The sequence below is a fragment of the Malurus melanocephalus genome, unplaced genomic scaffold, assembly GCF_030028575.1.
Source record: "Malurus melanocephalus ecotype Western Australia unplaced genomic scaffold, MMel_1.1 scaffold_394, whole genome shotgun sequence".
NCBI classification, from domain to species: domain Eukaryota; kingdom Metazoa; phylum Chordata; class Aves; order Passeriformes; family Maluridae; genus Malurus; species Malurus melanocephalus.
The window spans coordinates 593,819-648,230 of NW_026623626.1; the positions used below are offsets into that span (position 1 = coordinate 593,819).

The 54,412-nt window shown below is 37.6% G+C and overlaps 1 protein-coding gene across 1 annotated transcript; it reads left to right on the forward strand.

Annotated features, from left to right (window-relative positions):
• The first annotated feature begins 8,238 nt into the window (after positions 1-8,238).
• Positions 8,239-45,464, forward strand: TACR3 (tachykinin receptor 3). The gene is made up of 5 exons (XM_057379234.1): positions 8,239-8,714; positions 21,214-21,402; positions 23,791-23,941; positions 42,068-42,264; positions 45,149-45,464. The coding sequence occupies exons 1-5, from the start codon at positions 8,239-8,241 to the stop codon at positions 45,462-45,464; spliced, it is 1,329 nt and encodes a 442-aa protein (XP_057235217.1).
• Positions 45,465-54,412: the final 8,948 nt, after the last annotated feature.

Here is a 54,412-nt window from a genome sequence, read left to right on the forward strand (position 1 = left end):
AAAAAAACCCCAAACAAACCAGTAAAGCTAGAAGCACTTTTAGCAAGATACTGTTGCCTGATGCCAACCCGAAATGAATGGCATTCTTTAAACAGAACCCTGCTGTTGGCAGATTAATATGGTTAGAGAAATCAGAGAAATGGCCAGAGGATCAAACACCATCACTGTTAACACAATGACACATTACAGGTGTAGACACTCTGTCAATCCACCTGCCTTGACTCTCAGATCAGGAAAGCAGCAGCAAGGCTACCTACTGACTTTTTAATAATTTTCACATATAAGTTGTTTTCTTGTTCCAAAACCCGCAATGAGGATCGGAAGTGGCTTGTTACTTGAGAACTAATAAAAATAATTTAAAAAGAGCATGATGATAATAATCTGAGTACCTTTTACGATGYTCAAAAGTTATTAGTAACCAAATCTAAATGCTAATGCTTGGAGCCAAAGTAGTAAGAGGCATTCTTTACAAATTATATTTAGTTACTACATTGCTCTTTCATGCCTCTCCCTCTCTCTTTGCTACTGCTTGTTCAAAACTCATCTAGTGATATATGTCATATCCACAAAAAAAATAAATTAGTATAAGTCATTTCACCTCAGAAAATTAATTGCCTTCCTTTCTGTTGTCTTACAATGCCCCTGGAACTTGCTGAATTATTGAGAAAGGTTAGGTTACTTGAACTCTTGTTCTTACTTATATAATCTCTTTCACCATGAATATAGAATACCRAATTAATAAGAAGTCCTTTGTAAATATATGTCATAGCAATGGTTTGCAGAAAAGGTGCAAGAGATTGACTGACTTCTTGAAGCCACAAATTGAATTTCACTGATATGGCAGTAGTTGCTTTTTCTTTCATTCCAATTCCAAAGGAAGAAGAAAGGTCACACAACAAAGAAACAGAACCTTAACATTAGGGAGAAGAAAAAAAAATACATTTTGCAACAGATAATCTTTCAGTAAAAAATACTAGTTCTCAATACAGTCATTAAGAATGATAGTTTCAATAATAGGCTCCATAAAAGTCTACACAGGTGGTTCAAATGGGATTTTGGACAAATAAATAAATTATTTCACTGAACACCAACTAACTAGCAGACCTTTTGGCTTAAGAAACTCTGTAGTTTAGAAATAGAAGGTTTGTGATAAAATGACATAAGAACACTGTAATCCTTGTGCATCAGTTTAGACAGTTGTTTATTTTCCACTGAYAGTCACACAGGCAAATGCACAAGATATGACAAGACATTATCACCATTTAGGCCACAAAAGTGGTTGAGGATGTGGAAAAGCCAAGTTCAGATCTCCTTTCTACTTCTATCTCAGATGAAAAAACTGGATTCTGAAATAGGCAGGGCACAAATCTTAAATTACAAAATGTAGAACAGGAAAACTTAAGTGGTTTTGAACATTTGAGAGAACRGATGAGAATATTTTCATTTTATCCTTTACTTCCCATGCAAACCAGATATATTTCAAGACACAAAGTTTGCTGTGTTGCCAAAGGCTCCCTCCTATATTTATTACACATTAGCAGATAAAGCTTTTCTAAATTATCATATGCCTACCAYACAAGCATTTACAAAATTCACTTCACTCTGATCCTGTTCTAGCACTCAGTATGTAGAGTGGTTTTTGGTAAAAAGTCATAAGAACATAGTAACATAATGTGTAAATTTATACATTTTTTACTTTTTTTTTCTTGTACAGCAAAGAGCAACCAGCTATTTCTATGCTGACAGAATACAGTTTCATTCCAATAAATCTCCTAAAGTGGATAAGATTATATTCTTTTTTTTAGAAATACTCTGTAGATAGCATTTTAAATCTGTGAATTGCCTGCAGTGCTTTATATAAAGATCAATCCATAAAAATTTTATTTAAGGAAAAAAAAAAATTGGAATATTCTCTTGATGCCACAATGATAAGATAATATCTCCTGTTATTAAAAAAACAAGTCAAAAAGCCTATTTGCTTTACTTTTCAGGTAGCAATGAAACACAGATGTGTCACTAATGCTCTAAGAATAACATTGGTAAAGCTACCAGAAAATCTTATTTTSTCAGCACTGAATTACTGCGGTTCCATTCATGCCTTCTTAACGTGCTTCAAGACCTCAAAACTCGCATTTTATTATGTAAGAATATGTATGTAAATTTATCATATGCAACATATGTGCATAACTGAGTAAGWAGCCCCAAGAGTCAGCAAAGTCACCAATAAAATCCACCCAAATTCAGATGTAAGGAAACAAATTGCTGGAAAGAGCCTTGCAGTAGACAGAGGAAAGGGTTTTGCCAGTAGGTGTCTTTTCGATTGACTCAGTGGACTTGCAAACGGACCCACAGGAATTTCAGGTGGCTACAGCAAGTGCCCATTAGTTTCAAGACTGTAGGTTCTGACCCTACAGGATCTAAACACATTCTGACATGTATAAATCTGTTGTTAAATGTAACTTTAMAAAAAAGTTATTAAAGCAATTTAAAAGAAGAGAAGAATATGGGTAAAGATGTATTCAGTGCACATACAGAAATTGGTTGCTAATTCACCTATAACATTAGTCAGGCACTTGAGAGGTTGGAGGAAGATGAAGAGGTGCCTGGATTTACAATTGCAAATAAATTGTCTTCCACTAGAGAAAATAAAGAATGTACAGCAGTTAGAGGGGGGGAAAAAGTGTTAGTGAAGATTCTCCACTAATTTATGTCAAGGACTGTTACAAAGAATGTAAAGAGGAAAACAATGATAGCAGGAAAGCAGACTAATCACAATAACCCACAACAAAAAATGTTMATCATACCATGGTCCATTCCACTTTGCCTTTACCTCCTCTCCAGATACACTGCTATCAGGTTGAAGAACCACTTGAATSAATCCACCTAATTTCTTCCCAAAAATTGTTAGTATCACACTTTGTATATTGTGTTTTCCTCTCAAAGCACTAGCTGGTCAGGAAAGCAAATGAATAAGAATTACTTTTCACAGAATGACTGTACCCTACAAATTACATTTTGGCACAGGCACCTCACTGTACCAGCTATTTATCACCTTCAGTCATGCCCTATGTGTAGCAGCTAAAGAACAATGGGATAAACTATGCTGATGACARTGGAGAACACATCTATTTAGCCTTTCAGGAGGATCAGAAGTTCAACCTCTTAATGGCTGAAGAAATCTTTCATCAAAGAAGAAAAAAAATTTCTCATACAAAATAATTTGTGAATATTATCTGAAATTCAAAACAGGATTCCTTTCTATTTACTGTTTGTTTCTCATAACTCATCTCTAGACACACAGAATTTTACTTTGTTCTAGAAAATAGCTCTAGTGAAGCTGCATCTCAGCATCATAATCCAGAAGAAAACTTGTCTCTAATCAGTTCTTCGGCTATGATTTTCCCCACCCTTTGGCCCCCTCTAGCCATGATGAAAAGCCACAATACCATATTTCTGGTTTTGGTCTTCCCCTTTGCTGCAACATCCTTACTTGCATGCTTGTGAAGCTGCTCAGTGTCCTACTGAGTCATTTGCAGTTGGAGACAGGAATAAGACTTTTGCATTAATGAACAATTATCAGAAACCAAGTTCAAACTCAGTTTTCCGGATGCGTTTTAATCTATGCAAAATAAAACAAACTGTTCAAAATCGAGGTAGTTTGGCATTGTCATGACAGCAGCCCAATGCAAACATGCAGCCATGATAAATAGGACAGAGCAGAGCATCCTTAAATTGCATAAATTCTGCTGCCCTAGCTAAACCTTTTCATGACTGATGAGCAGGAGCTATCAAAGTAGAAGAATAAAAATAAGCTCCTGCTGAAGGATCATTTCTTCCAGCTGGGCACTGGAGGAAGGAGGCAGGGAATGAGGTTATTAGGCTAAGGCTAATCAAGCAAGCAAATTCAAAACCAAAAGCAAACTTCACAATGCCCTCTGCTCTATATACAAAAGAAAAGACAGAGGACAAGCCTTGTGAAACATCCTAATGATGCAGTTATCACTTATGCTAACAAAAATAGTATGCAGGCTGCTATTTCACCACAGATCCTTCTGCAATAATGATTATATTCTCTGTCATTCCCACAGCACAGAAAAATTTAGTGGAAGAACAATTTTCAACAAAAGTACACCAGAAGACCTATAGAAAATTAAAACATAAATAGCTAAGAAAATAATAACTTCTAAATCTACCTTCTAGCCAAGATGCTAAGACAGGAGCTTAGCTTCCACTCTGGCTAAGTAGGAGCCAGCCAAGCTGGAACTATGAAAAAATAGCTTAAAACTATATAACAGAAAGGAAGAAGTAGAGACAATCACAGCTACTTTTCTGTTCACACTTTGGATATTTCTTTTACATTTCTAAGTGTTTCTGTGAAACTGGGAATGGGGAGCTGCTGATAGTGGCAAGTTTAACGACAGTTTAAAAGTACAACATGCTATAACACAAGCACAATGTAGCAATCAGTGGAAAAGCAAAGGAACAAATTACCAAAGCAAAGGAACAAATCAGCAAATAGCAGATGTCCAGCAAAAAGTCACTCTAAAATTGAGGAGTCTTACAGAGTGAAAAATCAAACATTCCCACTRCAACTATGCATGAGCTGGAATGACCAAAAGTTACCATAGGAAATCACGTACCTTTAACAGTTCTGGAAGAAAATGTCAGCACAGTTACCCTCTAATGTCTAAGGGAGACTGAGAAAAACCACAGAACCTTGTCTTGTGTACTACTCCTTTGCCTAAGGTGCACCCCAGTCAGGCAGATTATGCTACTCAGAAGTTATTAATGTAAATGTTTTCACCAAAGTTGCTGTGGAACTTATTTGAGAAATGGAATGCTGATGGCTTTCAGCTGACTAAACTTCCATCAGTAGATATGTAATCATTACAAATTTCGATGGAGAAGCACAGCTGACATTACTATATATGTGAATTTCCTCTGTTGGTAAGATCCAATTAATGACTGGCTGCCTAAMTTTTTTTCTTATTTAGTTAAGTACAATGTTAGCAAGGCAGTTCACCCTGTTTTTTTGCTGTAGCCTTTTGGATGTAGAAGAATCTGGTTTTGCTCTAATTGATTGTACCAGACTGCTCCTCTATGGTTTCAGTAAGAATGAAAGCCAGAACACAGAGAATTTRTTCTAGCAAATTCTACAGTCATCTGCAAAAGGAGTCATAAATATTCCTCATGGGASACTGATCCAGCTGCCCATCATTTGTCTTGTGCTGCTCTGTGTTCACTTCTCAAAGCAAAACCACTCCAGATACTCAGCCATCTCTACAGCCAGTTTCAGACAGCTGCTGCAACACAGCTGATAACATCCACCTTACTGAGCAAGTGACTAACAAAAAATCTAGGCTGCCCTTTATGCTAATGGTACCTCACAGTTTTTCTTCTCATGTATGGGGGAGAGGAGATGGGGAARAGCATAGTATATAAAAATTTCCCTACAGGGATGGCTTATTTCCTCAGASTACCCCTGAAGAGGAAGACAGAATCAATGACACCAATGACACTTTGATTTCTACACTGCAAAGCTGACACTCCTCCATATACTGCACTGGTGGTCTCACTTACATTTCACAAACACAGACTACAACAAGCTTCCTGATTCGTGTTTAAGTCTCAAGGACTCAGTTTATCCACAGCTCTGCTAGAACAAGGAGACATTGCCTTGTACTCTGACCTCTCACATTGTGATTAGGAATGCACTGAGAACACAGTCCTTGGGGGGCACTGTAGATGATTAGGGAAGGACACACGGGAATGGTCTCTCCTGAACACCTGGTACACAATGGTAAGCAATTTTTCAAGACAGAGCTAGAACAAGCTCCATTCCAGAACAAGAAATTTGACTTCTACTTTCAAACTCAAAATCCAGCCCCTAGTTTGCAGCACATACTGCATATTGCACATTTTTCAGAGAAACCCAGCACTGAGACAGAATTTACATGAGATCAGATTGTGACTCCATGAACTGCAGCAAGCAGTKCAAACACAAATCGTTTATGTTCAGATAGAGGGGAAGTTACCACAATGCTCTGCAGGAAACTGCTCCTGTACGTTTGCACTCTGCCACACACTCACACTTGTCAGTACTGCGTGCAATAAATAAGGTACCCGTGTCTCTGCTGAAATCAAGCAAAAGGAACAATGAAGCTGAGGCTGGGAGAGCTGGGTGAAAGCAACAGAAGCATRTGGGACACTTGAGCAGCTGGTGTGGGAATGTGAAAAACACATCAGCTTAGTAAAAGGATAAAGTCTGGAGCTCCTAGTTTGGGCATAAAGGTGAAAAGGTACAGGGCACAGGGCAGGGTTTGTACTCTGGATTATATCCACGTGAAGTGAAGCTGCTAGAGCTAAGCGTTGAGTGTCCAAGTCTCTGCTATAACTAGTCAGTCTACTGTTCCTCACWCACTGGAACCACCATTTGAATTTTTTCAGCCCTCAAACTCACAGAGGTTTTMTATGATGCCCTTCTTCAGGCTCATCTCTGGGGAGAGGAAGAGAAGAGGCAGGTGGAAATTTTACAATTCAAATTGGAACTGTGGATAAACTCCAGTACCTTTCCTGTTAGAAGGATCTCCAGGGCACAAATGGGTTTTAGACATGCTGTAGGAACAGGTGATTTACAGCAGAGCTTCTGTGGTTTTCAGCAAAGCTTCTAAGCCTGGGCAGCTGCTTGGGCTGGGGTCAGTTGGTAAGAGCCCCTACAGAACAGCCACAATTACAGTCATTCAAATTAAAACTGCAGTGAAGAACTGACAGTTAAAGTGGAGGCACTACTTTCACTGGGTAAATACATCAGAGAGGAAGTGGTGCACAGAAGTACTTGATTTTTGTTTGAAGATTTCCTTTAAAAAGTACTGAATGTGTCATTGCTGATAGGGACATTGAATAGCTCCCACCGCTGTGACACAATTGAAATCTCTGCTGATGACAAGTAGTTGCTCTAAACCATTGAAACATGAAACAGATCGGCACTAAAACACATTTTCTCCCTGAAGACTCCAGCCTATTAAATAACAAAGGTTTGTTAGCTGAAGTCCCTTACAATCAACCCTTGCATAAAACATGTATTCCCAATGCCAATTGTTGCTAACATATTAACAAGAAAACTGATTTTGGATGTGAAAATATCAGGTGTTAAATTCCCCCATTTACCCTCTTGTACCATTATAGAAATCACTGCATATAAAAAATAAATATTGGTTGYTCAAAATAATAATAGTACCAAATATGGAATAAATGCAAATCAGTAAAAAGAATGAAATAATTTTTTTTCAAAGACACAAAGGAAACAAACCTCTAATATTTTGCTCATAACTAGGGACACCCATGTTTAGGGCTGAATACTGTTTCAGTAAAAATCAGCGTCTGCTGAACACGCAGATAACTTTATAAATGTTTCTTGATATCAGTTACATATTATAGAATGAGAAGTGAAATTGGAGAGCAGCAGGATGTATTTATTTGTCTGAAAGTTACTACTCTAAATCTGTAGGTAACAATGGTTTAAAGGAAAATGTATACTAAATGAAAAAGCAGTGGCAAATAAAAGCAATCTGAATTGATCTGGAATAAATTTATCTGGAAAGAGCTTTAATAAAAAAGGCAGCCTCAGTCCTGGGATTTTCAACTAAGCCAGCTGATTAGCCCTGCAAATACAGGGCAAAAAGACTATTTTAAAAAGGAAGCACAATAATGAAAGGTAAAGAAAAACAATATAAACCAAATCTCTCCACATAAATGAGAATTCATTTTCCCTGTGACGCTCTTCACAGCTCCTGAAAGTGCCTGCTGCTGGCAATGAATGAAATAAAAGGGGAGGGAGGGCAGAGAAAAGAGGTGTTAGCTTACCAGCCGACGGAGCTTATCACTCCACTCCCTTTGTGACGTTGGGAACTCACAAGCCTATAAAACGTGTCTTGGCTCCCAGTCCCTTTCTCCTTGAGCAAAACCAAAAGCAAGAGGTGGCTGTACAGAGGAGAAATAGGATGCTGTTCTACTCTGAGGTAGCTCTCCTGAATCAGCTGCTACAGCATTTTTAACAGTTTGAACAGCATAGCCAAAGATTTTTTCTGACAGAGCTCTCCTTCCCAGTACCTGCTGTACTGCCTTACTTCCCCTTTTCTCCCTTTCCTCTTCTTATCTGCTGGTTGGGATTTTGGAGGGTTGGGAGAGGGAGGTGGGAGAGGGACATCATTCCTTGAAGAGAGGAGAGGAACATCCAAGATGACTTCAGTCCCCASAGCAAACTGGAACATGAACATGAGCAGCATGTGGAATATGAGCCTTGCTGAAGCAGGCAATCCCTGGGGACAGGCACTGGGAGCACCAGCTGGAAATGCTTCTCCCCCTGTAGCATCCCCARCAGGCAACTTCTCCAATCAGTTTGTACAACCTTCTTGGCGCATTGCCCTGTGGTCTCTGGCTTATGGTGGTGTGGTGGCAGTGGCTGTTTTTGGAAATCTTATTGTCATCTGGATTATCCTGGCTCACAAGCGCATGAGGACAGTGACAAATTACTTCCTGGTGAACCTGGCCTTCTCTGATGCCTCCATGGCTGCTTTCAATACTCTCATCAACTTCATCTATGCGCTGCACAGTGAGTGGTACTTTGGAGAGGCTTACTGCCGCTTCCACAACTTCTTCCCAATCACAGCTGTCTTTGCCAGCATCTACTCCATGACAGCAATCGCTGTGGACAGGTGAGAAAAAAGTTTAGATGTGAGAGATTAAGATCAGATTCTCTGCCAAAATAAAAATACAGAGATAACAAGGATTGCGATGAGAGGCAAAGACCACAATAGTTCATTCACTGTGCTCCTCAGTACTTCTTTAGCATCTCTCCATAAAACACTCTTTTTGTCCTTGTCTTTGGTCTTTCTCCTTCAGTCTTTCATTGCTTTTACTCTTCTGCTTTCTTTTACAAAAAACATTTCCTCTCTCTGACTTAAGCTGCTTTCGTGCTGTTTTTCAATACTTACTCTGAGCCATTGCTCAGGGTTTTATTTCCCACTGTGAAAATAGTCTGTCTCTCAGCCAGTCATCTAATACATACTAATAAGGAGTTGTAGAGATTGTGCGTAAAGGGAGAGGATTTCAAATTTCCCTCCTCTCTGTATTTCTGCAGCTGGCAGAGGCATTTGCCTCCTCTTCAGAAATCACTTCAAACCTTGTTTTTCATAGCTTTTCTAACAGACAGCTCTGAGATGCTTTGCTGCTCTTGATTTTAATTAATGAGACTATTCACATTGCCATCTCTGCCTATTTGGAGGTCTGGTAAGAACATAGTTTTAAAGTGCTCAGTTTTTTTTTAATTTCTTTTCTTATAAAAGAAAAAAGATCAGGGAAAACCTTTGCCTTTGTACTCCTGACAGTAATGAAATAGGACAGCTGTAGTGTCCATACAGAAAAGGGAAGATTTACTTGCCAGGTTTCCTACACAGATGCATTGATGGACTGTGTTTCTCAGAAAGTGCTGCGAGTCTCTCTCGTAAATTTTTTCTGTCTTTATTATTGTTTCCACATTTGCTGTGCTGGAGAGATAATTTACTGTATTTTCTTTTAGAAAAACAGATAGATTTGTACTTCTGATCTTTTATTCCTTCTGGCAATACACTGAAATTACTCAAACTCCTTTCTACATATTCAAATCACATTATACATCTTTGCTGAATTGAATTGTCAGAACTGCAGTATTTCCAAGTGATGGTAGTTAAGATTTCATAAGGTTCAATCTATCTTCTGAAATTATATTTCTCATTTGCAGGTACAAAGGTTGGGAAACATTGTCGTGCCTTTTGTTTGTGAAGAAGTCCATGAAAATGTTTTTCTATTTGCCCTACTAATTGCAAATTTTCAGTGGCTTTCTCAGCTAGATCCATTTCTGTTCTGTAAAGCTGAAATTCAAGAGAAAATTAGATTCTTGGCAACTCTTGTACTTCTTGGTCTGGGGCTGGGTGAAGACACAGGAAATCAGGATACTTTCCTCCTGCCTGTGATGTATCTTCTCAACTGTAATCCCCACTAAAAATGGAGAAGATAGTTTAACATCAGTGATACTACCTTCAACCAGGCAAAGATTTCTTTCATTGTCTTTTTGAGTTTACCTTAAGAGTCTTATCTAGCTTGAGATTTTCAGAAAGAAAAAAGCTTTAGTTGAAGTACCTAACAGTTAGAGCTGCATATTTAACAGTTACTGCTGCAGCTCAAGTCATTAGTTGAGCAGTTACTTGGATGCTGAGTAAGGTTTTATTTCATTTTTCTTGACAAAATTATCCACAGAGATGTAGTACTTACTACCTTGACAGTTCCTAAATTTATGCTAGGAAACTAGGAACAAAAGTGAACACAGTTTCTTAGGAATCCAAACTGCATTTCCAGAGTGAGAGAAAATAGCTCTGCTCCACACTGACTAAAATGCAACAGACAGATATAAATAGATTAGAAATGGCTTCCTTTGTTTAGCAATGCGAAATGCTGCTGTTCAGAAATGAGTAAAAAACTACTGTTATTCACTCTGATCTACTTCTTGTCTGAAAATCCCCATAAGAAATCACAATTTGCACCCATCACATCTTCCAAACTCACCTGCCTCCAAAGGCAAATCAAAACCTTCCCAGTGAACAATGCCATGGCTGTGTTTAAGTGAGCTCATTGTAGTACCACGCAGCATCGTGTAAAACAAATAGAAAAGCAGTCTATCCCTCCTTCCCTATTCACACTGCTATTCCTTTTCATTTTATACCAAAATCACTCATGATGTGTTCAGCACCTTTAAACATTCCCTGGCTACCTCTACAAAACAATTCTGCTAAGTTGAGGAAAATCAAGGGTCAAAATAGATCCCAAGGAATGTTCTTGGATGTACAGACTGCCTTATTCCAGGGCAAAGATCTGCTGGGTGGGCATTTAACAAACTTTGATTCCCATATGTCTTCTGTAAAAGTCCAGCCAGTGCTTCAGACAGAACACTGTGCTTTAGCTTTAACCCAGTAAAMTCATCCTTACATATTCTTTTAATTTAAAAATTAAAAACCAATCAAGAAAAGCTACAAAYTAGGATAAAGCTGCTGGGGGAACTGAAATGATGGGATCAGATGATTTCCCATTAGAAATTGTTACCATCTCAAAATACTAAAAGRTCATGCACTGTAACTCACTAAAAAGTATGTTGTGATATGCTCCACTGGCTGCTTTAGAGCATCTGAATGTTCATAGAGTATAAATGTGTAAATGACCCCAGACTGAGCACAGATCATGGGCAGTACATGTCTGATTCTGTAGGACATTCTAAGTTGTGGGAACAGTGAGACTACTGGACTGGCACAGAGTTTTGTGGAGTAGGCAGTTCCTGGAGCGGGGCGAGCTGCATCTGGAGCTGAGGATAAAAGTACCTGAGACTGTTGTAAGACCAGCACGTCATTGCACACACACTCAACTTTATGTGGGTTTATTCACACTTGTGATCAGCCCTCCCTGATGGGTTTTTCCCCTTCTTTCTCCTTCTTTACCAACAGGCTGTTTGCAGTTTACTGCAGAGATGTCACAGGTAGCTTTAAATGAGCTGTCTCGGGTGCCAGAAGCAGCACTGATTTTACACTGTGCTGCTTCATGGGCATTCATTCCTGCATTCTTCTGTAGCTCTTGCTGCACAGTTYCACAGCTACATTGCTTCCAGTGCAACAGCTCCTTCAGTTACCTTATGGGGATATCTGATGGCTACAGTGGAATCMTGGGATGTAGCAGTATAGCATAAAATAACACGCCTTCAGTAGAGTATTTAGTATTATGCATTTTTYGTGGATTTAGCACATGTACAGTATTACTTTCTCAGTTACTCTCCTCTCAGCAATTCTGTAATGATTTTCTCATGTCAAGGAATTTAAGTCTTTGTAAAAGCAACTGCTCTGGAATTAAAGAATGTGTTCTAATACTGACGGTGAGTAGTTGCTGATCCTATCCATAACTTACCATTTATTTTCTTTCTAGTATGCAAACAAGTTTTTGGTCTTTGACGAAAAAAAAATAATCAGTTTTACTTTATGTGGCTTATAACTATATTTAATATTCAGTTTTATTTCTCCTCTTGCAGTCTTCTCTCTTTTTTATGAACCTTAGTATTACCTAGTTTCCAGCATGCATTTTGTATGTCCTTATTCAATATTTGTCATTCTAGTTTCCCACCTTATTTTCTCACTTTCAGTATATCTACAGAAGCACATGGGTGTGACACTGGGTAAGTTTTCTTTTTCTTCTGTGACATTGCTCAGTTACTGATGACTGTTAATAATCCCTCTATACACTCATTAGACTCCAGTRTAAGTAATATGATATAAGCTTGTAAGAGAGGACATATATGAGGCATAAAAACAWGATTTAACTTATAAAATAAAACCCCGACTCATTATATATACAACYCTCACATCCTCAAAATACCAATTTGGCTCTTCATTCTCTGCAGGTGTATTCTGTAAGAGAGTTATTATTGCCACAAAATAGCACCACAAGCCTTATAAATTAATATTACTGAAATTTTGAAGTAGGYAGTTGGCACACTGAAAATCTTATCTTTTCAGCAGAACACATTTTRGTATCAGTCTCTGCATGATTTCCTGTTCCTGGGACAAAGTGCTCAAGGCCTTCATGCACCATAAACATCTTAAACCGGTATTCCTGGCAAACTATTATCTGACTGTTATTAAGTATCTGTTACCTGGCTTGTGTGCTCAGAAACACTGAAATATAGGGAAATGTGTATGTGTAAAAATGATCTCAAACATTTCTAGCAGGTTAAGATATGGAGTGCACAGGGCATGGCCCTGTGTTGTGGTCATATGGTAGCAGTGTCAGCAGAAGATGCACATCAGGAAGGTCTATTGGTCCTTGCATCCTCAAGTATGAGCTTGGCACCCAGTGTTTTGTGCTTGGCTCACCGGTGAATGGAGGAGGCTGAAGCAGTGACACACAGGAAACCTGCACTGCCCAGATTGCTGCCATCCATGGCACAGAAATGAGCTCAAAYAGAACTACAGCCTTTGGCCCCTTTCTCATTCCCTTTGCCCCAAATTTAGATGTCTCAAAGTAAACGCTTTTCATACAAAAGAAGTGAGAATTTGCGCTGAAGATTTGTGAGATAGAGATGAACATCAGAAAAAGAAAAACAAAAGAGCAGATGGAGGTTTTTTCAGATTTCTTGTGCTTCACAAGCTAGACATCTCCCCCTCATACCTGAGAATACTTTCACCAGAAGAAATGGATGGAGCTTGTGTCTGCTTTTTTCCATAAGATGCCATTTGATTGTTAGCTAGCTTTTACTAAAGCTTCTGGTGCCCCACAACTACAGAAAACACTCCCTGCCACACCCCTAATACCACACCAAAGTGCAGTACAACGTTTTTTTCAAACTAATGGGTGACTTCACGATCATGATGTCAGGAATCAGCCCTGGTCACTGAATATCATGAAGGGAAAAAATGCAAGAYATACTGTAAAAATTATCACTATTATTTCTATTCATACTTTGCCAAACTATAAAATTCAAAGAGGAAATCCCTTCCCTATTTCTCTGTCTTGCTGAAAGGGTATTTGAAGATAAAATACTTATTAAAGCATCTTATTTGTCGATTCTGGTATCTGGGCTGTCCTCTGAAAAATACCAGTCCTCASAACTGGAGAGAAAAAGTTGAATAGGAGGGGATTAAGGGTTCAAATAATCAAGAGCTGAAACATGAAGTGAGCTCCTATCATCTGGGAGCCTGAAAGGTTTTTTTTTGATTAGACAAGTCTCTTTCTCTCTTAGAAAAGAGGTGAAATAGTTTCTGCAAAATATTTTTGACGCAATGGCTACAGGATTCAGCATGCAGAGGCCAAGGAAAAATAATAATTTTCTTGCAATGGTACAATTTTATCATGATCAGACAAAAAGGAGTTTTTTTTCAGTTTTGGTCAAAATTCATGTCAGAGTTACATTATTGACAACATACTGGGGCAGTCTGGGAAAAATACAGACATAACAACTATTTTTTTTTCCTTTTTGTTTTGTACTGAGTAAATACTCTATTTAACAAGCTGCTTTCAAAAGGTGCTGTAAAAAAACTGAGATTGATACACCAATATCTTGAGAAATATAACCAACATTCATAAYAGCAACAGCAACTAGCACCCAGATTTCTTGTTCCAGACAGGAAATGTCTGATAAGTTTGAACCTTATGTTCAAAAAAGAAGTTCACTTTAGACAGAGACTTAGCCTTAAATACATTATCTTATTTATAATTTAATGAAAACTATTAGAATATGTATCTGTGGTTTACCATGCAATGTAGCCAGCGGCACTTTTAAAAGTTAGTCAAGGGTTGGGGTGAGGAGTTTTTTGGGGAGAGAGGTTTGTTTGTTCATTTGTTTATTTTCTTAAATATTATTGCCTAAATGCACATTTATCAACTGATTTACCAAGGAGGTATTCACATATTTGTGTTTAGCTAAAATAAATTTATTTCAAAATAACTGCATAAACAAGACAGAAGCCATCCAGATGACAGTGGCAGAAACATAAACACAGTGAGTTTATGCAGATGGAGTTGATCTTCAGACTTTGTACTAATGCTGGTCCTTGATAGCCCAGATAGATCATACTAAAAGAAAAGGAGAAACAGAAACCCTTCTGTCAGGGGAAATCAGCTAGTCTATCATTTTATGAGACAGACCAAAAAAAATTTAATATTCAATATACAATATTCAATATTCATAGACATAGAATACATTGTGTAAAATCAATCACATACTCATGAAAATCTAGCCCATTATCAGTTCCCAAATGTTCCTCAAGTAGAAAGCACTGTTTATGAGMGCTCATCCATCCTAAGGACTTTCAACTCTCTTGGTTTTAGGTTTTAGTCAAGAGGTACTTATGAACAAGGCACTGGAAGCTAGTCCTGATTTCAGAAGAACTTCAGTGTTTCCCCTGCTCAAAGCACAAATAGCCATTCACCCATAGCATCACACATTCCTCTGGGTAAATCAAGGCCAAGTCATATCTCTGGGATATTGCCCACTGATCTCTCAAATGTACCATGTGTTTGTTTATCTGTCATATTGTCACACATCTTTCTTTACTGCATTAGCTTTAAAGTTATCACTGTACAACCACCCTTCAGGCCACCAGGATCAGTCTTTCTCAACAGTCAGTTACAGTCCTACAGACATGCCYACAGCCACTCTCTCTGCACTGAAATTTGGTCTAAATAAATGAATACAAACCAGTCCCACAAGAAAAGAAAGAGCTCTAGTAGGTAGTAGATAGAGATTAAAGAACACAAAAGTTAAAGACTTGGTTTTATCATACAAAAATGCCTTTAAAATCTCAGACCATTCCATCACCTTTAGTCTACTCTATATAGCTTACCTTTTGTAGGATTTTCCACAGCAATGTTTTAAACATGGGCAATTTAAACAGCAATTTCCCTACCAAAGGTTCTTAATTACCAGTTGATTCTAAATACAGTCTCAAAATCAGCTTCTGTTATGAGGGACAAACAGCTTCTGTGTATTCATGAAACAAGTATGCCCTGCTGTCTGCTGTTGACAAGCCACTTACACGCAAGCATTATGATTTTTCTCTCAGTCTCTTCCTTTGTCAAGTTCCAATTTCCTGTTACAGTCTGGGAAGATTACATTTTGCCTACATTTTGCCCCATTTGAGTTTATAAACACATTGTACACAGGTGAAACAAATCATTTAGGATGATTAAAGGCTTCCAACTGTGTCTCCAGATGGGCATTTGAAGGATCCAATTTTGAACATCATTTTGTTTTAATAACATCTTGTGTATTTTTGCCACAATTTTCTAAATGATGTGTTAAAGATGAAAGATTTTCCTGGCTGTATTCATCAGTGTATGTTGTTTTACAAAAAGACAAATTAGGTTTATTTTTTTTATCTTTTCCACTGTTGGGACCATAATACACAAGCTTCATAAGCTTTTACAGTATGTACCAGCTATTTGTCTTGTGTTACTTGCAAACTGTAAGAGAGATACATGATTGTGCTGTCATTAAAACCACTGGTTTAAGAGYTTATCAGTGTTATTCAAAAGAGGATTGTCTCTATTTTTGTTTCAGAGAACAAAACATTTTCTTGATTTTGTGAACGCAGGAATCAAGAACAGAACACTAAATTGTAGACTCTAGACAAACAGAGCAGTTCAGAAGGTAACTAGATGTATTCTGACCCCAGCAGCTAAAAAAAGAGGAGAGAAGCAAGTACACCATGAAGCACCAGCCATTTTATCATGCAGCCTGAATGATTTCTCATTAAGATCAATGGAAAGACTCTTGCTGACTTCAACMGTAATTAGTTAGGGACAATGATTAACAAAAGTTGAATCTGGAAGAAAGGTGATGACAGTGGGATATTGTTTGGTCACAACAAACAAAATCGTGCTAATGATGTACATATGAAACTAAAGTGCTGCCAAAAAATGCTTAAGAGTCACAGATAGAAGAGCATGGTGCAGTTGTTGAGCAATCCACATCCTTGTTAGTGCTGGCCTGAGTCTCTACCTGCACTTATTTCCATTCCTGCATTTCTATATGTGCATATTYAATCTCATAATTTACTTCCAAGTATAAATGTTTATGTTGGGTGGGATAATAATGATTTCTGCTTGTTGTGATAAATGAGTATGATGAGATCATTCCTTTCAGCAATGYATATTTTGCATTCACATCCCTACTTTTTTGTTTGGAATAAGCTATCTGTGGCACTATCAGCAACTCCCACTGGAGTGAGAAAGCATTAGAAGTCTGATCTTTAAATCAAACCACCTCAGTGGGAGTTCAGGGCCCTTTATTCAGCAGGGAGTCCAACTGCTCCAGCCTGGTGACAGACTGAACAGTAAATGTCCAAAGACTACAAAGCAAATTGGCACAGCACACTCCACTGAAAAAATGTCTATGTGGCTCCAAAATGCTTTTCAGTGGTGTAACAATTCTTCAGTTGCCTGCAGCCATTGGAAATSCTTCTTCAGCTCAAATGCCTACCATATTTTACTGTCCTTAGAGAGGAGGTGTGGAGAGATACAAGGTCTGTGTATAAATACCATAGAACCCGGTGAACCTATGAGGGCCTCTGCACATGTCTGTGGCTTCAGAACAACTGCATAAATTTTGGGCACCACAACATCAAAAAGACATTAATCTCTCAAGGAGCATGCAGAGGTGGCCACAAAGCTGGTGAAGGGTCTGGAGGGGAAGCCTGATAAGAAGAACACTTGGCTCATTCAGTCTGGAGAAGAGGAAACTGAGGGGACACATCACTGCAGTCCAACATCTTCTCAAGGAGAAGCAGAGGGACAGGCACTGATTACTCTCAYGACCAGTGACAGGACCTGGGATAATGGCAGAAAGCTGAGTCACGGGAGATTTAAGTCAGGTATCAGGAAAAGATTTTTCACCCAGAGGATGGCTGGTCAGTGAAAGAGGCTCCCCAGGGCAGTGGTCACAGCACAGCCTGTCTGAGCTCATGAAGTGTTTGGACAATGCTCTGGGGCATGGTGTGATTCTGGGGGATGGTGYTKTGCAGGGTCAGGAGTTGGACTTGATGATCCTCATGGGTCCCTTCCAATTCCACATATTCTATGATGAAGTTCAGACCATTTGAAAGAACAGTGGAGTAGCAGAACAGTCATTAAGACAGAGCATCCAAGAAGTCCTGCTGTGCCCTTTGCATGCAATTTATGGTTGAGTTCTCTCTCATACACCTGCAGAGGCAGAAAGGCTTGCCACCACAAAGCCCCAGTGCCAAAATGTTCTGGTTTTATACCAGTTCTATTTATCTTGGAMTCTCTGATACACTAGGGATGTCTTTTGCCCTTACATGACCCCAGTTTCCTTTCTCATTCTCTCCTCTCTGAACACAATTTCTGTATGCTGTTTTTCTACAATTCTCCTTTCTATCTTCTCTCATTAGGTTCTCATTTTTCTCATTCCACTTCTATTTTTGCATTCAGTACACTGTTCCCCAGTGTCAATTCTTTTGCTACATCCTGTATCTCATCATTCTCCCTTTCACTCCTGGCCTACTCAAACACTCTTATTTTTTTCAATACCATGTTCAGCACCATTTAGTGCACAATTCAGACACCATGTCTGCTCTTCCCCTTTGTAACAGGCACTTTGCCATCCTTAATATATGTAAGGATATGACAGTGAAAAATAAGAGCTCTAGTGACAGAGCTACACCATGAAACACGACAGTCAGTTGTCAGTCATGGGTAACTTGTAATATACAGGGGCAATATACCCATCATACACACACATTATCCCATCCTTAACCTCCTCATCTCACTGATTTTCTGAGCAACAYCTAAGCATGGAATGTCTTGCCTGTGCTAGCAAGAGCTTTCATTACTACCACAAACACCCTTGCTTAATGGACAGAGATCAATGGCAAGGGACAGCTAAAAACTTAGCTATTGCTACTACAAGGTGGAGGCTAAAGAGATAGACAAACTACCCTTACATATCTGTAATGGCAAGGTAACATTTACAGCAAATGAAATTACAGGCAGGAGTGTGTGTCTCCTTTGCAAATAGCAGCAAATATTAAGGAAGAATTCAGTTCTTTTCAAGGCTTCTTTTGACTACAGATTAACATTCAGAGTCTGCTCAAATGTGGAGGCAATKTTTGACCTGCATCTGAGGGTCATTCCACATTTTCTACTATACTTGCACAATCATGGTTTCTCTAAGAAAATGCTACCAAACTTACATGACAAATCTGAGKGAATGTAACAATTGTAGTTATAAAGCAATATCTCACTATGCTAATTAAGCAATTTTATTTCTAAGAAAAGCCACTTAGAGAACATGTTAGATACCTCACTGTAATTGTTAGTGTACTGGCAATGTAAAATAACTTGGATTTGTTATCAAAGGCTCTGTAACGGAGAGCTGTCAATACTCTCTTCAGCTAAATCTATCCTGCACAAAGGCATTATTGAAGGAATAGTCAAGGTTCCTCCATCCCTTCCCATCTTGTTTCTTAGAATGACTGCCTGCTACATTTTTGTAATCAATCTTGTGCAATAGCTAGGCTGTTTGCTTATCACTCAAATTCAAACTCGAAAGATAAATAGCCTGCTTTCCATCTGATCCTTGTCCTTTGACTTACCTTGCTCAGRCAATTGTTAAAATTTCCATCAGCACAGCTATATGAATCATTTCACCCAAACAATCCATGTCTTTAAAGGGCAGACAGGGAGATAAAACAAACAAATTTTATCTCAGGCAATGAGAACTACTGCTGTTGTCYACTGGGAATAAGAATAATATAACTGGGAATAAGAATAATGTGAATGTAATAGAAATCTGACAATAGCACATAAAATAATAGCAATGTACAATCTGAAGGAAAGTAGCAATTTGAAGGAATAATTCCAGGCTAGGAGGAGATGCCTTAGGAGTCTCACAAGCATGTGAAAATGATTATTTGTTTATGGATTTTCACTTACTASAAGTCAAGATAATCAAACATTTGGACAGTACTTGGCAGCCCACACAAAAGCCAGCTCAATTTGAAAGACAAGGTTCATGACTACAAACCTGACTTCATTACCAAGTTGTACTTGCTCTTTGGAGGAGAAGGGAGCTAGGTGGTAGAGAGCAACAATCCAACTTATGTATATTTTCTTGAGAACTGCTCAAATAAAACTATTTTATAATGTGTAATACAAAAGCACCAGCTTAGCTGAAATAAAATAACAACAGGCATGTGAAAGATAGGGGAACTAATTACCCTGTGGAGAGAAAATACTAAGTCCAGTAAAATCAATAAAAGTTGAACAATCTTGAAATTCTAGATATGGAAATTGATGATTCAGAATGGAAGCTGCTTTTAGATCACCCCTTGTTTCTGACAACATTTAGATGTTTTACAATATAAAGGCAGTTATCATGTCTGCTAGAGGGTGGGTAGCACTATTATGACCAATGTTAGATTTATCACATATTTTATGGTTAACTACAAACAGAGTTACCTTTGCTAAAACAAACCTCTGTTCTGTAATTACTTATCTGTCAAGTATAAAATTTCCGAAAAGTAAGACTACCTTGAGCGAAATTTGTGTGGCACAACAGGTAAATATGGATGCAGAAGATTCTTGCACAAATTCTGATCAGGAACATTATCTTATGAATTATTGTTATTGTCTCATGGCTAATGTCTGTACCTAAAAATCTTGGGCAAGTCTGCCAAGAACCTAGGTGTGTACTGTAACAATTAATACATATCACATCCTCCTTCATTTGAAATGAATACTAATCTTTCAATTGCAGTAAACACAACATATTCATCAAAAAAATGATGGATAAATTTTCTATCTCCCTTGTTCCTTCTATCTTTAAGAGAGATCAAAAGACAGAAAACAAGAGTTGCTTTTCTATTACCAATTATCTTGATGCTTTCTCTCTTGTTGCTTTTGTTCCCTAAGCTTTTATATTGTAATTATTTAGAGTAAACTTTTTGCATGTTCTTCTAAGGCTACCAGTAAACATGAACTGCCGACATAGTCATGGGATAGCAAGAAGACTGATATCCTACCAGGGAACACAGGAACTGGGAAGGTAAATGAGGGGTTTTCTTCCTCTGTGCATCTATTTCCCTTGGTGCTTTTACTAGTTCTAAACTGGCTGTTCTCTCAGTCTCTGCAGGAACCAGTTGCTCTGGGGTTCTTTGGCAGACAATCTGAGGTTGGTCTATCTCAACTGAAATAAATGCATGTGGATGTAGCAAGTTCTTGTAGCCCTGGGACAGATGACTAATAATTCTGACAGCTTGGTTAATTTTTTAATTAGAAATAAATGCTTTGTGACCTAGCAGATTAACAGAGGATCCAGCTATACTGCTTTTCAATCAGGCTGCATAGTAACAGAATRGTCTAACTCTTAGCAAAAAGGCTGCTCTACTGATATACATATGATTAACTGGGTGTCCCATGGCTGCAAAATAATATCCAATGAACCTTCTTCTCCTTTCAGCAYTGCCTTCATTGGAGCTGAACCACCCAAAGAGCACAATGACATCAGAACTACAGGAAGATGAATATCTGCTTTTATCCTTTTCTTTTATCCTATCTTTGGCTGATTCTAGATACATATAAATTCCTGAAGACTTCTTACCCAAAGRTTTTTGCTTTCTTTTACAGATATATGGCCATCATTGATCCCTTGAAACCCAGGCTCTCTGCAACTGCTACCAAGGTGGTCATTGGGAGCATATGGATTTTGGCTTTCCTGTTGGCCTTTCCCCAGTGCCTATACTCCATAACCAAGGTGATGCCTGGGAGAACTCTTTGCTATGTAGCATGGCCAGGTGGCCCAAAACAGCATTTTACGTAAGCTTTTGTTTTTTTAAACTTGTGCATGGTGTTGTCTAGACTTAAAATGGATTTGGTAAAATCTGTAGCGTGTCATGCAGATACTCTACATGCAGAATAACGGACAGCTTTGATCACTGAGAAATGTAGAGCCAGCTTCCTAAGCAAGGATGACAAAGCATTCTACGTGATAAACAGAACACATTTATTCTCTTCCACGTCTCTGAATGTGTTCCCTCCCGTGCTGCATGTTTACCATCACTGCTCCACCTAAGATGGCTATTCTATACAGACAGAGATGGTCAGAACTTGGAACATAACATGCAATTCAAAGCAAGTTTCCTTTTTATCCTAGCCAGGAAAACAAGGATTTCCAGTCTCTCCTRTGAATCACTGTTGTGGTTTGAATGAATTCAATGGGAGCAAAACACTCCCAAGTTCCAGCAAAMCCCCCTCCCCCCTCTCTTTTCTCCACCCGGGTCCTAGAGACAACCTTTTCCMCAGAGARGAAAGTGAAAAGAAAAGGGGGRRMAAAAACTATTTATTTAAAAATTATATAAACACAAAGAAAAAAAAAACCTGTGGAATCAGCTGTTAGATCCCAAAGCCTTTCTCTTCCCTCCTGGGAGTAGCTTCCCCTCCGGGCCCCCAGAGGGGTTCGACAGAGTCTCTATCCGATAGTTCACTGAAGGGTCTTTCTCCCTGCTGTGCCACGAGAATTCTCCAATTCTCAGATGAYGAAGAGGGAAAAARCGAATTCGAGGAAAAACAAGTCCAAAGAAAGGCAGAAAAAGGAGCAGTCCCAGGAAGAGCAGCTTCTTTTTCCACCGCTGATCCCGAGAGAGAGCGAGCCTCCCGAGAAAAAAAAAACAAACGTCTGTGTCTTGTCCCTTTCCCTCCCATTGTCCTTGAAGGGAGGAACATCACCAAACAAACCAGAGCAGTCTCGACTATCATGTATAGTTACAGAAGGGTTGTTTAACTTTCCTCTAACATAAGCAGATGATAGGAATACAATACTCAGCTAACCTAGGACRATCACTTAGGTTGGAAACAACCTCTAAGATCATCAAGTCCAACCATCAACCTTACACTGCCACTAGACCACATCACTAAGTGCTACATCTACACATCTTTAAAATACATCCAGGGATGTTACATCAATTGCTCCTCTGGGAAGCCTGTTCCAATGCTTGACAACCCTTTCCATGAAAAAAACTTTTCCTAATATCCAATCTAAACCTCCCTTGGCACAACTTGAAGCCATTTCTTCTCTTGCTATGCAAGAAAAGAGACCAACACCCACCTCTCTACAATCTCCTTTCAGGTAATTGTAGAGAATAGGAAGGCCCTAACCAGTTTGCTTTTCTCTASATCACTTCATGAGAGGGCTGGATTTTGCCACTTCAATCTGTTACATTATCACAATTACTTATCTCACATATTAGCCCAAAAGAGAAAACCAAATGACCTATAACAGRTTCCAGTTTCTGAAAGTGAAAATACCAGTTTAAGTTTAATATATCCTGTTTGTCTCTCTGGTAGAATTAGGAATAAATGGCTACCTAGGCATCTGTCCTTTCATGTCTTCACTGGCATTTAAGAAGAACATTGTGTCCAAGGCTGAAAGCCTGTGTAACCATCTAAAATCAAATTTGACCTTTTGCTCTTTTTGAGGCAGGTGAAAGAAGTCCTGGTCATATGTAATTTTTATCACTTCAGGAGGCATACACAGACATCTGGCTTTAGGGCAGGAAGGTCACACTCAGTGACAGCTGGGGATTCTTCACTGATCATTCACTGGGCTTTTATCTGAAGTTGGCATTTAACCAGGAACTAAAAGGAGGCAAAAGAAATGATCATTGTTTTCCCACTGCTTACATCAGCAGTGGTGACTATACCGCACATAGGCTACAGACCTGTGGTGCCTGAGTGCAACAGATCTGCCACAGGAAAAATATTAGGTGACGGGACTCTTATCAGGGTCTGCACCACTATATCACTAAAATACTTAAYACTTATTTTTCTCTTTTATTTGGGGTCCAGACAAGAGCTCCAAATGCCTAGCTTGCCCTCATGATACTTGGCTGTGCAACAATTAAATCAGCTCAGCTAGTTACAAACACATCTTATTCTGCAGTCACTAATCATGGTAACTATAGAGTCATTCTTAACACRTGCTAGTGCAGGCTCAGCAATCGACACTCCATAAAGCACATGCATTAAAATGTTAACGAATGTGCATTGCAATGCAAGACTTTCAAGTGGACAGTGGAAACACCAAGGACTAGACAGTTAATATAAAACATTCTTTGTGCTAAAGTAGCAGTCTTGACTTYTGGCAGCCCATTCCATTGGTATAGCTCTTCTGAAAGCACTTACCACCTTAATACCTTTCCATTGCAGGTATCATGTCATTGTGATTGTCCTGGTCTACTGCTTTCCACTGCTTGTCATGGGCATCACTTAYTCCATGGTGGGAGTTACCCTCTGGGGAGGAGAAATACCAGGTGACACATCCAACAAATACCAYGAGCAGCTCAAAGCTAAGAGAAAGGTACTGTTCCATTAAATCCCACTAAGTGAATCCTTATAAAATCATCTGCAGTTGTGTTGCAACCTGTCACAGTAAATTCTTTCAGAAACACCAAATCACTTGAAATAGCAGTAATGAGAGATCTGCTTCAATGCAAAATTTGATTAAGCTTGACAAGTTGTCTTCTATGTTCACTAGCTTTTCTTCTTGTAACTTTAATGTTTGTCATTAAATAAAGGTAATATTTAGGCTTGCACTTCTTAGTCTATGTGTTAGGTAAGATTCTCATCCTACTGAAACAAAAGTGAATCTTGCTGTAATTCTCAGGTGATTAAGGTCCATCATATTTGAGATAAGCCCTGATCAGCCTGTTTGTAAAGAAAAATTTATGTTTTAAACAATAACTTTTTTGTGAGAAATGCAAACTAATTTCCCAGATATTTTCTTTGAATCTCTTTCATTATAAGTACTGCTTAATCTAACTAGACTGGGGATTGCTTATGAACTGAGTATTTGACTATCTCCACTTCAACTTTCATAATGTTGTAGAGCCATGAAGGTCTCTTTCTTATAACATTCTTTCTCTTAACTTTTTTTACTTAATAAGGCAACCTTCTTTTTATTTCTGTAATTTTTCTTTTCATACTAAAATGTATTTAACCCTTCAGATTTTAAATAAAGGATACTCTAATGCAGACTTCAAATTCAAAATGATGAGCACATTTTCATTTGCTCAGTTTGCTTCCTGATACTGTATGTTTGAACAGTGGTATATGCTACTGTGCTGGAGCAATAGCAGAGTGGGTCCTGATACATAGGTCTTCTGCAGATTCTGGAGAACACTAACATTTTTATTTCTTTCAGAACATAGCAAGGAAGATGAAAATGGKTTTTTTATATATTGCACATATATGTGATTGTGAAATACAGTTCTGAATTCTTCTGAAAGCAACAACAAGGAACAAAGGATGCTAAGAATTTCACAGTGCACTTTTTCATACTATACAGAAAATGCTCTTATGGTAGAGGATATTTGAAAAGAAAGATTAGGACCATTTTCTCCTTCATACATCTTCAGACTCATAAGAGACAAGTGCCAAGCTGCCATTAAGTTTCAGTTGTCAGAAAAGTAGAGATGCCTAGGCAGCTTTATGGTATGACATGCAATGCCTCCCATGAAACCAAAAGCATTACTTATTTTTGTTTAATACAGCCTTTTTAAGAGGGAAAAATGTTAATCTYTCTTATGGAACTAGAATGCAGCTTGGCCAGTATTATCACTCCTRTTGCCTTGTAACAATTAAAGATTATTTGGCATGAAAACAGAGAGAAAATTATGAAAAATAATCATAGACTAAGCAGCATGCTTTGCATATTTACCCCAGAACAAAATTATTGGACTAATTTCCAGAAATACTGAAAGCATTTCAAAAGATCAGCTTTTCACTCTGTGATATGACCCAAAAAATTCAACATTACCATTATGGTTTTCACTGTGCATGTTGTCACTTACCCAAAAGTGTATTTTCAAAATCATAAGATTATCTTTACATAGGCAGAAAAATATTTCAGGGGTCAACTAGCTGTGCTATCACCAGTGCTCCCCTTTCAGCCATTGAAAAAAAAAGAAGCAAATACTCCATGAGTGGTGACCAGTTTCTGATTGTAAAGACGAACCAGGAAATCGCTTTCTCTAACAGACACAATTTGCAAAAGCAAATGTGGAAAGAAAATCATTAAATTATTGCAGCACCAGGACATCCAGAAGTTCAGGACTTGTTATCATGACTAAGTAAAATAATTACCTTAGGACATAGAAACTAGAGGCCTCTGAAGAGAAAAATCTGGCTTTTACTATATGCAATAGAGGACCCAATTAAATCCCTTGAATACTTTAAAAACAACACCTGCTTAGAATTCTAAATATATACAAGCGTCAAGGAACAGCATCTTTAATTAAAGGATTTTAAATGTGTCAATAGAGGAATGCATACCTTCAACAGATGCAACAAGGGAATTAAATTATGTGCAGATATATTATAACTGCATCAGTGACTTTATGGGTAGAGCTCCATGACAGCACTTTAGCTATACTGCTGTGCTCTCCAGCAGGATTTATGAAATAACTGGTATTTGGAAAGATGAATCATAATTGGTTATTCATGGAGAGGAACGAACAGACTGGAATCCAAATAAAGCCATAATTCAGCCTGCCTCTGATTATAGAGCCAGTGCWTTGCCCTTTTCAGGCAAAGAAATCATCTGTTTTTCTTGCTATTTACATATAGATATCTAGACACATGGAAAATCTGTGCACTTATAATAAAGAAGAAATATAAAATAGCTGACTATATTTCATATCATGCARTGATACAGTGCAAATGTGTCTGATTAGGGTTGTTTGAAATGCTGTTTAATATTAAGAAGGTAGTGAACAGTTCATGTAAGACCTTCAAAATACAGTGTACGCCAACAAAAGATTTGAAACTTGAGAAAGTTGTTAGTAGTCCAAGAGATAGTCTCATCATTTCATATATRTGATTGTGCAATACAGTTCTGAATCCTTCTGAAAGCAACAAGAAGGAATGAAAGATWCAAAGAATTTCACAGAGAAGCGCCGCAGGTTGGACAACACAAAGTAATGCTTAGTATCTTTATYAGTCAAAGACAAAATGTTTAGAAACCACATCGCTACTGGGGTTTTTTTGTTTGTTTGGTTGGTTTTTTTTACAAATAGACAGCTCAAATATCTCAGGGACCGACCCACTTAAATTTGCCTGACATCAGTCTTTTGAACTTCTGAACATTTGCTACATGTGGGAACTTTGCAGCCATTATCCCTTGTTCTTAAAGCTTCTGGCATAAATATTGACTGATGTTCAGCCGAACAATTTATTCTCCTACAATTCCTATTTTCACAATATGGAATTATAGACTCAATGTCATACATAACAAGTTTATACAGGTGTCTCATGAGGCTACTATCAGATTTACAAGGTCAAAATGTTCCTTACATTCACTGCAAATAGAGACTTGGCCTCAGATGTTGTCTCCACACCCTGTTTTTGCTATCTAACAAGTTCCAATCATTCAATTTTATGTAACCTGTAAGAGGGAATRATCATGTATTCCAAGTAAAATCAGTTACTATTGTTTTTATCAAGAGATATAGTTCTGACASAACTCTTTACTAAAAAAAGGAACATTTATCTCAACAGGAGATGCCATTGCCTGGCTTCATTGAGACAAATACAGAGGAACAGAAAAATGTTCTTAGTTTTTATATTTTCTTTATTGTTCCTTTTACTTATGGCTGTCAGCTTTGTGATATCACCAGGCATCTTYTCCTCCACACTTATGCTTCTGCCTGTATGTTTTCCTTCTCCTAACACAACCTAAGGTGTCATCTCAACTTCTTTTGGAGATGAAGATTGATTAAAAGCCACATTGTTTTAATACAAAAATTGTTCCTCAAATTTAAATATAAACCAAGAAAAAAAAACCCATATGTTTGCTAGCAAGTCACAGTTTCTGTGAGAACTCCTATATAAACACTTCACACATATTTCTCTGGTTTGTTCTCTTTTTCTTTCCCCTTCCTTTCCTAGATTTAGAAAAAGGACAGCTAAAAATGATCAAACGACTTATGAAAAGTTTATGAAAAAGTTATCTGGGTCCAAGGGTTTGTCTTGCATGTGACCTCCTACACATCCGAAACTTCACTTTTATTCTTAAAATGTCCTAAACTTTTCAGTAATGGAGACAAGAAGGCCAAGGAACAAGRTATCAGGGTTTAGAGAAACACAAAGATGGTAGGTAAAGTGAAGAGCTGCTGGCCATTAAATCCTGAAATACAGTAACTAATAGGAGAGAAGCTYAAGGCAGGTAGAAGAGAGAGTACTTTAAGAAAGGGTAACTTAAGAGTTATTAAAGAGCATYTGAGTTGCTCTCCTGCCAGATGCTTATGATTTCAGAAGATTCAGAAAGGTTTTAGGCAAATTAACAAACATTAAATTCATAAATCAGGGAGTTGTTAAAGTTGGAAAAGACCTCCAAGATGAATGAGTCCAACCTCTGACTGGTCTCCACTTTGTCAACTAGACCACAGCACTAAGTGCTGAGTACATTCATTTCTTGAACACTTTCAGACACAGTGACTCCACCACTTCCCTGGGCAGCCTTTCCAATGGCTGACAACCCTTTCAGTGAAGAAATGCTTCCTGATGTTCAAAAATTCTCCCTAATGTCCAAGTAGATACTGAAAGGATGAATCAGAGATGCACTCCTCTTTAATATGCTCTTGGGTGCTCTTGGGTGCTCTTGGGGCAGTATTAGGAAAATAGAAGATGGAAAATGGCCAAAAGTACTCCTGACTTCTCACTGACTTTCAGTGCAACTAAAAATGCAGATTTTTCCTTTTTTATTTCTTTACCACATATGAATAAATGAAAACACATTAATACATGTTTTATACTACACTTTGCACAGAAAACACTAGTTAGAAATAATGATACTTTTGCTGGCATTAAAAGGTAGCTGACCAGGTCAGAATAAAAAAAAAGAAGACAAATTGTTTCACTATTCACTAGTTTATTAGGGACCAGAGGCAGGGGAAAAAAAAAAAGAGAAAAGGAAAAAAAAAGGAAGACAGTGAAAGCCTAAAATGCTGCAGTGCAGCAGCAAAACCCTTGGAATACGGAATTAATTATGGGCTGACACAGATCTGAAAAAATCAAGACCATATTAATAATATTAAGCTTATTCATAATAAATAGGTGTTAAGACTAGTATACTATAAACTCAAAGGTCACATGATTTCAGGCAATAAATAACTATGAAATCAAAGATCCTTCTAGTTAACAAGCAACCACTAAGTCTAGACAGACAGACTRGGGATAGCTACTGCCCTATTCATAAAACCTTTTGTGAAAGTTTGCATCCAGGCATGTGAAACAAAGTGTTTTGACACTSTGGGTCCAAGGGTTTGTCTTGCATGTGACTTCCTACACCATCCCAAAACTTAACTTTTATTCTACATATTTGTTCAGGATTCTTCAAGACTGGAAAGTAATTGCTTCCTCATGGGACTGCATAAAGATATAGCAGGTTTAAAATCTTCCCAGTTATTTAAGTAATCAATCTTCTAGCTTTTCCCAGCAYGAGGACCAGCATAGCCATCTCCAATAACTTACATGTTTATGTCATTTTCAAAAGGACATAAGGAAAACAAAGTTTAAAACAGCAGAAAATAAGTATAACTCAAACATCCTAAATTCAATTAAACCCACCCCCTAGAATAAACTACACAATTTGTACTACAGACTTGAAGGGAAAGGCAAATCTTCACAGCTGACACCCTTATCTATACTGAATCATCACCTGTGACTAGTTTTTAAAAGTCAGACAGCAATAAACGCAGAATTTTTTGCCTTTTTTCAGGCAACAGTGCACCAAGGCTGCACATATGTCAAAAAACTCACTACACATGTAAGGTGTGCAAAGAGAATCAAATCCTGGAACACACTGTATGCAGGGTGAAGGCATCTGGATTACAGATCATCCAGACTTGCCATGCTACAGCCATGCAGCAGCCTGTGGAAGAGAACTTACACTGCCACAGTGACTTTCCCATCATTTATTTATTCATGGGACATGAGTGTTTTCACCTTGAAGATTCGTTTGTGTTTGTGCACTGCAGAGAGAAATGACGGCCACGGTGGTGCTGGAGCACTTCACTCAMACACTGACAAGGTGTCTGCTCCAGAACAGTGCAAACATACACAAAGGGCTACAGGGACTTTCCCCTRGGAAGGCATCTCTTCCCTTTAGCTGATCGTACATTTCTGGGAAGTGATTAAATGAACAATCTACCCATCTTGTTGTGGGGTAATGAGGAACAGAAACTCAATTTTCTATGAATACTATGTATCTTCTCCCAAAAATAGATGCCTCTATGATTTTTTGGTACACCCATACTGATCTTCTATAAATGGTTCTACTCTTAAATTTTGCAAAGATGACAATGAAAATAAAATGCAAAACAGAATAAATAAATACTAGAAGAGAACTAAGAATATTAGCCTGGAGAAATAAACGATATTTTAAGAACAGATGATCTCACTAATCTAATAGTCCTAGCACTATTGCTGATATTATAATGTGAGGAAGGCTATAATGCTTGACTTGCTACAGTTAYAGCTACAGTTAAATGATCATTTATCTAAAATGCTGATGCGTTGTGAGCACCTCGTAGCCTAAAGGTCTATGATTGAAAAMCACAGGTGTACTTCATTGCAGCCATTTACAAATTTAGCAATCACTGTTTGGCACATTCAAAAAACAAAAAGACTAAGTAATATGATGTTGAAGAACAACTTACGCCAGCTAGCATAATTTCTGTGCACTACATTGCTTCGTTATCAGACAACAATCAAGCCTTTTAAAGATTCCAGTCCTTACATGRAAATGCCTGCTGATTAATTGCTCAGACAACTGAAGGTGTGACAAAATAYCACCCAAAGTGGCAGCTTGTTAAGCTCATGCATTGTGTTTCCTCTACATGAAATAGAAAGAATTGAACTAAAAGTTTCTGAAGTGATTAGTCTGACTTTATGATTTCATACTTTCAAGTCAGTCTCCTCCGAGGTAATAATCACGTAGTCATGTATCTCAGACTTCGTGACATTACTCTAAAAATTAAATCTTTTTGAAGATCTTCATATCAATGAGTCATGACACAATTTACTATGTCACATTTCTTACTTAATATAAAGAAAAAATAACAGGAAGAAGGAATTCTCAAATGCTTTTAAAGGCTTTTCTAAAAACAAACTCATCGCTTGTTTGCCAGACACTGGAAGATGTTGAACTGTGTCCAGTGTTTTCTCCACTTATTCACTGAGTGTCTCTCTCAATACTAAAATGTTAAATGAAAACAGGACAGGAACCAGCCTTCAGGCCTGTTACCACTGGCAACTTTAACAGAATTTCTCTGTTATCATCTTAAACCTCCATCTTCAAAAAAATCTCACCAGTCCTAGAGTTCAATTTTCCAGGCTAAATTTCTTTATAGAAAGCTCTATTTATGACATTATTTTCTGTGAGCTTAATTAATTACTTAATATCCCTCACTGGTGTCACGTCTACAGATGTTCTTACCTCTTATTTCCAATCTCAATATTTGTTTACATTTTTTATATAAATGAAACAAGTGCTTCTGGTCTTCTATATAACAACATCTTTRGGCAAAAATTACCAAAACCAGACAAGGAATGCCAGCAATGTAGGGTCACCATGGTCCTGCACAGGGATGATCCCCTGTTCTCCATGGAGAATGCCTCATCTGGAACATCCTAATATCTCATTTTTTTCCTTTCATTAAAGAGATGACCTGGTCATGCTGTAATCAGTCAGCAACATCTGTCGCTCCTCATTTGTTCACAACAGGCAAACAAATTAACAGCAGGTAATTTTATTAGTCCTTAACTGAGCATATCCCAGAATTTTTCTGAGAATGCTCCTACCTATGGAGGTACAGTGTAAAACAACCCCCAAAAACAGCACAGTACCAATCCAGCAGTTTCTATCTGTTCTCTGATATCTGTCACTGTCACCACCSCACTTAGGGACGTAATCACTACTGGTACCACACAAAGTATATGACCAGCACTGTGAAGCTGCATTTCTGCTCCCACAGTTCTTCCACATTCAGGTTCTTTCTCTGCCTTGCTTTTGTAGCAGCGAAGCTCATCTTGTCATCAAACTTACTCAGCATGCCTTTATTTTGCTGTACAAATACATTAAATGACTTAGATCTCAAGATTGGTATTTAGAGAGTATATCCTGGTTTGGAGGGAGATTAGTATTAAATACTTTCTAAGAAAAATATTTTTCTCTCCMCTACCTTTGCAGTGCAGTGTTTCCCAAATCATGCTCAGTAGTGACATGTAAAAGGTAAAATGATTTCCTAAAATTAATAACTGAAGACAGGCTTCCTCTGATTCTGCTTCAGAGCACCTCTTACTATATCCTTMACTTATGGGAAATATGAAATAGCCTTGTTAATGTGGTAGATGCAAACCAATCCTAATAAAGCTAGAGCCTGACTTCACAAACTGTGACACATGCCTAAAATTGATTTAGTAAGCCTGGAGATGGAGTTACTCAAGCATATGTGACATGCTTCTTAATATGCTTCCTACAAAGCACAGACGCTTATCCTGTCTGCAGCTCTTTTCCATGGCTCTGCATGTGAGAGTCAGGACTGGTCATTAGGAAGATTATTGGACTGTTCCATGAACATTTTGAGCAGTTGTTCCATAACCATAAAGACAAATATCCTGCCAGGCTCACCAGATTGCTATTAACACAATAGTCAAAGTCATTACTTGCAAGTAATTGCTATTACAGCTAAAAGTTTGCAGAAGAGGATGTTTTTTTTTAAAATCTTATTTTCTCTTCAGCTTAAGAAAAGCTTGGAAAGGGTAATGAGGGTCAGAATAGCATATGAATAGCTTTCTGGTGAAAATACCAGCAGATTTTCAGATTTTGATCAGTGATACATTCCCATAGTTATTACAAATCTCAACAAGCATACAGAGTATTGACAGSAAAGCCTGATTTGGGCATTTTTATTTACCATTAATTAAATTCTTGCACAATCATCACATTAATTACAGTGTATGACCCCCTCCCTAATCACATGCACAGGTGCTTTTTTCCCAGCAGGATGAGGCAGAATAAGCAATAATGTGAGAAAAGTAGGGGAGGTTTAAGTTTCAAAAAGTTCTGTTAAATTCTATCACCAAGTATATGGACTGAAAACCCACTGAAAATATAGGGAAGGAGGAAAGTAATTATCAATGTTGTGAATCATGATTTTTATTTCATAGTTTCACTCTTCRCAGGCATAGAAATTGCCTTGGGAAAGACTGGGACATGAGGTACAGGGGAATACTTTTCATTGCATGTTAAACCCAAAATATTTCTTACAGAGCCATTTTATGGTCTAGGAATTTCAGGGAAAAAAGCTCACCTGTTTTCCTTTTTAGAATTTTTTTTTTCCTGCAATTTGTTCTCTTTTTAATGTTTTTCCCACCATTTTAAACAAGACTTCTTATTGGGGTAAAAATACAGTCAGACCTCCTGATCATTTTTTGAACATAATTGACACAGTAAAATATAACAAAATTACTGGAAGCTGCTCTTCTCTACTCTCCATCTCTAAATAGCTACAGAACACCCAGCAGTAGTGCCAGCTTCCATTCATTGTCTCAGGCTCCTAAAACTCAGCTATGAACTGTGAACAAACACATCATTCCAYACCCATCATCCATGCTTCAAGCAGCAACCATAGGGAAGTAAAAGCAGAGTGAATACTAAAAGTGGCTTTATACTGTGCATAAACCATGTCAGTTCAAGTATTTACTGACAAACTGATGGACGTTTTCTGGTTAAATTTTTTTTATAGAACAGMTGGCAATATCTCCATGTCAGGAGCAGATTTGGCTCCGCATGGCCAGTGATTAAATTCAGAATTGTTACAATCTCTATGATATTTATCCTCAAAATTTTTGTATTTCTGATTTTGTGGCAGTAAATTTATGTAAACTATTGAGTCTAGGCACAGTCCTAGGGCAAAAATTTCTGCTTATTAATGCCCAATACTTTTAAAAATGGAAGTAACACTAGGTTAACAGACTAAAAATTTCAACAATGCTTCATTCCAATGTCAGTGAGCTGAGTGTGCTTTCAAACTCAACTATACATGTTCTTTAATAATAAAACCAAGATACCTACAAGAAGGGCAAATGAAAACCAACTGTCTCTTTTTCAACATTCAGATTTTCAGGATGGAGATTATATCATCCCCATTTCAAACTATGSAGTTGGTCTTTTTAAGACAGACTTCATTTTCTTTGTGCAATTCTCCCCAAGTTCAAGTTTGGGACATGATCCTCCAGAAAGGTAACCTTAAAATCCCACATTCAGGACMAAGTGTGTTCTTTAGGTTGTATGCAAATTTTTTCACCAGCATATAAACAAACCTTGGAAATTGCAAAAGGTCTTTTGTTATCTCATCTAATCTGCAGTCAAAATTATCCCATTACATATCCAAAATTATGACCACCTGAATAGTCCTGTGTGTGCATGAGTGTGTAAACATATACACACACATAAGAGAAAGTGCATAAAAAGCCCCTTCCTCATCAAGTCCCTGTAAGGAAATCATGAACAAATTACTTTTAGCATGAGTTTTCAGTCTGTTGAGCTTTCTGGAGTAGTGCCAAGCATCTGTGTGGTGAAAAGCCCAGGAAATCTGATGCAGATCAGTCATTTTTGAGGACTGCAGAGCCAAGATCTCTATATTCAGCAGAATAGAAATGCAGTTCCAGTATTGCACTTCCACACTTTCTCATTCATTRCAGGTTGCTCTTCATGTAAAAAAAAAAACAAAAAAAAAACGCCATAACCTCAACACAGTTTTTTTCCTGAGTTGAAGCAGAAGTCTACACAGAGGGGGGGTGTCTATGTTAAGTCTATTAATGCCGTCACCTAACAAACATAATCCTTTAAGTCAAGCCTTTAATTCTTTAGAAGTTTCCATAGTGCAACATTGCAAGTAACCCATTCAAAGCACCTTTATTTCATTACTCATTTTCTGGGGTGGATAAAAGTAGTTTTTTTTATTCCTCCAGGTTTTAGAGCAGGTTTCCTAGGAAACCTTTCCAGCCACCCTGGCATGGGTCAGCTTATACCTTGTTCCACAGCACTGGGATATCACAGGAGTATCAAACCAGTGCAATAATGACCAATATGTTGACCATTATGGCCAAGTCATGTGGATACTTTCACACTTGAAGCAATGCTTCTCTGTATAAGAGTAGATGCTCTCAGGAGAATGATACTCCTGATACTTTTCATCAATAACTGACCACTTTTTATTGACCAAATATTTCAAAAATATTCTATATGTGAGTTARAAGTCTAATAAATGTTCTAATAAATTCACAACTTTGTACAATTATTTGCATAAWGACAAAAATAAACTAGGTGCATCAAATGCAAAATATAAAATTCAACATCACTGACATGAACAGTTTCCTTTGAAGCAAATTTAAATGAAAATAGACTGAGGGACAATATAAAAATTTTTTGCCTTTTTCTTTTTTCTTAGGTGATAATAAACACTTTTTCTTCAACCTTTGAAAGGGAAGATGCTAATACCATTGCAAATGCATAATTACGATGGCAATAAAAAAGATAGCCTTAATTGTGCTTTTTTCCTAACTGAATTTTGCCATGCAGTTTAAGCAATTACAGTCCAGGGATAATTCATAGTTCTTTTCTTATCAACAGAAAAGTGAAGAAAGAGGTTTTTCAAACTAYGTAGTAAATATTCTGCATTCCTTCYRATGATGTTCTTGTGGCRAAATYATAGAGAACTGTGGYAARCRTTCAAATGGCTTCTAATTATATAAATCACTTATTTAATTAACCTAGRTGAATAAGCTGGAAATAAAACAATYCAAAAAGYAGTCTKTCCATATGAAGTAAGAGCCTAYSTTCCTATTTTGAAGACAACTTAAGGTACCTATCTCATTTTAGGTTCATATAATTGTTATTATAAGGAGTCCATACAAAGTAACCCACAGGTAGGATGGTATGCAAGATTTGCATAATTCATTGGCATAATTCGTCACAGCCTTGGTTGTTTACTGCAGTGTCCAATATWTATGATCTAGTTTCCAAGAGAGAACATTCACTTGTGCCATTCCTTCAGAAGTGTTATAGGGAAAATTCATTTAAACAGTGGCAAGGTTTGGGAGAGCCTTCAATGTGGATTAAAGGTTTCAGAACACTTTCAGAAAGTGGACTTCAGAATTAACAACCCCTATTGGGAAAACAAAAGAATATACGATGATTTTGTTTCCCCCACACTAAATCTCATATTTGGTTGGAGGCATGGAGGTGGATTATRCCCCATCATTCATTCCAAGTAAGGAAGAAATTATTGTAAAATAAGTGGTGGTATGAATCTTAAGTACAAAAGCAGTAGATCAGCTTTTACAGTTTTTTTCCCTAGAACTAGATCTCAGGTTGGCAATCATGCCAAATAACACCAATCCCACAATAGCCACTCAGAGTAGTTTTATAAAGAACACAAACTTCTTGTCCTACTCAATGCTAAAGATCAAGGCAATGGTACRGGACTGTCTACCTTTACTTGCTGTCCAGCTTACAGAAAAAAACCTCTTAGCTTATGCAGCGGATGTTAGCATATTGCCTAACATCAAACAATCTCCTATGAGAAACTGAGACATCTCTTTTTAGATGAAGTAACATTAAACTTGTGGAAAATTTTCCTCCTTGCCCCCTATCAGATGCTTGTAAAATCATGTAATCTCAAGGAAAATAAAACTCTGAGCAAAATATTTACCCCTTTTTTTTTTTTTTCAATGGAACAGATAATTTCTTGACACGTTGAGAGAATCTCAAAGTCACTGTCAAACCTGTGTTCTATACAACTTTGGGGAGACATCATTTAAAAATGGCAGTAGCTAAGACCACTCAAAAAATGTTTTATTTCGAGGGGAACCCCACATTTAAGCATTTGTAAGACAGAAATCTAATTAAAAGCTACTTCATACTAGAAGAGAACATATTTTTGAACTTTAGAGCTTAAATAACGAAGTAAATTATTATCAGTTCTGTTTGCAATAAGGGATTATGCAAATTGAAATGAAAAACAGTTTCCTTCTTCCAAGCAACTGAGAAAACCAAATGGAAAGCATAAGTCAGAAGAACAAAATTATCTGGAGTACTAAAATTGGCAAGTACCTTACCTGGCTGAAAGATTTCCAAGCTTTCTTCTTTCCATACTTTCTCCTCCTAAATGTGCATCTCCTTCATCTACTAAGGATCTATCCTTTTCTAAGAGCTGAAAGAATACAGACAATCCCTGAGCTTGTCAAAGCACTTGGTATCTTAGAAGTCATTCCTACCACTGTACCTTGMCAGGAGAGTTACCTTTGAATTCTAATTTTCTTGAAAAAGAGGGACAGTTTACTCCAAATAAGCACTGGGGAGAAGCAAAGGCATATTGGTGTTCTTTTCTCTCTAGTGCTTCATGCCTACGTGCTATGTATGTTGCCCGGACTGGGAAKGGGTTTTACTGGCTGCTTTCTGACATGTTGGGAGAAAGACTTTTGAAATGTTAGTGTGGCATTTTACTTCTCCCAAAAGAGCACAGAGCAAACCCAGGGATTATCTGTGAACTGTGTTTAAGTTGTATTCATGAATAAATAACATTCAGGAGAAGGTGAACAAAGACATTCTTACACTCCATGGGTTCTTAAATCATTTGCTCTTCATTTGTATCTGCATAACAGCCAGGAGTAAAAGTTCTGAAAATAATGAAGTTATTCTGTGTGATAGAAATGCAAATGAGATCAAAAGCCAAATTCCTGAACTTTTAGAAGCAGCAGTATTAAAGATGACTTAGAAAGATAATAAGGAGCTGAAGATTGAAAAGGAAATGATTGCAAGGTTCAAGTCTTAGGTATTGCAGGCAAATCAAGACCCTGCAATGTGAATTGCTATATTCCCCCAGCAGCAACTGGGTCTCTCAGAAAACTGTGTTTTATTCCTAATCTTTCAAGAGCTGCTCTCAATGCTATATGTAAATCAGACTATTTTTCTAGCTATTCTTCATGCAAGATAAAAACAGAATGGGAAAARAATGTACTTGCTGGTTTTCTGAGTGTAGCAGAATCTGTTAGTTCCTTTTCACTTTTACTGTTTCAAATGTGTCACAGCAAAGACAAACCTGCAAACTCCAATTCCAATGAACTTAGATCTGTTTTGCTCTTTTAAACACTTTTTTTTCATTACATTCATTAATGGAAGAATGCTTCTTACTTGGACAGACAGGATTTAAAAGAATGGACAAGATCACAAAGCACAATCTTTTCTAGGCGTAGTTTTTCTTAGACATAGGCAGCGGTGCATCGACATCAGCATAACATGCTGATGAAAATCAACATAAAAAATAAACACTTTGATTTTCCAAATTACAAATCTAGCTTTGAGACTTGCATAAAAGTTGCCCAACTGACTCAGTACAATTCATTTTAACAAAAGTATTGCCCAGAACAGGAAAAAACCCTCTTTCCTTCAGCCATGCTGTCCACAATATACAAAGGGAGATTGAACAGAACCCCAGGGAAAATGGTGCCACTGGGATAAAGATTAGTAATTTTCACTGCAATTCACATTTTGGAAAGCTCCATGGTGAAATGGTGGCAGAATAGAGCTAAACTTTAAGCTCTGTAACTGAATTCAGTAATTTTCTTGCTTTTGTTTCCTAATGCACAACAGCAAACCCTTACTAATGAATTCTATGCAACACAGAACAGGTAAAGCAACTGAAAAATGGTAATATCTCAAAAAAGTGAAACAGAAAAGGCCTATTAAAAAGATTTTTTTTCCAGTCACAGGTTTAACCAGTAAAAAAATAACCCCAACACTGAAGCTGTCTTTTATACTCTGCAGTTGAACCTGTCAAGTGTCACTGGAGTTTATTTARTGAAACATCACAGTGTACTGGGAAAAGACAATCAGGTTTTTGTGGTAAATTTATACTAGGCATGTTTAAATTATTTTCCCTGTTGGTTATGGGCACTTGTTCAWCAGGATTAATTCCAAGTAAACTCAAGGTGCGCTGGGTTTCTAGACCTTGACGTTACTTTCTCTTCATAATTATTGATTTAATCAAGAAATGAAACTTTATACTGGAAAGAACAGCATTATGGACAGGAAGTGCAGCCACAAACCACAAGGTATGCCCTTGCACAGTGTGTGCGCCTCTCTATGAAAGAGAATAGGAAATAGTGAATAATCTCCMTCCTTTTCCTCTGATTCTTTTTTCCCCTCCATTTCAGCAACAAACAGTCATTCTTAGATGATGAAATGAGAACAGATGACAGCTTTTTGATTCCTCCCACGACTTCTGCATTTGACTTCAATTTTAAACCTAATTGCCTTGTGTTTCCAACAATTTTACACCACGCAGACTTGCAACATTTCACTTACCTTCTAGGAAATATGTCGTTGAGTGCATTGTACTATATAAATACTCAACATGACAACTTAATCTTGACTTTTTTCTTACATGTCCCTTTTTCCAGGAAAAAAGTGAACTTTTTTTGTTCCAGGAAAAGACATTTTACACATTACTAAGGAAACCCCATTTTATGCCTGCCCCTAGACACACATTTATCAGAATATTATCATTCACATCAGTGGGATGCAGACTGATACAGCCCTACCTGAGAGAAAAATAACACTGTACATTTAAAATAATTTTTTGTATTTATGAAAAACAGCTGCCAACCTGAATGATTAAGAATGTAATGTGCTTCACTGTGTGTCATTTAACTGACGTGTTACTTCACAAATTAAATTAAACAATAATGGCCATCTAAAATCATCTTTAGCTTGTTGTCTAGTTCAACTATTCACTTCAGAAATTTCTGCTTTTAGGATGATGATGATTTAATATTTAACCATGGATTTCCAGACAGAAAGAGCAACAAGAAAACCTTATGCAAATCTCACTGTTTTAAAAGATGAGTACTTTGTTTTAACGAAACAGTAAACTTGCAGAAAAAGATGCAATTCCCTGAGGGTCATCTGGCATTTTTAATTTCAAAACTTAAAAATTTTAAAACATTCAGAATTAAAATTGCCTGAAATTGTGASAAGAAAAAATGTGGATTTTCTTTGCAGGATGAAAGTTATTTTGGAATTTCTGGTCCCTTGAAGAAAACCTGAAATATTATATTTAATAGTAATCTAAACCAAAGCGTCATTCCTTCAGGGTTAATTCCTTCAGTAGCTGGAAGGAAAAAAGCTATTTTTTGTACAGCTTGTGAGGATTTATTTGCTTTAGGAGACCTTCAAGTAGACTCTTGAAGCACTGCTTGCATTGCCCTTCAATGTAACACAGAAAACTAGACAACAAGAATTTGGATGTTAGAAGAAAGACAAACAGCTTTCTTTTAGAAAATGTTGTTAACACAATTGAATATGCCAAACTGGCAACCTGGACTCTTTCTGTGATTTCTAGCAACTCTGGGGCATGAGTGACAGTGTTCAACCAGATCAAGCTACATTAGTTGCTGGGGAGCTCTGCTGGCTTGGTTCTCAAGAACTGCACAGATGAAATGTACAGTCTAAATACAGATTTGCCWGTCTACATTTTGAAAATTTGGAGCCAAAAATCCTTCCATTTAGTACCTATGATATTCCAATAACGAATAATTCTAAGAACAATTTCACATGCACAGCTGGTACTGCAAGACTCACAAATTAAATCTCAAGGTAAGTAATTAGACTTTCAAGTGTTCTGAAATTACAGAAGTCCTGAACAGTGCTGAGGTAACACTTATCATTCCTGGCAGATCTATAAAAACCTAGCAACAAGCAAAGTGCACCTGCAAATCAATGGACAGAGAGCTTAAGTATCATGGTAAAACCATGGAGTTAAGTCTTCTATCTATACAMTGTGTGCAAGGCAAAGGTCTAAGTCCCCAGCAGAAGAATTGTGGAAGTGAAGTTGAAAGCAGTGAAACAGAAATGCCATTTAATGATTTTGATTTGACAACATATTTTTATGGCATCACTTTGCATATAGAGTTTAGTCTGGAAATGTCCATCCATATAAAATAATAACCAATAAAAATCCCTTCCCTCCCACCCCCCAAAAATCATATATATAGTCCCATAAACTTCTATATTTGTCTAGCATAGACACACAGATGTACATGTGAAAGGTGAAAGTGACATTAAGTTTTAGGGTGTTGCCTTCCTTTATAATAACACAGATAGTCCTGATCACAGGACGATTTATAGTTAACTGATGAAAAGTGCTTTAGAAAAGCCAAATATTAATGGTGTTGTACATGTGGCCAGATGCCCCTTTTTTCCCCTTTAAGTAATGTTCAATGCATATATATCAGCAGTAAGTATTCTCATAAGCAAAATCTTGGACATTAGTCCCATCCAGAAGGAAAGATTGTTAACTTGTGGCAGATATTAAATGAAAAATTGCTTTATGTTTCCCATAGGAAGATGTAATATGAGATAAGGAGGACATAATAACATTTATATSTAAAATTATTTAATTATGTTAGTTGGAATTTTATAAAAATATTAACCAAAGGCGTGTAAGTATGGCAAATTTCAGTTCTTTGTTTTTTTCCCCAGTAAAACTAGTAACAGTATGAAATGGCACCTTATACAGAGAAAATAAAGGAACTGTTCATAGTGATCCCTGCTATTCCTCAGTATTCACAAGTACAAATGAACAAGAGACTTCCCACTATAGATTTGTCATGTCTAGTTTCATTTCAGTTACAAAAAGAAAACCTGTGATGTAAACATGTGACATATTGTGCTAAAAATGGTAGCTGGACCCGCATTTGACACAGCTGAAAAGAGAAACAAAGGAGTGAAAATTTTACATGACTTGAAAGTTTTCTTCATGTGTTTGTAGCACAAAGCAGAGCTCYTCTTCATTTGTCCTTATTGGAAACTATGGTAGCTAAAAGATGTTGTGATGCCTGCAGAAAACAACAAATAAGCGTCACTAGCCCAGGGAATTGTTAGGCTCTGAAATTACTCAGGATGCTGCAGTTGGTCATTTCCTACAGCCTAGTGTTATTCAAATCACATCTAATAACTGGGGACTAGAAATAGACTTTCAGACCACAATAAAAATATTGACCAAGGTCAATAAAAGCCAAAATGAGGTGTCGAAATAAAACACCCTGTAACTTTATGTCACGATCAGATGAACAGACAAAAAGTAATATTTTAGATAGTCAAATGTAAGTAAGCAAATACATTACTTGGAAAAAATCAATACAAAWAAAGTTAGGGAAGATTTTCATCCTGTTTTTCTTAGGAAAAGGAGGCTTTTCAGTCAAGAAAAAAAGTCAGATTAAAAGGAAAAACTATATAAAAGCATATTCATCTTTCCTTTGGCTAACTTTAAAAATTAACCACAAGAAAATTATTAATGGATGTTGAAATGCTAGGCTAAATAAAAAAAGGCTAAATATCATTATTACTTCTTTCTTTCAGGTGGTAAAAATGATGATTGTGGTTGTGCTGACATTTGCCATCTGCTGGCTGCCCTACCACATTTACTTTATAGTTACTGGGATCTATCAACAATTAAATCGGTGGAAATACATTCAGCAAATCTACTTAGCCAGCTTTTGGCTTGCCATGAGCTCTACCATGTACAATCCCATTATCTACTGCTGCCTTAATAAGAGGTAAGAGCTGGTTATGAAACAAGGTACATAACTTCAACAAGAATACAAATGGTTTAAATTGAATAAAATACATAGAATTTTCACTTAAATAGTTTTCAGTTAGAGGGAAAGAAAACAAAATGCAAAAAACTTCCTTCCTCTAGGTTTGTACTTGAAAGAATCCCAAAACCTCGAAGGTAGAGTTCCAGTAAATAGTTTGGTCTACTTAAAATTTCAGAGCAGATTCAGCTTTCAGAAACCAGTCCTTCCCATGTCCACCTGTGAAATTTAAAAATCKACAACAGTTTAATGGTTTTTGGCTTGCAAAAAATTAAAATAAAGAAGATGGCCGTTAGTGATACAAAGTGCAAGCCATATGTTCATTAATTGTAGCCCCAATTTTGTTTTGCTGGAGGGATGTAATATAAAATGTGATTTACTGTGTTTTGTATACTTCACCATTAGCTTTTTACTGTGCTCTGAGATCTGCAACAGGCTAATAAATATTATGCAAATATTTATATTCTCATTACTCAATACTAAATTACATTTAGTAATTACAATTACTAAGTATTGTTTGATTGCAACACATTATACTCTGAATTTCAAACCTATTGAGTTTGGTGAGATTTTACAGGTACTTGCTAGTCTAAGATTACTGCATTACAGAATGGACTCAAGCTTATTGGACCAGGATCTAAACAAACATTATCCTGGCCATGCTATTCTCCAGTATTTCTCCTAGCATTATTGGATCACGATCACCAGGAGCAATTAATCACTTCACAAAATCAGTCAGTATGAATCAGTATTGAATAATTTTAAATACTATTTCAAATCTCTTTTGACCTATCAGCCAGTGTCAAGTTTAATTACTGTTAAACTTTATACCAATTTTGCAAAGTATTTCTCAACCTCCACTAAAGATCTTGCATTACCTGACAAAAGGAGTCTAATCAAAATTGAAGCAAACAAATCCTAAGTTTTCATAGGTGTAAAAACMCTGAAGTCTTCCTCCTTGATAAGCATAACTTATGACAATTAATATTCATGATTTTTTCAAAAGACCAGGAAACAACTGAATTCATACAGCCTTCTGCCTCTTGTTATCATTTACAACTGTTTAAAGATGAGGTTGTGTTAGCATGCCAGAACAAAACTGTAACTCAAGTGGCAAATTTTGCATTAATTTCAACAGAAACMAGATTTCAGGAAGTGCCCGGTGTCTGCAAAATCAAAGGCAAGGAAGAGTGAGGCCTCATTTTTCAATTACTACCATAAAACTTTTAAAGCAATATTATTTCCTTCAAAAACTTTTTATGGCACGGTTACAAAAGAATTTATTCATAAAACAATAATATGTCTGTTGTGGCTCATGCTGACACTTGCACACTGCAAAATTAAATATCTGGATTAAAGWACACAGCCAAAGAAAAAGTAATAATTTTGAGACACTCTAAAGGTCATGTTCAGAATTTGATGCAAGAATCAAATACTGATGACAGGTTTCTTATAATTAAGTTCTATATTGAAATCAAGATGCCAGGATGCCTCTTCCTTTTCATTACGTAGGAAAATAGAGCTTGTTGCTGGGAGTCAGATCGATTCACGCCTCTGCTGGATCTAGTATCAAATAGAGTTAGAACACCTATCCCCAGCCTCATCTTCCAGGCTAATTAGAGTATTATGCACCAGATAAAGACAGCAAAAAAACCCATGCCCTGAATTAGAAAGAGAATGGAAGGTGCCAAGAAAAGTAATACAGCTTAAAGATCATTTGGTTTTACAGTTCCCATCACTAAATCCATTTCCATCAGAGCTTCTTTCAGTATTTTTCCAAAATATAGACTGCATGTAAGCAGAGGAAYGCTGAACAGCAACCTACTTGCTTTATTGTCACCATGTGAGAACTCCATGGCAAACTTTAAAATTTGAGGAAGAAAAAGTCACTTCAGTGAGATCACTTAACTTTAACTGAAAACTTTACCAGAATTRTTATGTGCAGTCATTACTGTGGTAGTTGAGCCATTGCTCAAAAAAACTTACATACAGGGTAAACAACAGAGCTGATTGTTGAAACAAAGCAAGAGAAGTGAGACAAGTGAGAAASTCAGATAAGCCTTAGGTCTAGGTGACCTTCTTTCCAGTTATACACAGATWACCAGGGAATTGCTTTTCTAATAACTTGAACTTTTATCCTAGAAATGCATACGCACAAAACATAACAACAGTCTTTGTGGTAAATCCCTGCCTCTGAACTGAAATAAAATAATTCTGTATGAGTATTGCAAACACTGATGCTCCAAAGCCTCAAAGTGCCTGTTTGTATATTGCTCACATTCCGATTTCAACTTTCTAGGATCCTCTTTAACTATTAAAAATTATTTTCCTAATATTTCACACAAACAATTATTATCATTAAATCATTCCTCTATAAGCATTGCTGTTAGAAACACAGAAGGAATATTAACATTTAGAAACTGGAATGGTATTTTAGGGAAAAGAATGTTACACAGTTTCTTCCTGAAAGAACATGAAAATACAGRTGCAGATTTCATTAGAGGTCAAATCAAAACAATTTCTCTGAAGACAGTTCTATCCAAGTKGGTGTTTGTTTACTTAGGCACAGGCAAAGGACAGGAAATGCATTATARGGAAAATACTGCTGCTAAAATGCAGGGAAAGCATGTAAGAAAATCAGGAACTGCTGTGAGTTGTTACTACTATCTTTTATACCCWACTCASWCTTTAGTCAAGGAAACCCCCYSTGACTTCAGCACACCCAGGCCTAGGGGGAGGATACCTGGCCAAGTCAGTGTCCCGCCAGCACCGAGTGTGTCTTCACATGAAGGCCTGGGGATGGCTGTCATAAGCACAGGGTTTCACCACGCTTCTTTCATCCCAGGTTCCGAGCTGGCTTCAAGCGAGCTTTCCGCTGGTGCCCCTTCATTGAGGTGTCCAGCTATGACGAGCTGGAGCTAAAGGCAGCAAGGTTTCACCCCACACGGCAAAGCAGCCTCTATGCTGTGTCCAGGATGGACTCCAGCATGACTGTGGTGCTTGATACCAATGATGGAGACAGCATGCATGCCAGCCACAAGAAAAGGGCAGCTCCAAGGGACCTGAACTTCAATGGTTGCTCACAGAGAAATCCCAAGACTGTCTCCACGGCCTCAAGTCTCATCAGCTCACTGCACACATCAGCAGATGTTTACTCCTAAACATCTTGCGTTGCGACATACACTGGAATATGTTCTCCCCTACTTTGGGACTTGATATTCACACCACAGCAAAGCAAAGCAGACTCCACTGACAATCCTAGCTCTAAATATTGTGAGACTTTTGGGAATCTCTTACTTTTTTTTTTGTTTTGGAGAGAAAGACGAATTTGAATGCCAATGTATGCCTCAGTCTAAAAGCACAGTTGCACCTTATACACAACGTTTGTAGGGACTATCCAAAATGAACCAATGGCATAACAATCTTTGTTTCAGTTGTATCTGACATTTATGTATCAGTCTGTATCTGGCATTTACGTTTGACTTACTGAAATGTAACAGGCTTCTCTACTTATTGAAGCAGAAATGTACAATGTTTTCCATTATGAGTGTATTAATTCCACAGTAACAAAATTACATAAGATTTGATTATAAAAATGCATTTATAATGAACACCTAATGAGCCCTAAGTCTATTAAGCTGTTTTACAATTTAGCCCCATTCCCAGACAAASAGATGATATTAAGTTCACGTGAATGCAGTTCAGCTCTGTCTGCAACAGTACAATTTTGCAAATATGTAAGAGAAAAGGAGAACATGAACAAGAGACTAAGTTAAATTCTACCAAAGTTTGCATATTAGGAAACACTGGAGTTTAATGGGATTTGTACTTCCAGGAGAAWATGTTACTTTGATGAATGTCTCATAGCTTTGTATCTTAGTACTGAGGGTAAGGTCTGTCTCCAGTGATCTTAACAGAATCTTTCTGATTGACTTTAGAAAGGTCAAAAGATTTTAAACTGGAGATTCCCATATTAAAAAAAAATACCACTGTGGCAATGGACTCTCCTCTGCACAAGATAAAGTTAACAAGATCCACAATGAAAAGTTTCCACCGGAAAAAAATATTTGGGCTCTTCACAATTTTTCCATAGCATGATGCATGTTAAAATACTCCTGTGGCTGCATCTGAAAATATGCTAGGCATTCTTACACAGACATGCTCCCACTGAAATCAGAAAAATCCACTGACCATCATTATTGCAGAGAAAGGTGAATGTAATAAAAAAGGGACCCRAGAGCAGCCTTTGTTTTAGTTATGTAACTGTGTCAGTTGCATGAATGTTTGTTGTCAAACAGTTAATAAAAACAGAAGCAAAAGAGTGTGAATGTCTTCCTGAGTTAGCCAAACCAGCACGGGGCAGTGTATATCTGGCTGAACCCAACCCAGTACCAAAGCTGAGCAAYTGATAAAGAGAAGTTTGAAGAGAGAAAGGCTTGAGCTGGCTTTAGCCCACATTTCTTCCCAGGGACTGGGAATGATCAGCATTGTGACAGAGAGCATATGATACAAGACTAGTAAAAATAGAATCATGTTTGTATTGTGGTTCATGTATATAGTCAATTGTTATGTCCTGTTAAGTGTAACTTGTATAGTGATTTCAGTGCACTGTGGTATCACTTACTAAATCAAAATCCTGCATAAGGTAAAATATCCTCAGACACATAAACCTGATAGATTAAATTCTCCATGTGTGAAATAACTAAAGAACTTGGTCAYAAAGTATTGCACTCTTATAACAATGCATCACAATTCCCAACTCACTCTTTTCCTATCTGTGGCCTGATCTTAAATCCACTGAAGCAAAAGAGGTCCATTCATTAATGACTTTCCTTTCAATTGTCAGTCCATGCTTTTCAACAGTCTGGTTCTCTAAAAAAAACAGCTATTTTTCATGATATCATTGCTGTACTCTCACTTTTCCACATTTTTTTAAGCGTGTAGTAATCCAGCAAATATCATGYAACATCTATAAAATACTTCTAAATCTTTTCCCCTGAAATATTCTGTTTTAAGAAYTTAAAAATCTTCACAGATTTTGAGTTGAGAAGATCCAGGATAGCCACATACAAACAAAAAAAGACCCTAAGTATATTAACCTGATGGTGATACACTACAAACRCATGTTGTGAAGTCCTCTGTCTGCTCACGTAAAACTTCTGAGAAACACACATAGAGAAAATGTATACTTGTTAAATAAATTGTCTTTTCTAATGATGGCTATAACAAAATCAGTGTTGGCAATTTTATTGTTTTCAAATGCATACATTTTAAAATGTTGTACAGAAAAATACATCATAAATGTATAAAACATCTTAATGTAACTTTTATGATTCTTCATTGACAAATATCAAGAAACCAATGGTGGCTTCCTCTCACTCATACCACTAGTGAAACAATTTCACTTTGTTTYATGATATGACCTCCTGTACAACTAATCCATTGATAATTTTGTTACATTATAGTGGGCTAGACATGTCAAAAACACCCTCGCTATTCCTGTAGTTCTCCTCTGAAGTTACAGGATATTCCTCTATAATAACAGATAAAGAAATCTGTGCCTGGAATCACAGCATTGCTTCAACAAAACATTACAGTAACATATGGTGCAAATCAATCTCTGTGTCTCAGCCCCCAAGAACATGCAGGGTTACAGAGTCAAACAAGCAGCACAGCAAATGCTGTGACTCACAGCAGCTTCCATATGAATTACTGTTTTGCAACAAACATTTTCAGCAAGTGTCCTGGTCATTATAACATCCCTTATAGCCTCCTGACACCCCCCACTGTGTGTAGAGGGGAAAAAAACAGGTCATCCTCAGTTTGTGTCAATAAGACTGTTCAAAGTAGTAGCCCGCAAGCAGAGCATGTGCTTCCGTGTAATTGCTGGTGCAGCACTGTGGCAGTCTCGTGTCTGCAACCTTCAATTCACATTTTTTAATTTGGCAAGGGGTGAGTTAAGGAAAACAGACAACGGAGTTCTGGTCTTACTGAGAAAGGCACAACAATAATTCAAAACAGCTACAGTTAAACAGCATCAGGAAAGATCTCCTAATCTTGAAAATCTTCTAAAACATGTTAGCCCTTCTCAGTATGAGTTTCTAGTACTTCAGCCCAGGCTCCTACTGGACTAAGTCTCTAAAACATGTATGTGATGATGAGATTGCATTCCTCCCCGAACAGCCATTTTGCAAGGAGATTCCCTTGGTGGAGGTTTAACTTTCACATTGCCAGAAACAGAATGTTCCGCATCAGATTACTCTGTCCTTCCTGTGACATTGGCTGAACTTGCAAAAAAAAAAAAAAAAAAAAAAAACCAAAAAAAACCCACCATCAAAAAAGCTAAACATGCCTACTTAAAAAATACCTCTCCCCCTCATTTCTTGTCTCAAATACTTGTGGTGGTGCATTCGCCTCCCCACACTCCTCCTTGGAACCACTCTGTGACCTCAGGAATTCCTACTGAGCCTTGGCTTTTGTGTGATGAGTTGGRTTGACAAGCTTCCCTTGACCATTTAGGAACTCTTGCATGATTAAGCTTCATCCCTGAGATGAAGGACAAGAGCACAGCCAGTCGCCCATTTAGAGCCTGGGACTTTCCCTACCTGAACCATAGCTCAAGGGGAATGATACCATTGTAGCTGGAGTTTTGCAAACAATTTGAAATTTTATTGGAAACTATTTCTAATTGTTTTGGAAACTCCAGTGATTACTGGTCTGAGGAGGGAAATTTTGCAGATTAAACCTTGCTACCCTGTAAATAGGGGTCCTGAGTGAGGCCCTTTGAGCGTCCCTAGAGTTCAGTGGGATGTGCTAGAATCTCCCTTTGAGCGGGATGGCTCTTGGAGCTTGCAAACTCTCATGTTTGTGGGAAAGCTGATGACAAGGCATAGGTTGATAACGTATCACTCCTTGAGCCGCAACCCTCACCCACTGAGAAAAGCCAAGGCACTCAACACAAGTATTTGACTGAAATCAAAGGAATTTTTTCACAGGTACCTTTTTACACAATTCTTTGTGTTCGTATGCGTGCATGTGGGTGGACTGATTTAAATATCCTGCAACAAGTACAGCATAAACACTGACATCTCAGAGCTATAATTAAGTAACTKCTGCAATCATAGTCAATTTTATTGAATCTCTATAAATGCTGAATTAGTCAATTGATTAAGTGCTACTTAAATCCTTTAAGTGTGAAACGTTGATCATGTGAGATTAAGTTTGGCAATGGGCTCCACTCTAAACCATGTGACTCTACGGGGAGTCACTTCCTCACCCTTTACATCTTTGTCACCCACATCCCTGGTCTCCATGCWAATCATTCTAAAGTGATTTTAAACCAATTTGCCCTTGTCTGCTTCATTTACATAGTAAATAATAGAGCAAACCCTGTCACTGAACTTTGCTGCACTTTCACAAATTTATGTTAAAACTTACTTTTGTCAATACCTTTGACWGTGATTCTTTAAGCTGCCTACACCACTCAATTGTGACAAATTGGCATAGTCAGCAGAATACTACATSAGGATTTACAACAGTCTTCCACACRAAAGCATGATCTTGAGAGGAAGAATGAATTCCAAGCAAGCTCAGGGCACTTAGACAAGACACATTCAGTAGATTGCATCCTGAATCTCTTGGGCAGGAATCCCTTGACAGCCGTCTTTCCAGTCCACTTAAGATACGTTGCCAAGGTTGGGAGGCATTGGCAGACCTGCACAGTGTGAGCAATTTGCAGCATGTTTATGTCTGGTAACTAAATGCATCACCAAGGAAGGTCACTGATCAATACCAATACATATTTTCAAAATAACAGAATGAATAYTAAAAAGGAGAGCAAAACAGGCTTTAGAAGTTGGCACTTTTTTAYCTAAATAAAAACATTCCAGTGTTTTGGTTGTGGATGTTTCTCCTTTAATACTGGTGAATTTCTTTCACGCTGGTAAGAAGAACCTATTTCACTGATACAAATTTCAAAACCTTTCAGGCTTTGCCCACCAGGAACTACAGAATTTAGATGAACTCTTGTTCCTGTTGCATTTATTTCAAGGCTTTTGAAGTGCCTATTTCCAATAGAAACTTAAGTCTGCTGAACTTAGTCCGCTAATTTGAGTTTAAATTTAGAGTCCCAAATACTATTGGCTGTTTGTTAAGGTATATTGCTACTCCTATGCTACACATATTGCTATAAAAGATGCAGRAGACACTGCTAAGGATACACCACTGTTTACAAATGCCATGTGAGCTCCCTGTATTAAATAACACATTCAGTTCAATTTGTGCCTTCATGTTCATGRGCAGATTCAAGTAGTTCTATGTTCATAATTCAAAATTATCTGCTCAGACCAAAGATAATTCTTGATCAGTCCATGAGCAGTTGCTGTAGGTATTTAAATACAAATTGTATTTAGATGGGTTCRTATATCACATGAGACACGGTTACTGGCTAACTGAAGCACCTCTCTCCCATCTATAAAACTGAAACATGCATATTGTATTACAACTGGAATCAGATTTCCCAAAGCAAAGGGAAATTTGTAAGCATTTGTAATCTTACAAATACCAAACATGCCTGTTATGAGTACTCTGTAACACAGCCTCTGGCATCACCGTTGCTAAGTTTCACACCAATAAGTTTTTCATTGCAATATTTGTGATGCAAACAGAAAAAAYGCCACAAGGAACAGTTGCATGAATTGTATTTCCCAAGTACACTTGCTATGAAAACTCATGTTGTCCAGCTTGCTTGGATTTACATGCTTCAGATTTAAAAAACCAACCAACTAATAATTTAATCAGTAAGCATTCACCAATTAAATCCTACAAATCTGTCAACACTTGAAATGCTCAAGAGCTCCTCTACAACATTGCCCACAAATTCATATGCAAATGCGAGTAACAGTAAATAAGGTGTGTAGATAGTACATACACCAAAACTTTAGGGAAGCTCCTTCCTGAATGCAAGAAAAAACTTCCTGGACAGCATCACAAGATTTGCAGGCATTGTGCCAGATGAGGGCTGACCAAGGACAGGGAAAGGTTCCAGCACCAAAKGACTTCAGAGAACAGTCCAGCCAGCAGCTCTTTCCTGTTCACAGTACTAAAATCTGCATCTTGTATGAGAACTGAAGAACTTACGGCAGCCACAGCAACACCCCCAAGATCAAAGGTAGAGCTTGGCCTCGACCTGAAACTAGAAACTACTCAGTAGGGCCTTACATGAGACAAAGTAAGCTTTCATTCAGAAATGTGTTCTAATACATTCACARCCTTCATTCATTTGGTTGAGCTTGGAACCTTAAAAACATTTCAATAAATCCGTGACCAAGAAGGGACAGGCCATGTGAGCTGACCCACCTGGAGCAGTTCTCAGAGGGACTGGCAATTTCMGCAAGGCAAAAAGGAAGTGATCATRGAAGCATAATGATCTTCACTTCTCATCCCATCCACGCCCTGCACCACACCACCCTCATGGCTATTAAGTCATGCCATTACTGTCAGATAGCTAGGCTACTGTGTGTGGGGTACAGGACCAGTACTAACAGAGAAAAGAGCCAGYAGCCAAACAGCTTGCCCCTGGGCTCAAAACTACTTTTTATTGCTTGCTACACATATAATTACCCTAAAACTAATAGGATGTAGAGACACTTCGGAGCCAGCAGCCAAGCAGATGTACAAAAAATAGCAGAAACATACCAACACAGAACTCTGYGAGGGCTAAAATTTACCTTGAAATTACCAAACTAAATTACCACAGATAAATTTGTCCATGCTGGCATTTGGCTGGACCATTTCTTCTATCCCTAATGACACACCTCACTCACAGTATATGTAGCTACCTCCACATTGCAAAGCAATTATTGTCCTAATGTGTACCAAGGAAAAATAATCATTCTAACTATCTGCCAAGCTCTCAAAAAAGGAAACGATAAAACTCATCCCACACCCTACCCACCTCCCATCTTACTGCTGTAACAAGATCTTTGGAAACCTCTCCTTCTTTCAACCCAAGAGAAGCCTGACCATGAGTAACTGTGGTGCTGTACAGGTTTCCCAGCACGGCTGCACWGCTGCAAGCTCTGACACAGAGCTCGATAAAGCCACAATGAAAACCAGGGTGGGTGTTTCACACAAGTTCTTTGAAAAATAACTAATAATGCACACATATACAAAGTTCCAGGAAAGGAGAAAGACCCTGAAAGAAATCTACAAGATTCATCCACAGGAAAGAAGTGTATGATTTCTCAAAGTACCTTTGCCTCTAAGCAGTGGTTCTGGGGCCCATTCACAGAGCTCAGATCCTCATAAGGATTTTCTAGTGATATAATAAACACCCAACAGGAACTCAAAATAAGTCTTTGGGACAATCAAATAGCTGAATGCTGATAATCTCCCCACCTTCCTCCACTGGCGGGTATTTCAACAGAAACCCACACATGTCAGATGTTCATATGATAGAGGAAAGTGTGTTAATCATGCAAGTTTGATCTACAGCTTTGAGGGGATTAGGTCACCATTTGCTTAATCAATGTAATGTGGTCTTCAGCCCAAAATGCATGTTYCTGTTCTACTAAAAAAAATTGGCCTGGGAACTAAGAATTGCATAAGGGCCTTTAATCTTCTGAGGCCTCTGAGGAGRTGACAAAGGACCTTGGAATTCAGGYACCAAAACACTCAGRAGCCCTTGGCTTTAGGGGTAATTGAAAACAGAAAAAAAATTTAAATTCTTCTTACACAGGGCACCCTATATTTCTGGATATATTAGAACAGTTTTAATTGAAAAAACTCTGCTAATATTATTCTATCTTTCCAACCACTGAGAAAGCTCTTAATAATTAAGGTCAAACACTAAATTAAATTTGCTAAGGAGATAGAGTACGTAWCAGGGCTGTTAACTCTGCAATGTCCACAGTTCCTGCCTGAACCTAAAGGTAGAGAAAAATGGAACAGAATAGATTAGAATAAAAAGCTGTATTTTGCCTGACAGACATGAATTTGAAATTTTGAAAAGCATTGTCTCTGGAGTGATGTTCACTAGGATTAGGGAACACCAGAGGCAGCAATTCTAACATACAGCTCAGGCCACGGAAGAAGGAGCGTGCACACTGATCTTCTACAGAGCACTAAATCATGAGGCAAAGAGCCATGAACCTCACCTGGAGATACCCGGCAGACCCAGTCAGCACACAACTCCAGATGCATTAGTGTTAGTGAATCTCAAGCTCTTCTCCCAGTCTGTACAATGCCTTTTCTCTCATTTTTTTAATGTGATATAGTTTCTCCTCAAATTGAGAAGGAACTTCATCTGCTATCTCTTCATGGGGCATATTTAATCAGACTGAAGAGGAAGGCACAGAATTCTGTTGTCTATGCTGGGATTATAACACCAATCAACCTCCAAAGAAGCAGCACAACTATCCTGAGAGCAGCTGATACTTTTAACAACTGAGCATCAGCTAGATGCTTTTAAAAATCCAGGACTCTGTAYACAAATTAAATTAGCATATGTAAGTAACTTGTTATCACAAGTTATTGATGCATGGGGTCAGACTTGATGATATGATTAATTAAAAGTGATTTTGCTCTCTTCTTAGCTTGGATGAATGCTTCACAAAATCACACTACTGCAGTGTAAGACACTGATGAAATTCTACCCCTTGAAAACATCTGGAGTTGCCTGTCTTTCTTCAGATTAAATAGTGTTAGAGCTGTCAGTTTCATCATCAGCTTCTGCCTATACACGTAAATTCCACTCTTTCTCTCCTGCTCCTGTAGTTGACTATTATGTGTACCCTGTACCGGAAATCGAATTGCTGTGACCTCCATTAGAAGAGTGTGTTTGAGTTCGGCCACTAAAGCTGAGAAACATTAGTCTCCAGTTCTTCCTCCTCTTTTGTTACAAGGCTTGTCCCAAATTCTGTAGATAGAAGGGGGATAACGTGGTTTGCTCATAATCTTTAAGGTGAGAATTGCAGAAAATACTTTGATACTCAACAAGAAAAGAAACATTATTCTGTAACACAAACTCAAAGCACAAATGGCATCTGATGATTATAGTTATGTATTGTGCCCTTAAGTAATTAATATAAATGCTTTTTAATAACACCCC